A 72,089-nucleotide genomic window follows, 5' to 3' on the forward strand; every position below is an offset into this window, starting at 1 on the left:
TTATAACATTTAAGTCAAACATACATCGTTTTTTTTAGCTATAACCTTTATGTGAATAGCTGCATAACTTTTTAAAGAATGGGAATTAAATTAATAAAAGTGTTAATAGAGCAAAATATTTTATATATCACCAATGTGTCACCTTAGTAACTGGCGAATACAAATAAAGTTACATGAATCAATCATTCCATATAAAACAAATGACTTGTTAATACCGAACCCTTAGTCAAAGTCACCACTTAAAGTATATTCTCATCTATTCATCATGTTTGACGATATAATAATAATCATTAGTATTATTATTATTATTATTATTATTATTATTATAAAACCAATAACACATCGTACTTGAAAAAACAACAAAGTTAAGAACGTGTTGATAGTCATCAAGTCTTTACTTCATTACAGCACGTAAATATGTTTTAAATCATTGTTGGATTACTTTGACTCTCCACGGTAAAGAGTTTCAAAACGCATTCTAGCAAATCCTACGCAGCCACGATCCTGTACTGACAGTACCGAAGGATTGTGTTAATCAATCCGATTGGAGTTGGCGACATCTACGTCAGCGTTTCGGCAGCTACTCTTCACACAGCTTCCGTGACACTGAAAGCGTTGAACACGTGACACGTTCATGTCCTCTGATTGGATAGCACTGAGACTAGTCAAATGGAGCGAAAACATTGATTTAAGTTAATGAACCGTGTGTGAGGAACCATCAGTAGATTCGGATCCACAGACCTCAGAGCCCGAGCTGGGGTGTAATTTTAAAGTTGATCCTGAAAGAAACTGGAAGCCAGTGAAGAGTTTTAAGGATCGGAGAAATGTGAGTTCTTCTACTAGAGCGGCTCGACTAAGTTCAGCCTCTGGGGCTCAGTTGGATCAAAAGAGCAGTAGAGCTGGATGTCATCAGCAAAGATGTGATAAGAAACATCAGGATATCTCTGAGTGATTTTACCCAGAGAAATCAAGTACAGCAAGAATAATAAAGGAACAAAAACAGAACCTTGAGGGACTCCTCACAACATATCAGTTGATTCAGACCTCATTTGATTGGCAGATACACTGAAACTGCCCAGAAAGGTATGATGAGAACCACTGTAACACATCCTCAGTCTTCTCAGCAGGATCTGGTGATCAACTGTGTCAAAGGCTGAGGACAGATCCAAGAGAACCAGAACCAGGCGACATCATGATGTCACTGGACACTTTCAGTAAGCCTGTCATCCATTGAGTAGCTTTACATCAGTAATTCACAATTCGTTTTACACACAGAATCCTTCTGCTCAGGCTTCATGACTGAGACTCAATTTAAATACCAAGAATTCTCCATATATCTGTAAATAAACACATGTTTGAGCGACACCACCTTGACTCGATCAAGTAGCTCACCTGGTAAAAAAGCTTCCACACTCCTGTAGTAAAGAAAGTAGTTCCTACACTCGTCAGATTTCCAACATGTTTTTGCAAGTATTCAAGTTCTTACCAACTCGTTGGATCCCCACAGATCGATGGGCAGCTGCCAAAACCGTTCGTCGTTCTCAATGTTTGACCTACACTCGGAACATTGGATTGTTTTTCTCATCCGACCTTCGAACATCTGTTTCAATGGTAACATGATTTAAACCAACATAAACATCCTAAGGAAATAAAACATGGTTTACCTGCGACACTCTAGGACTGGAGAGATTTAAAATGCTGTCAAAGTACTCGTCAGCATCTTGTTGTTGGATCAATATGAAGGTACGAATGTTTGTCATAAGAAACATCCGCAGCTGGTTCTTAAAATATTTGTATTATAATTTTGTGGAATCATTTTATCAAACAAACTTTACATCTGCGGGTCAAAGACAGAGTCTTATTATGAAGTACTTAGAAACGTTAGGAAGTTACCAGGAAGATTAAACGAGACACTAGCGTTTTATTGTTTTGTATAAAAAATAAACATGCTTTATCTAGCGATGGCGTTGCAGTTACAGTGATAGACACTGGGGGAGCCAGAAACAACGTTCGATAAAAAAATGGCTTTTGACTGGATTTGTTTGGCCTTCAAAAAGGTCCCAGATAAATTTGATTTTTGTTTGTTTATTACTAGTTAATCTCTCAATTAGAACAAAAATGTTTTATGACTGTTTACATTTTTTAATATTTATCATTCTAAAACAGATTTCTAAAACACATTTAAGTGATTATAAATCTGTTTTATATTCTAAAACATATGTAAGTGATTATAAGGGTGTCAGTGTTGTCATTGTTTTAGTCTATTTTAAGATAATAGTACAAAATGAAAGACATGAAAAAAAAGACAATAACAAAAAACAGGATGAGTGACGAACTAGTTTAAGAAGCAATAACTACAGACAAACTTGACTTGCTCTCATTTCATGTACTTACTTTTCATTGTAGGCACGAAAAACCTTTTCTTTCACGCAAAAGTGTCAGTAAAAACCTTCAAATATAAATCAGTGTCAAAATCAAAGTAAACTCTCATTAAGATACAGACTTTCTGTGTGAAATTATTGTATTATATTATCTTTTTAGCTCGTTTTTAATTTTTTTTAACAATTAATCTTAAACTACGTATTTAAGTTAACACATGAAATCTTAATACTGCTCTTAGTTTTATTCTTCCATTTTTAAACAACTCAATTTAATGCAACATTTAAACATATTTAATATCTTGACTACTTCATTGTTCTTAAGATTAACTATTTTCTTTCTTTATATTTAAATCCTCGCAGTACAAGACAGCCAACAATATGACTTGTTTCTGCTTATTGTGCTTTAATCTCAGTGTTTCCAGAGTAAAAGAAGTGGAGCAAACCTACAAAGAACTCATGGATAGAAACATTCAAGCGTCTTTCAAACATAAAGAGATTCTCGTCCATTCTGTCATCAATAAAATTGAATCTGGTGAATGTTCACATTTTCATCTTGTGTGGAAAATAAAATTATTTTTGGTTTCTAGGGAGACATACAAGAGGAATGAATCACCAGAAAGTATTTTATAATCAGGGAACACAAACGTGTGAAAAAAACTTGTTGTCATGTGTGAACCATCCTATAATGCCTTATTTGATTTAACAGACATGTTAAAACATTTTATATTATGTATGTTTTTAAAATGATATGAATGTAGTATCATTTAATTTTTTATTCTGTACTATGTTTCTGGATATACATTTATGTAGTGTATAAATAGATGTCTATTGATTTATGTACTTTTATATTGTGTATTTATATGGATATCTGTGTAGCATTATTTGGCAATAACTTGCTACAAACTAAATAATAAGGTTGTTTTTTTTAAACTATTTCCTTCCCCTCTCAAACGATGTGTGGTGTTTGTTTTTTGCCTGATATTTATTTATTTTTAACATGTTCTTTCTTTTGTATGTTCAAATATTTACATATTTTATACATGGTCAAAATAAAATGAATATATATTTACATAAATGTTTTATACATGAATTCACTCATGAATTATTGTCAAGAACCATAACACAACGAGTCTCTAATAAACGTAATTTAGTGTTTTCTTGAAAAGTGCTTTAATAAATAATGGGGTTACAAATATTTATTAAGTATTAAAAGAGCAATTAAAAAAACTGGAGGGAAATATTACTTTTTACTTCATAATAAATGGTCAAATGGTTAAACATAAACAGTTAAACTTCACAACATTAATAGTAAAAACACAAATAAAAAGTGTTCATCAGGAATTAACTACCGGTAATAAAAAAAGAAAATTAACTATTACTCTAGGCAGAAAAAAATGATTTATTACATTATGCGTTAAGTTATTATTTTGTCCGTGTGTATTTCTACACTTACTTCCAATTGTTTGTGCGTTAAAAGGCTGTTGATGTTACGTGGCTAAAAAACATTTGCTTCTTCAGCAGGATATGTTGTAACTTGTCCCTGCAATAACAGACATGGAAAAACATATTTAAAATAATCTATAACAATGCGAGATATGACTCTATCATCGACCTTCATGAAAAGTAAATGAAGGTTGAAAAATGGTTCAAAGGTTTTTCTAGATTTTGTTTTTTTAAAAATTACTGTTTTTTTGGTCTGAAGATTTCAGGATATGTGTAACGTCGATGAGTGAGTCTCGACATCTAGAGCAACACAAGTTCACAACTGGAGAAACAAATATTATCTGATTGTTTTTCTTCATTTAGAGAACGAGTCATTCGAGTAAAAGGAGTTCATTCATGACAGAGAGGATGAAGTTCAACGGTTGCCCCCCGACCCCCGACCCCAGGTTTCCCGCCCCATTCAGGCGAGTCGACGACTCCCGTGACGGACACAGAGACTATTGTGACGGTAAATGTGAGTCTCCGGGAGGTCGGACCAGAAGGAGAGAATCCTCCCAGAAGAAACAGAATCTCAGGTGAGTCCGACCAAGGTTTCAGGTTCAGTTCTGCCCCTCTCAGAGATGGGCCGACAAACCTCGCTTTCCACCAAAAGAAAGAGCAGGAGGAGGAACTCCATGTGTGGAGCTCTGAAGAAGCAGACGATGAGGGTCCAGGAAGAGGTCACCGACATCGGAGAGGACGACGTATGGACGGATGGTCAGTGTGGAGAGCAGCAGAACCAGTGGTGGGTCCAAATGAAGCTGAGGGAAATGTTTGAGATGAGAGAAGATCTGATGGTGGAGAAAGAGGAGGTGGAAAAGGAGCGAGAGAACCTCCAGAAGATGAAGAAGGACTTCCAACTGAAGGCAGAGAAACAAGAGGCAGAAAGACAGGCCTTTAAAATTGAGTTAAGAGGAGCCATTCATGAAGAAAAGACAGAGATGGACAGGATCAGGGAGAGCTTCATGCTGGAGAAGATCAACATGCAAAGAGAGAGAGAGAAGATTGAGAAGGAACAGAAGATCCAACAGATGACCGCCGATGCCTTGGACAAGGAGACCGACAGGATGAACGCAGAACGAGAGGACTTCAAGGAGGAGAGACAAGGGATGGGGATGATGAGGAAAGCCTACATGAGGGAGAAGATGGAGATCCAGAGGACCAGGAGGGAGTTCTACCTGGAGAAAGAGCACATGGAGGAGGTCCGCAGCACCTTCAGGTTCGAATACCGCGAGAAGTTCCGAAGGCTCCGGAGCTTCAGAGATGAGAAGGAGAACCTGGTGGAGGGACGGAAGGTGATGGAGAAGGAGCACGAAGAGATGGAGGAGCTGAGGAGATGTTTCGTTGAAGAGAAGCTGAACATTGAGAGGATGAGGCAGAAGATGCGGCAGGAGAACGAAAAAGTACAGAAGGAGCTGAAGAGCCGACATCCTGAAGAGTGATGTTACCATGGCGACCCTCGCCCGACCGCAATTACATTCTGTTGTTAGCATTCGTGAACTTCTGTGAACTTCTTTAAATGAAACGACATCTATGTTTATCAATCATTTTCACATTCCATGTAAATTATTCTCTTTTTGAAATCTCTTGTCTTAATGCACGTTAAATAAAAATGAAGGATTTCTCAATTGATTTCTTAATGTGCTTTTTACATTGACAATTTAAAATCCTTCTCTTAAGCCTTCTGTCTGAAGGTCGACAGCATGATCCAGCCAAGTGGTCATGGGAAAACCAGGCTTCACAGAAAATGTGGCTGAAACCACTCTGAAAAAAAAACAAATGAACAAATGGGTTAAAAAGTTAAAAGCTTTGTTTGGTATGGATGACAAACATCAAACACACAATTCACCAACTTAAAAAGATGAAAACACATCTAATATCAAAACATCTATTTTAAAAAACAGTTGAAGGTAAAAAAAAAAACTACAGGAGATGGAAAACATTAGTTGTGTTTACCGTAAATACTTTTGCCTTTCTGGAAACTTGTTTTGTAGTTTTATTAAAGTAAAAGTGACTTCATGCTTGTACTCAAATCTGTTTATTTTCTTCCATGTTTTTTTTTCTGGGGGTGAGAAATTCAAACTGATAAATTCCAGAAATGATATCAGTTCATTCTTAGTGTTAATGTATTGACCTTGGAAAATTTCTGTGAATCATCAAGTGTGTATCGAGTCTTTCCATATGTGTAAAATATCTCACTTTGACTCCATGTAAGTTCAGGAATCTGACTTAACACTTTTACTAAAACAATGAATAGAAATCACATCTGGTTCAAAGGTTTTACTGTGTACGGTGAGAAAGGAAAACAAAATAGAATCATCTCTGAGGCACAGATCAGTTTCACACCCTTTTCCTTTATTGAGTTTTATATTGTTCCCCCAGATACAACAATGTCCACTAAAAACAGACGAAGGGTTTTACAGCATTGGTTTTTCCCCTGGCATTTTAATTCTGCCATGAACCTAGTATTATCTACCGTTATTATTTTGTGCTATATTTGATGTTCTTGTACAGTGTGTTACTCTGTATAACAATTACCACACTGTGAGCAGAGTTTTCTTGTCCTGTGATACTGGAGTTTTCCACTGAGAAAAAGATTGACCCAACCGAGGTGAAAGGTTTTCTTCAGTGAGAGTACTACTGTATGTAAGTAATTTGTATTTACATAGCGCTTTATCAGACCAGGGTCACAAAGCGCTTAAACAATCAAAACAATACTCAATAAAATATGTACTTTAAAGGTAAAGATAATACTGAGAACAACAATGTGCTCTGTGCGTCTCTAGACTCCCTCTCTGACTGAAAGATTTACACTGAGATTTAATGAAACCGTGTTCTCCAGGGTGAAATATGATGCGTTTCTGTAAAACATACTCAGAGCAAAATATTTACAACACTAAGAACACATTAAGGGATTTTCTTCTGCATGATTTCTAACGTGTTTTTCTAGCGACAGTGCATGTGCAAAACAATTACCACACTGCTTGCAGATGAAAGGTTTTTCCCCAGTGTGAGTTCTCATGTGTACCTTTAGACTTCCTAGTTGATTAAATGCTCTACCACACAGAGAGCAGGTATAAGGTTTTTCTCCAGTGTGAATTCTCATGTGGTTCTTCAGGGCCGATGCATGTGCACAACAATAACCACACTGAGAGCATATGAAAGGTTTTTCCCCTGTGTGAGTTCTCATATGTGCCTTTAGACTGCCTATTTGATTAAATGCTTTACCACAAAGAGAACAGGTAAACGGTTTTTCTCCAGTGTGAATTCTCATGTGGGTTTTCAGGCCTGATCCATGTGCACAACAATACCCACACTGAGAGCAGATGAACGGTTTTTCTCCAGTGTGAATTTTCATGTGGTTCTTCAGACCCGATGCATGTGCACAACAATAACTACACTGAGAGCAGGTGAAAGGTTTTTCTCCAGTGTGAATAGTCATGTGGTTTTTGAGGACCCATGCATGTGCACAACAATAACTACACTGAGAGCAGGCAAAGGGTTTTTCTCCAGTGTGAGTTCTCATGTGTGACTTCAGACCTTCAACCTTAGCAAATGATTTACCACATTGTGAGCAGAGGAAAGATTTTTCTCCAGTGTGAATTCTCATGTGTTCCTTCAGTCTCCTATTTGTAGTAAAGGTTTTACAACACTCAGAGCAGTCAAAAGGTTTCACTACAGAATGAATTATTGTGTGTGTCTTCAGATTTGCACTCTCAGTAAAAGACTTACCACACTGAGAGCAGGTAAATGGTTTTTCTCCTGTATGAGTTCTCATGTGACCCTTCAGTCTCACACGCTTAGTAAAACCTTTACCACACTCGGAGCATTCAAAAGGTTTTTCTCCAGTGTGAGTTCTCATGTGAATCTTCAGACTCTCTCTCTTAGTAAACGACTTTCCACATTGGGTACAGGTGAAAGGTTTTTCTCCAGTGTGAATTTTCATGTGCACTGTCAGATTCTGCCTCTTTAGAAAACATTTTCCACAATGAGAACAACTAAAAGGTCCTAGAGAGCAGACTTTTGTGTGTTTAGTCAGTCCAGGTTTTGAAAAACATTTCTTCCCACATCGAGAGCAGATCAGTGATTTGTGATCATCATCTTTCTTCTCACTGACATGAACTTTTGGATTCTCCACAGAGTTTGAACCTGACTGAGTGTTACTGGTTTCTCTCCAGTCTTCACTGTCATCGGTGTCAGATTCAGAACACAGCCCCCCCTTGTGGTCAGGATGGAGAGGTGTATGCAAGTAGCTGGCTGGTTCTGGTCCTCCACAGTTGTCTCCATCATCTTCTGCCTTCATTTGTGGAGTCAGGTTGTTGGTGTCGTCATCATATTCATTCTTCACATCAACAGGAGTGTGGAAGAACTGGGAGTTTTTTTCTTCTTCTATATTTTCCACTTCTTCTTTAATGAGTTCATGCTCTTGTTCCTCCTTAATCAGACTGAAGCTGCACTTCTGTTCCTCAACTTCTTCTTTGATCACCAGCAGCTGCTGAACATCTGCAGCGACACAAACACACCTGAGTCGCTGACCAATCAAATACTGAAGAACTCTTGTTGCTGTTGTATCAGTGGACCGGTTATACATTAGAACTACAAGCTTTGAATTTAAACTTTTTAGGGGCAAGGCAAGTGTTGCCTAAAACTAGCACTCGACCAATCAGATTGACCGATTTTGTCCGACTAGGACCGACTAGGACGCCGACTCCCGACTGGGGGAGACACACCAAAGGGACTCTGGGCGGTGTGTCAAAGCCTTAAAGAAGAGCATAAACTTCAGGACACCAAAGCAAATGTTTGTGTATATAAAATGTTGCTTCTCAGACCAGGATCACAAAGCATTTATACAATCAATGCAATACTCTGTTAAAATAAATGCTTCAAAAAGTCAAGACAACAGAGAGATAAACACGACAACCAGATCATTTAGGAAAAAGCTCAAATAAAAAGGTCTTAACATTTGGAAACACTTTGAAATATGGAGTTAATATAGATCCTTAAAAAACCTGCAAAGCCCAGATATCGGTATCAGGAGCATTAAAGTTGAATCCGTGAATCCCTTATTATTACATTACATGACATATTTATAATATAATCCAAAGTCTAATTTATACTTCTCTGGACTGATCAAGGCTCTTTAGGAGGAGGATATAAGTTCTGAAGACCAATGGGACAGAATTATGAAGCATGTTGGCAGAAAGTGGTAGTAGACAGGAAGTGCTCGCAATGTTTACCCAGAGTACTTCCTGTTTGTGTTAGCCTGTTAGCATCTGCTACAAACTTAAAATATAGATTTATTTCAGTTTTTCCCGAACAATCCTTCTCATGTGGAGCTTCAATTGGAGCTTCAACAATTTGGAAAAAAGGGAACAGATTACTCTGAAAATAATCCCAACGGAGAGGGAACTATCTTTAAATAAATGAAAGTTGAACCGCGTTTTTAAATCTCTTATGTGGAATCAAAAAAAAAGTGCTGTGTCTTATTGTCTAAACAATTGTTTTTTCTTGGTTAGTAACTAGATTTTATGTTGCCTTTGTTTCTTTCCTCACTAAATACTGCTAATGTGTCTCCTTTGTGTTGATGGATTAACACACCTGTGTTCACACTGCGTCATATTGATGACGTACTCAAGTATGAACAATGTCATTATTCCACCTTGAATAGAAATATAAGTGTGTACCTGGATTTATGGTCTCCATCTCCAGCAGGATTGTCCTCCGTTTGGAGCTGCTTCGGTGTGTTCTGGTGGAAGAAAATGGAGGAGAGTGAAGATCCTTTGTTTACCACTGAGTCACGTGGTTTTCTTCTTCTGACGTCGTTGTTAGTCTTGAGTTTACTCTGTCGACATCTAGCGGATGCAATATGTACTTCAACACAGTCAAGAATATTTATACTGTTGAGAAACAGAAACGATTAAAATTAGAAATCCATTAAAGATTAGTTTGAAAATATCGTAGATCGGAAAACAAAATAGATGATTTACGTTTTGTAAGAGGTATTGAAGTATGAATCAAAGACTTGACTCCTTCAAGAAACATCTGAAGACACTTTTATTTGAGCTTTTCCCTGATTTTCGGAGACTCTTGTGTTTGTCTCGGTGTTATCTTGATCTTTTAAGTATGTATTTTATTGGATATTGTTTTTATTGTTTAAGGGTTTTTCTGATTCTGGTCAAGAAAAGTGATCTACAAATATTACTTACTTACTTACTTACTTAAACAAGCAGTAAATACTCTCATCGCTAGGATGATGGCATGAGGCCTTCAGATGCAGAGGTTGGATGAAAGACCACGAGTTGATGTTCAAGCATGTTGCTATGGTAACGGAAACCTTCAAGAAACATCTCAAAACATTTATATTCGTGCAGGCTTTTCCCCGATTCTCTGAGACTCCTGTGTTTGTCTCAGTGTTATCTTGATCTTTTAAGTATATATTTTATTGAGTATTGTTTTGGTTGTTTAAGCGGTTTGTGTCTGGAAAAGCGCTCTATAAATATAAATTACTTACATCGGACGTCACACATAATTGGAACTGGGTTGTTACAAGTTTGTGAAGTTGTTTTTTTAAACATTTATGAGAAAATAAATAAAACATCAAATATATACTAGTAATATAATGCTAGTGCTCTGTGAGTAAATTATATCTTTTCAATTTGAGTAAAAGGTTTCATCGTAAGTCCACTTTTTATCTGTTAAGGGCTTTGGAAAACAAAACATTGTTAAATCTATAATATGTAAAGTGAGAACTAACGTTAAATATAGATGTGTTTCAATTCTGGGAGTTAAATTATGGAATGGACTTAAATTACAGTGGTATGAAAAAGTTTGGGCACCCCTGTGCATTTTCATGATTTTCCTTGATAAATCATTGGTTGTTTGGGTAAAAAAAATCCAGTTAAATATATCTTATAGGAGACAAACATAGTGATATTTGAGAAGTGAAATTAAGTTTATATGATTTAGAGAAAGTGTGCAAGAATCATTTAAACAAAATTAGGCATGTGGATAAATGTAGGCACCCTTATATCTTATTGATTTTAAGGAAATAGAAAGCTATCTCAGAGATTTAAGCTCTCAGTTTCAACTGTGAGGAATATTGTGAGGAAATGGAAGACCACAGGCACAGTTCTAGTTAAGGCCCGGAGTGGCAGACCAAGGAAAATCTCAGATAAACAGAGGCGCAGGATGGTGAGAACAGTCACAGTCAACCCACAGACCAGCTCCAAAGACCTACAACATCAACTTGCTGCAGATGGTGTCACTGTGCATCGGTCAACTATTCAGGGCACTTTACACAAGGAGATGCTTTATGGAAGAGTAATGCGGAAAAAGCCTTTTCTCTGCACATGCCACAAACGGGGTCGCTTGAGGTATGCTCAAGCACATTTGGACAAGCCAGCTTCATTTTGGAATAAGGTGCTGTGGACTGATGAAACTAAAATAGAGTTATTTGGGCATAACCATGGGCGTTATGCATGGTGGAAAAAGAACACAGCATTCCAAGAAAAGAAGTTACTAGCTACAGTAAAATTTGGTGGTGGTTCCATCATACTGTGGGGCTGTGTGGCCAGTGCAGGGGAGTCTTGTTAAAGTTGCGGTGTGCATGGATTCCTCTCAATATCAGCAGATTCTGGAGAACAATGTCCAGGAATCAGTAACAAAGTTGAAGTTGTGCCGCGGCTGGATCTTTCAACAAGACAATTATCCTAAACACTGCTCAAAATCTACTAAGGCGTTCATGCAGAGGAACAAGTATAACGTTCTGGAATGACATCTCAGTCCCCAAGACCTGAATATTACTGAAAACCATCAAACCTGACTGAACTGGAGAGGATCTGTAAAGAAGAATGGTCCAAAATACCACCAGAATCCAGACCCTAATTGGAAGCTATAGGAAGCGTTTAGAGGCTGTTATTTCTGAAGAAGAAGGATGCACAAAATATTGAGTAAGTTTTCTTTTGTGATGCCTAAGTTTATGCAAATGCGTAATTTTGTTTAAATAATTCTTGCACACTTTCCGTAAATCATATAAACTTTATTTCACTTCTCAAATATAACTGTGTTTGTCTCCTATAAGATATATTTAACTGGATTTTTTTTATCCAAATAACCAATGATTTATAAAGGAAAATCATGAAAATGTACAGGGGTGCCCAAACTTTTTCATACCACTTTATGTAGAATGCTGGTGAGTTTCACAATGAAATTGGAAGGCAAAAATATTTAAGGATTACAATGACTGAAATGTGAAAATTGTTTTTGTTGGCTTTGTGTTTTTCTTATGCATTGTATAATTTGATGTTTTGGGTTATTTCATGGATTGGCATGCATAGGTTAGGATGCATAGGAAAGGCAAAAATATGCTTCTGCTTCAACCTACTCCTTTTTCGAGTTTGTTTAAAGTTTTGTGGTGAGAATATGTCATTTTAGTATTTTTGTATTGTAATCAAAATAAAACTATTTAATTCATTAAACGCTTTAGGATCGTGTAGTTTAATAAAACAATATGTTCACAGATATCTTTCACTGGCTTTATTCATCTTTTTAGCTTCGTTCTTAAAAAAAAGTTTTTATCTTGATTCTGTTAAAAAAACAAAGGACGTGTCCAGCCATGTTCTTATCTCTCGTTGTTTTTCTAAGACGTTGAGCTCGGCAAATTGACCACGTCGATCACATTATCTTTTCTTATTGTGTATTTTATCCTTTAAAAAACTAATTCATTGGGTTTCTTTTCGTCAGATTACAAAACTGAATTTGATCTGAAACTCAAAGATCAGACACAAGATTTAGTTCAAAGTCACATAATTTATTCTCTGTAGGATTTGTGTAGTTTGTTTAAATAATCCGTATAAGATTATCTTTCACTGGTAATATTTGTCTCTATTTGTAAACTTTTTATTCTGTTGTAGAAAGACAGGAGGACAAAAGTCACAAGTGTCAACTCATTCTTTTTTCCTTATACTTTATGAATTTATTTTAACAAAATGTTTCTTGTTTTTTTGACCAAAAAAAATAGTAAATATAGAAAAAATAGATTGGATTTATATTTTCTACAATGGTAATTTAACGCTCAGACAGCCTTAAAAAAGTCATTTAGTCTCCATTTGTCATATGATATCCATTTATTGCAGCAATTCAAACTGTTACATTCCAGAAATGATATCAGTCCATTCTTAGTGTTAATGTATTGACCTTGGAACATTTCTGTGAATCATCAAGTGTGTATCGAGTCTTTCCATATGTGTAAAATATCTCACTTTGACTCCATGTAAGTTCAGGAATCTGACTTAACACTTTTACTAAAACAATGAATAGAAATCATATCTGGTTCAAAGGTTTTACTGTGTACGGTGAGAAAGGAAAACATAACAGAATCATTTCTGAGGCACAGATCAGTTTAACACCTTTTTTCTTTATTGAGTTTTATATTGTTCCCCCAGGTTGCCAACAACAATGTCCAATGAAAACAGACAAAGGGTTTTACAGTATTGGTTTTTCCCCTGACATTTCAATTCTGCCATGAACCTAGTATTATCTACGCTATTATTTTGTGCTATATTTTATGTTCTTGTACAGCAGGAGACTAATGCTGTTCTGAAGAACTATATAAATAAAGCTGAGTTGAGCATTTTACTACACTGAGAGCAGCTGTAAAGTTTTTCTCTGTGTGAATATACTTCTCTGCATAACAATTACCACACAGTGAGCAGTTTTCTTGTCCTGTGATACTTGAGATTTCCACTGAGCAAAAGATTGACCCAACCGAGAGGTGAAAGGTTATTCTTCGGCGAGAGTTCTACTGTGCATCTCTAGACTCCCTCTCTAACCGAAAGATTTACACTGAGAGTAAATGAAACAGTTTTCTCCTGGGTGAAATATGAAGCGTTTTTATAGATCATACTCTGAGCAAAAATATTTACAACACTAAGAACACGCTAAGGGTTTCTCTCCTGCATGAATTTTCATGTGTTTTTTTAGCGACAGTGCATGTGCAAAACAATTACCACACTGCTTGCAGATGAAAGGTTTTTCCCCTGTGTGAGTTCTCATATGTGCCTTTAGACTGCCTATTTGATTAAATGCTTTACCACAAAGAGAGCAGGTATAAGGTTTTTCTCCAGTGTGAATTCTCATGTGGTTCTTCAGGCCTGATCCATGTGCACAACAATACCCACACTGAGAGCAGATGAACGGTTTTTCTCCAGTGTGAATTTTCATGTGGTTCTTCAGACCCGATGCATGTGCACAACAATAACTACACTGAGAGCAGGTGAAAGGTTTTTCTCCAGTGTGAGTTCTCATGTGTGACTTCAGACCTTCAACCTTAGCAAATGATTTACCACATTGTGAGCAGAGAAAGGATTTTTCTCCAGTGTGAATTCTCATGTGTTCCTTCAGTCTCCTATTTGTAGTAAAGGTTTTACAACACTCAGAGCAGTCAAAAGGTTTCACTACAGAATGAATTCTTGTGTGTGTCTTCAGATTTGCACTCTCAGTAAAAGACTTACCACACTGAGAGCAGGTAAAAGGTTTTTCTCCTGTATGAGTTCTCATGTGGCCCTTCAGTCTCACACGCTTAGTAAAACCTTTACCACACTCGGAGCATTCAAAAGGTTTTTCTCCAGTGTGAGTTCTCATGTGAATCTTCAGACTCTCTCTCTTAGTAAACGACTTTCCACATTGGGTACAGGTGAAAGGTTTTTCTCCAGTGTGAATTTTCATGTGCACTGTCAGATTCTGCCTCTTTAGAAAACATTTTCCACAATGAGAACAACTAAAAGGTCCTAGAGAACAGACTTTTGTGTGTTTACTCAGTCCAGGTTTTGAAAAACATTTCTTCCCACATCCAGAGCAGATCAGTGATTTGTGATCATCATCTTTCTTCTCACTGACATGAACTTTTGGATTCTCCGCAGAGTTTGAACCTGACTGAGTGTTACTGGTTTCTCTCCAGTCTTCACTGTCATCAGTGTCAGATTCAGAAGACAGCCCCCCCTTGTGGTCAGGATGGAGAGGTGTATGCAAGTAGCTGGCTGGTTCTGGTCCTCCACAGTTGTCTCCATCATCTTCTGCCTTCATTTGTGGAGTCAGGTTGTTGGTGTCGTCATCATATTCATTCTTCACATCAACAGGAGTGTGGAAGAACTGGGAGTTTTTTTCTTCTTCTATATTTTCCACTTCTTCTTTAATGAGTTCATGCTCTTGTTCCTCCTTAATCAGACTGAAGCTGCACTTCTGTTCCTCAACTTCTTCTTTGATCACCAGCAGCTGCTGAACATCTGCAGCGACACAAACACACCTGAGTCGCTGACCAATCAAATACTGAAGAACTCTTGTTGCTGTTGTATCAGTGGACCGGTTATACATTAGAACTACAAGCTTTGAATTTAAACTTTTTAGGGGCAAGGCAAGTGTTGCCTAAAACTAGCACTCGACCAATCAGATTGACCGATTTTGTCCGACTAGGACCGACTAGGACGCCGACTCCCGACTGGGGGAGACACACCAAAGGGACTCTGGGCGGTGTGTCAAAGCCTTAAAGAAGAGCATAAACTTCAGGACACCAAAGCAAATGTTTGTGTATATAAAATGTTGCTTCTCAGACCAGGATCACAAAGCATTTATACAATCAATGCAATACTCTGTTAAAATAAATGCTTCAAAAAGTCAAGACAACAGAGAGATAAACACGACAACCAGATCATTTAGGAAAAAGCTCAAATAAAAAGGTCTTAACATTTGGAAACACTTTGAAATATGGAGTTAATATAGATCCTTAAAAAACCTGCAAAGCCCAGATATCGGTATCAGGAGCATTAAAGTTGAATCCGTGAATCCCTTATTATTACAATACATGACATATTTATAATATAATCCAAAGTCTAATTTATACTTCTCTGGACTGATCAAGGCTCTTTAGGAGGAGGATATAAGTTCTGAAGACCAATGGGACAGAATTATGAAGCATGTTGGCAGAAAGTGGTAGTAGACAGGAAGTGCTCGCAATGTTTACCCAGAGTACTTCCTGTTTGTGTTAGCCTGTTAGCATCTGCTACAAACTTAAAATATAGATTTATTTCAGTTTTTCCCGAACAATCCTTCTCATGTGGAGCTTCAATTGGAGCTTCAACAATTTGGAAAAAAGGGAACAGATTACTCTGAAAATAATCCCACCGGAGAGGGAACTATCTTTAAATAAATGAAAGTTGAACCGCGTTTTTAAATCTCTTATGTGGAATCAAAAAAAAAAAGTGCTGTGTCTTATTGTCTAAACAATTGTTTTTTCTTGGTTAGTAACTAGATTTTATGTTGCCTTTGTTTCTTTTCTCACTAAATACTGCTAATAACCTCTCCTCTTCACCATCTACACTTCAGACTTCTGCTACAACTCAGAGCTGAGTCTCGTCCAGAAGTATGCTGACGACACTGCCATTGTTGGATGCATCAGGGACAACAGCGAAGACGAGTACAGGAGTCTGATACGTGACTTTGTGGACTGGAGTGAGAGGAACCACTTGCAGCTGAACACCTCAAAAACCAAGGAGCTGGTCTTGGATTTCGGGAGGTCCAGGACAAAGCCACGTCCAGTGTCCATCAGAGGCGACGAGGTGGAGATAGTGGACAACTATAAGTACCTCGGTGTGTGGATGGACAGTAAACTGGACTGGTCCTGCAACACAGACCATGTGTATAAGAAGGCTTAGAGTAGACTGTACTTTCTGAGGAGGCTTCGATCATTTAACATCTGCAAGAAGCTCCTCTGCATGTTCTACCAGTCTGTGGTGGCCAGTGTCCTGTTCTATGCTGTGGTGTGTTGGGGTGGAAATGTGTCCAAGAGGAGTGTCAACAGGTTGGACAGGTTGATCAGGAGGGCTGGTTCTGTGGTTGGAATGAAGCTGGACTCACTGGTGACAGTTGCTGAGAGGATGTCGTTGAACAAACTACTGTCCATCATGGATGATGACAGTCATCCTCTGAACACTGTCATCAGTGAGCAGAGAAGCAGAATGAGTGCACGAATGCTCCTACCAGGTGCAAAACAAATAGACTCAGGGACTCATTCATCCCTCGGGCTATTAAATTGTACAATTCTGAGTTCGGGGGCAGGAGTGGAGTGAAAGTATCTGGATGTTCTGTTCCATGTTAGTCTTTGTATCTTTGTCTTTGTTGTTTTTCTTTCCTTGACCTATGTTCTTTGTCTTTGTCTTTAGACTTAGATTGTGTCATCTTGTTCTTCCTCTTTATGTTCTTCTTATTTCATTTTTTATGTATTATTTTTTATTGTTTATGAAAAATTGCTGGCTATTGGTAAAAAACAATTTCCCAAAGGAGACCTCCTGAGGGATCAATAAAGTTTTACCTTACCTTACCTTACCTTACCTTAATGTGTCTCCTTTGTGTTGAAGAATTAACACACCTGTGTTCACACTGCGTCATATTAATGACGTACTCAAGTATGAACAATGTCATTATTCCACCTTGAATAGAAATATAAGTGTGTACCTGGATTTATGGTCTCCATCTCCAGCAGGATTCTCCTCCGTTTGGAGCTGCTTCGGTGTGTTCTGGTGGAAGAAAATGGAGGAGAGTGAAGATACTTTGTTTACCACTGAGTCACGTGGTTTTCTTCTTCTGACGTCGTTGTTAGTCTTGAGTTTACTCTGTCGACATCTAGCGGCTGAAATATGTACTTCAACACAGTCAAGAATATTTATACTGTTGAGAAACAGAAACGATTAAAATTAGAAATCCATTAAAGATTAGTTTGAAAATATCGGAAATCGGAAAACAAAATAGATGATTTACGTTTTGTAAGAGGTATTGAAGTATGAATCAAAGACTTGACTCCTTCAAAAAACATCTGAAGACACTTTTATTTGAGCTTTTCCCTGATTTTCGGAGACTCTTGTGTTTGTCTCGGTGTTATCTTGATCTTTTAAGTATGTATTTTATTAGATATTGTTTAAGGGTTTTTCTGATTCTGGTCAAGAAAAGTGATCTACAAATATTACTTACTTACTTACTTACTTAAACAAGCAGTAAATACTCTCATCGCTAGGATGATGGCATGAGGCCTTCAGATGCAGAGGTTGGATGAAAGACCACGAGTTGATGTTCAAGCATGTTGCTATGGTAACGGAAACCTTCAAGAAACATCTCAAAACATTTATATTCGTGCAGGCTTTTCCCCGATTCTCTGAGACTCCTGTGTTTGTCTCAGTGTTATCTTGATCTTTTAAGTATATATTTTATTGAGTATTGTTTTGGTTGTTTAAGCGGTTTGTGTCTGGAAAAGCGCTCTATAAATATAAATTACTTACATCGGACGTCACACATAATTGGAACTGGGTTGTTACAAGTTTGTGAAGTTGTTTTTTTAAACATTTATGAGAAAATAAATAAAACATCAAATATATACTAGTAATATAATGCTAGTGCTCTGTGAGTAAATTATATCTTTTCAATTTGAGTAAAAGGTTTCATCGTAAGTCCACTTTTTATCTGTTAAGGGCTTTGGAAAACAAAACATTGTTAAATCTATAATATGTAAAGTGAGAACTAACGTTAAATATAGATGTGTTTCAATTCTGGGAGTTAAATTATGGAATGGACTTAAATTACAGTGGTATGAAAAAGTTTGGGCACCCCTGTACATTTTCATGATTTTCCTTGATAAATCATTGGTTGTTTGGGTAAAAGAAATCCAGTTAAATATATCTTATAGGAGACAAACATAGTGATATTTGAGAAGTGAAATTAAGTTTATATGATTTAGAGAAAGTGTGCAAGAATCATTTAAACAAAATTAGGCATGTGGATAAATGTAGGCACCCTTATATCTTATTGATTTTAAGGAAATAGAAAGCTATCTCAGAGATTTAAGCTCTCAGTTTCAACTGTGAGGAATATTGTGAGGAAATGGAAGACCACAGGCACAGTTCTAGTTAAGGCCCGGAGTGGCAGACCAAGGAAAATCTCAGATAAACAGAGGCGCAGGATGGTGAGAACAGTCACAGTCAACCCACAGACCAGCTCCAAAGACCTGCAACATCAACTTGCTGCAGATGGTGTCACTGTGCATCGGTCAACTATTCAGGGCACTTTACACAAGGAGATGCTTTATGGAAGAGTAATGCGGAAAAAGCCTTTTCTCTGCACACGCCACAAACGGGGTCGCTTGAGGTATGCTCAAGCACATTTGGACAAGCCAGCTTCATTTTGGAATGAGGTGCTGTGGACTGATGAAACTAAAATAGAGTTATTTGGGCATAACCATGGGCGTTATGCATGGTGGAAAAAGAACACAGCATTCCAAGAAAAGAAGTTACTAGCTACAGTAAAATTTGGTGGTGGTTCCATCATGCTGTGGGGATGTGTGGCCAGTGCAGGGGAGTCTTGTTAAAGTTGCGGTGTGCATGGATTCTGGAGAACAATGTCCAGGAATCAGTAACAAAGTTGAAGTTGTGCCGCGGCTGGATCTTTCAACAAGACAATTATCCTAAACACTGCTCAAAATCTACTAAGGCGTTCATGCAGAGGAACAAGTATAACGTTCTGGAATGACATCTCAGTCCCCAAGACCTGAATATTATTGAAAACCATCAAACCTGACTGAACTGGAGAGGATCTGTAAAGAAGAATGGTCCAAAATACCACCAGAATCCAGACCCTAATTGGAAGCTATAGGAAGCGTTTAGAGGCTGTTATTTCTGAAGAAGAAGGATGCACAAAATATTGAGTAAGTTTTCTTTTGTGATGCCTAAGTTTATGCAAATGCGTAATTTTGTTTAAATAATTCTTGCACACTTTCCGTAAATCATATAAACTTTATTTCACTTCTCAAATATAACTGTGTTTGTCTCCTATAAGATATATTTAACTGGATTTTTTTTATCCAAATAACCAATGATTTATAAAGGAAAATCATGAAAATGTACAGGGGTGCCCAAACTTTTTCATACCACTTTATGTAGAATGCTGGTGAGTTTCACAAAGAAATTGGAAGGCAAAAATATTTAAGGATTACAATGACTGAAATGTGAAAATTGTTTTTGTTGGCTTTGTGTTTTTCTTATGCATTGTATAATTTGATGTTTTGGGTTATTTCATGGATTGGCATGCATAGGTTAGGATGCATAGGAAAGGCAAAAATATGCTTCTGCTTCAACCTACTCCTTTTTCGAGTTTGTTTAAAGTTTTGTGGTGAGAATATGTCATTTTAGTATTTTTGTATTGTAATCAAAATAAAACTATTTAATTCATTAAACGCTTTAGGATCGTGTAGTTTAATAAAACAATATGTTCACAGATATCTTTCACTGGCTTTATTCATCTTTTTAGCTTCGTTCTTAAAAAAAAGTTTTTATCTTGATTCTGTTAAAATAACAAAGGACGTGTCCAGCCATGTTCTTATCTCTCGTTGTTTTTCTAAGACGTTGAGCTCGGCAAATTGACCACGTCGATCACATTATCTTTTCTTATTGTGTATTTTATCCTTTAAAAAACTAATTCATTGGGTTTCTTTTCGTCAGATTACAAAACTGAATTTGATCTGAAACTCAAAGATCAGACACAAGATTTAGTTCAAAGTCACATAATTTATTCTCTGTAGGATTTGTGTAGTTTGTTTAAATAATCCGTATAAGATTATCTTTCACTGGTAATATTTGTCTCTATTTGTAAACCTTTTATTCTGTTGTAGAAAGACAGGAGGACAAAAGTCACATGTGTCCACTCATTCTTTTTTCCTTATACTTTATGAATTCATTTTAACAAAATGTTTTTTGTTTTTTTGACCAAAAAAAATAGTAAATATAGAAAAAATAGATTGGATTTATATTTTCTACAATGGTAATTTAACGCTCAGACAGGCTTAAAAAAGTCATTTAGTCTCCATTTGTCATATGATATCCATTTATTGAGCAATTCAAACTGTTACATTCCAGAAATGATATCAGTCCATTCTTAGTGTTAATGTATTGACCTTGGAACATTTCTGTGAATCATCAAGTGTGTATCGAGTCTTTCCATATGTGTAAAATATCTCACTTTGACTCCATGTAAGTTCAGGAATCTGACTTAACACTTTTACTAAAACAATGAATAGAAATCATATCTGGTTCAAAGGTTTTACTGTGTACGGTGAGAAAGGAAAACATAACAGAATCATTTCTGAGGCACAGATCAGTTTAACACCTTTTTTCTTTATTGAGTTTTATATCGTTCCCCCAGGTTGCCAACAACAATGTCCAATGAAAACAGACAAAGGGTTTTACAGTATTGGTTTTTCCCCTGACATTTCAATTCTGCCATGAACCTAGTATTATCTACGCTATTATTTTGTGCTATATTTTATGTTCTTGTACAGCAGGAGACTAATGCTGTTCTGAAGAACTATATAAATAAAGCTGAGTTGAGCATTTTACTACACTGAGAGCAGCTGTAAAGTTTTTCTCTGTGTGAATATACTTCTCTGCATAACAATTACCACACAGTGAGCAGTTTTCTTGTCCTGTGATACTTGAGATTTCCACTGAGCAAAAGATTGACCCAACCGAGAGGTGAAAGGTTATTCTTCGGCGAGAGTTCTACTGTGCATCTCTAGACTCCCTCTCTATCCGAAAGATTTACACTGAGAGTAAATGAAACAGTTTTCTCCTGGGTGAAATATGAAGCGTTTTTATAGATCATACTCTGAGCAAAAATATTTACAACACTAAGAACACGCTAAGGGTTTCTATCCTGCATGAATTTTCATGTGTTTTTTTAGCGACAGTGCATGTGCAAAACAATTACCACACTGCTTGCAGATGAAAGGTTTTTCCCCAGTGTGAGTTCTCATATGTGCCTTTAGACTGCCTATTCGATTAAATGCTTTACCACACAGAGAGCAGGTATAAGGTTTTTCTCCAGTGTGAATTCTCATGTGGTTCTTCAGGGCCGATGCATGTGCACAACAATACCCACACTGAGAGCAGAGGAAAGGTTTTTCTCCAGTGTGAATTTTCATGTGGTTCTTCAGACCCGATGCATGTGCACAACAATAACTACACTGAGAGCAGGTGAAAGGTTTTTCTCCAGTGTGAGTTCTCATGTGTGACTTCAGACCTTCAACCTTAGCAAATGATTTACCACATTGTGAGCAGAGGAAAGATTTTTCTCCAGTGTGAATTCTCATGTGTTCCTTCAGTCTCCTATTTGTAGTAAAGGTTTTACAACACTCAGAGCAGTCAAAAGGTTTCACTACAGAATGAATTCTTGTGTGTGTCTTCAGATTTGCACTCTCAGTAAAAGACTTACCACACTGAGAGCAGGTAAAAGGTTTTTCTCCTGTATGAGTTCTCATGTGGCCCTTCAGTCTCACACGCTTAGTAAAACCTTTACCACACTCGGAGCATTCAAAAGGTTTTTCTCCAGTGTGAGTTCTCATGTGAATCTTCAGACTCTCTCTCTTAGTAAACGACTTTCCACATTGGGTACAGGTGAAAGGTTTTTCTCCAGTGTGAATTTTCATGTGCACTGTCAGATTCTGCCTCTTTAGAAAACATTTTCCACAATGAGAACAACTAAAAGGTCCTAGAGAACAGACTTTTGTGTGTTTACTCAGTCCAGGTTTTGAAAAACATTTCTTCCCACATCCAGAGCAGATCAGTGATTTGTGATCTTCATCTTTCTTCTCACTGACATGAACTTTTGGATTCTCCACAGAGTTTGAACCTGACTGAGTGTTACTGGTTTCTCTCCAGTCTTCACTGTCATCAGTGTCAGATTCAGAAGACAGCCCCCCCTTGTGGTCAGGATGGAGAGGTGTATGCAAGTAGCTGGCTGGTTCTGGTCCTCCACAGTTGTCTCCATCATCTTCTGCCTTCATTTGTGGAGTCAGGTTGTTGGTGTCGTCATCATATTCATTCTTCACATCAACAGGAGTGTGGAAGAACTGGGAGTTTTTTTCTTCTTCTATATTTTCCACTTCTTCTTTAATGAGTTCATGCTCTTGTTCCTCCTTAATCAGACTGAAGCTGCACTTCTGTTCCTCAACTTCTTCTTTGATCACCAGCAGCTGCTGAACATCTGCAGCGACACAAACACACCTGAGTCGCTGACCAATCAAATACTGAAGAACTCTTGTTGCTGTTGTATCAGTGGACCGGTTATACATTAGAACTACAAGCTTTGAATTTAAACTTTTTAGGGGCAAGGCAAGTGTTGCCTAAAACTAGCACTCGACCAATCAGATTGACCGATTTTGTCCGACTAGGACCGACTAGGACGCCGACTCCCGACTGGGGGAGACACACCAAAGGGACTCTGGGCGGTGTGTCAAAGCCTTAAAGAAGAGCATAAACTTCAGGACACCAAAGCAAATGTTTGTGTATATAAAATGTTGCTTCTCAGACCAGGATCACAAAGCATTTATACAATCAATGCAATACTCTGTTAAAATAAATGCTTCAAAAAGTCAAGACAACAGAGAGATAAACACGACAACCAGATCATTTAGGAAAAAGCTCAAATAAAAAGGTCTTAACATTTGGAAACACTTTGAAATATGGAGTTAATATAGATCCTTAAAAAACCTGCAAAGCCCAGATATCGGTATCAGGAGCATTAAAGTTGAATCCGTGAATCCCTTATTATTACATTACATGACATATTTATAATATAATCCAAAGTCTAATTTATACTTCTCTGGACTGATCAAGGCTCTTTAGGAGGAGGATATAAGTTCTGAAGACCAATGGGACAGAATTATGAAGCATGTTGGCAGAAAGTGGTAGTAGACAGGAAGTGCTCGCAATGTTTACCCAGAGTACTTCCTGTTTGTGTTAGCCTGTTAGCATCTGCTACAAACTTAAAATATAGATTTATTTCAGTTTTTCCCGAACAATCCTTCTCATGTGGAGCTTCAATTGGAGCTTCAACAATTTGGAAAAAAGGGAACAGATTACTCTGAAAATAATCCCAACGGAGAGGGAACTATCTTTAAATAAATGAAAGTTGAACCGCGTTTTTAAATCTCTTATGTGGAATCCAAAAAAAAAGTGCTGTGTCTTATTGTCTAAACAATTGTTTTTTCTTGGTTAGTAACTAGATTTTATGTTGCCTTTGTTTCTTTTCTCACTAAATACTGCTAATGTGTCTCCTTTGTGTTGATGGATTAACACACCTGTGTTCACACTGCGTCATATTAATGACGTACTCAAGTATGAACAATGTCATTATTCCACCTTGAATAGAAATATAAGTGTGTACCTGGATTTATGGTCTCCATCTCCAGCAGGATTCTCCTCCGTTTGGAGCTGCTTCGGTGTGTTCTGGTGGAAGAAAATGGAGGAGAGTGAAGATCCTTTGTTTACCACTGAGTCACGTGGTTTTCTTCTTCTGACGTCGTTGTTAGTCTTGAGTTTACTCTGTCGACATCTAGCGGATGCAATATGTACTTCAACACAGTCAAGAATATTTATACTGTTGAGAAACAGAAACGATTAAAATTAGAAATCCATTAAAGATTAGTTTGAAAATATCGTAAATCGGAAAACAAAATAGATGATTTACGTTTTGTAAGAGGTATTGAAGTATGAATCAAAGACTTGACTCCTTCAAGAAACATCTGAAGACACTTTTATTTGAGCTTTTCCCTGATTTTCGGAGACTCTTGTGTTTGTCTCGGTGTTATCTTGATCTTTTAAGTATGTATTTTATTGGATATTGTTTTTATTGTTTAAGGGTTTTTCTGATTCTGGTCTAGAAAAGTGATCTACAAATATTACTTACTTACTTACTTACTTAAACAAGCAGTAAATACTCTCATCGCTAGGATGATGGCATGAGGCCTTCAGATGCAGAGGTTGGATGAAAGACTACGAGTTGATGTTCAAGCATGTTGCTATGGTAACGGAAACCTTCAAGAAACATCTCAAAACATTTATATTCGTGCAGGCTTTTCCCCGATTCTCTGAGACTCCTGTGTTTGTCTCAGTGTTATCTTGATCTTTTAAGTATATATTTTATTGAGTATTGTTTTGGTTGTTTAAGCGGTTTGTGTCTGGAAAAGCGCTCTATAAATATAAATTACTTACATCGGACGTCACACATAATTGGAACTGGGTTGTTACAAGTTTGTGAAGTTTTGTTTTTTTAAAATTTATGAGAAAATAAATAAAACATCAAATATATACTAGTAATATAATGCTAGTGCTCTGTGAGTAAATTATATCTTTTCAATTTGAGTAAAAGGTTTCATCGTAAGTCCACTTTTTATCTGTTAAGGGCTTTGGAAAACAAAACATTGTTAAATCTATAATATGTAAAGTGAGAACTAACGTTAAATATAGATGTGTTTCAATTCTGGGAGTTAAATTATGGAATGGACTTAAATTACTGTGGTATGAAAAAGTTTGGTCACCCCTGTACATTTTCATGATTTTCCTTGATAAATCATTGGTTGTCTGGGTAAAAAAAATCCAGTTAAATATATCTTATAGGCGACAAACACAGTGATATTTGAGAAGTGAAATTAAGTTTATATGATTTAGAGAAAATGTGCAAGAATCATTTAAACAAAATTAGGCATGTGGATAAATTTAGGCACCCTTATATCTTATTGATTTTAAGGAAATAGAAAGCTATCTCAGAGATTTAAGCTCTCAGTTTCAACTGTGAGGAATATTGTGAGGAAATGGAAGACCACAGGCACAGTTCTAGTTAAGGCCCGGAGTGGCAGACCAAGGAAAATCTCAGATAAACAGAGGCGCAGGATGGTGAGAATAGTCACAGTCAACCCACAGACCAGCTCCAAAGACCTGCAACATCAACTTGCTGCAGATGGTGTCACTGTGCATCGGTCAACTATTCAGGGCACTTTACACAAGGAGATGCTTTATGGAAGAGTAATGCGGAAAAAGCCTTTTCTCTGCACATGCCACAAACGGGGTCGCTTAAGGTATGCTCAAGCACATTTGGACAAGCCAGCTTCATTTTGGAATAAGGTGCTGTGGACTGATGAAACTAAAATAGAGTTATTTGGGCATAACCATGGGCGTTATGCATGGTGGAAAAAGAACACAGCATTCCAAGAAAAGAAGTTACTAGCTACAGTAAAATTAGGTGGTGGTTCCATCATGCTGTGGGGCTGTGTGGCCAGTGCAGGGGAGTCTTGTTAAAGTTGCGGTGTGCATGGATTCCTCTCAATATCAGCAGATTCTGGAGAACAATGTCCAGGAATCAGTAACAAAGTTGAAGTTGTGCCGCGGCTGGATCTTTCAACAAGACAATTATCCTAAACACTGCTCAAAATCTACTAAGGCGTTCATGCAGAGGAACAAGTATAACGTTCTGGAATGACATCTCAGTCCCCAAGACCTGAATATTACTGAAAACCATCAAACCTGACTGAACTGGAGAGGATCTGTAAAGAAGAATGGTCCAAAATACCACCAGAATCCAGACCCTAATTGGAAGCTATAGGAAGCGTTTAGAGGCTGTTATTTCTGAAGAAGAAGGATGCACAAAATATTGAGTAAGTTTTCTTTTGTGATGCCTAAGTTTATGCAAATGCATAATTTTGTTTAAATAATTCTTGCACACTTTCCGTAAATCATATAAACTTTATTTCACTTCTCAAATATAACTGTGTTTGTCTCCTATAAGATATATTTAACTGGATTTTTTTTTATCCAAATAACCAATGATTTATAAAGGAAAATCATGAAAATGTACAGGGGTGCCCAAACTTTTTCATACCACTTTATGTAGAATGCTGGTGAGTTTCACAAAGAAATTGGAAGGCAAAAATATTTAAGGATTACAATGACTGAAATGTGAAAATTGTTTTTGTTGGCTTTGTGTTTTTCTTATGCATTGTATAATTTGATGTTTTGGGTTATTTCATGGATTGGCATGCATAGGTTAGGATGCATAGGAAAGGCAAAAATATGCTTCTGCTTCAACCTACTCCTTTTTCGAGTTTGTTTAAAGTTTTGTGGCGAGAATATGTAATTTTAGTATTTTTGTATTGTAATCAAAATAAAACAAATTAATTCATTAAACGCTTTAGGATCGTGTAGTTTAATAAAACAATATGTTCACGGATATCTTTCACTGGCTTTATTCATCTTTTTAGCTTTGTTCTTAAAAAAAAGTTTTTATCTTGATTCTGTTAAAATAACAAAGGACGTGTGTCCAGCCATGTTCTTATCTCTCGTTGTTTTTCTAAGACGTTGAGCTCGGCAAATTGACCACGTCGATCACATTATCTTTTCTTATTGTGTATTTTATCCTTTAAAAAACTAATTCATTGGGTTTCTTTTCGTCAGATTACAAAACTGAATTTGATCTGAAACTCAAAGATCAGACACAAGATTTAGTTCAAAGTCACATAATTTATTCTCTGTAGGATTTGTGTAGTTTGTTTAAATAATCCGTATAAGATTATCTTTCACTGGTAATATTTGTCTCTATTTGTAAACCTTTTATTCTGTTGTAGAAAGACAGGAGGACAAAAGTCACATGTGTCCACTCATTCTTTTTTCCTTATACTTTATGAATTCATTTTAACAAAATGTTTTTTGTTTTTTTGACCAAAAAAAATAGTAAATATAGAAAAAATAGATTGGATTTATATTTTCTACAATGGTAATTTAACGCTCAGACAGGCTTAAAAAAGTCATTTAGTCTCCATTTGTCATATGATATCCATTTATTGAGCAATTCAAACTGTTACATTCCAGAAATGATATCAGTCCATTCTTAGTGTTAATGTATTGACCTTGGAACATTTCTGTGAATCATCAAGTGTGTATCGAGTCTTTCCATATGTGTAAAATATCTCACTTTGACTCCATGTAAGTTCAGGAATCTGACTTAACACTTTTACTAAAACAATGAATAGAAATCATATCTGGTTCAAAGGTTTTACTGTGTACGGTGAGAAAGGAAAACATAACAGAATCATTTCTGAGGCACAGATCAGTTTAACACCTTTTTTCTTTATTGAGTTTTATATTGTTCCCCCAGGTTGCCAACAACAATGTCCAATGAAAACAGACAAAGGGTTTTACAGTATTGGTTTTTCCCCTGACATTTCAATTCTGCCATGAACCTAGTATTATCTACGTTATTATTTTGTGCTATATTTTATGTTCTTGTACAGCAGGAGACTAATGCTGTTCTGAAGAACTATATAAATAAAGCTGAGTTGAGCATTTTACTACACTGAGAGCAGCTGTAAAGTTTTTCTCTGTATGAATATACTTCTCTGCATAACAATTACCACACAGTGAGCAGTTTTCTTGTCCTGTGATACTTGAGATTTCCACTGAGCAAAAGATTGACCCAACCGAGAGGTAAAAGGTTATTCTTCGGCGAGTGTTCTACTGTGCATCTCTAGACTCCCGCTCTATCCGAAAGATTTACACTGAGAGTAAATGAAACAGTTTTCTCCTGGGTGAAATATGAAGCGTTTTTATAGATCATACTCTGAGCAAAAATATTTACAACACTAAGAACACGCTAAGGGTTTCTATCCTGCATGAATTTTCATGTGTTTTTTTAGCGACAATGCATGTGCAAAACAATTACCACACTGCTTGCAGATGAAAGGTTTTTCCCCAGTGTGAGTTCTCATATGTGCCTTTAGACTGCCTAGTTGATTAAATGCTTTACCACACAGAGAGCAGGTATAAGGTTTTTCTCCAGTGTGAATTCTCATGTGGTTCTTCAGGGCCGATGCATGTGCACAACAATACCCACACTGAGAGCAGAGGAAAGGTTTTTCTCCAGTGTGAATTTTCATGTGGTTCTTCAGACCCGATGCATGTGCAGAAGAATAACTACACTGAGAGCAGGTGAAAGGTTTTTCTCCAGTGTGAATCGTCATGTGGTTTTTGAGGACCCATGCATGTGCACAACAATAACTACACTGAGAGCAGGCAAAGGGTTTTTCTCCAGTGTGAGTTGTCATGTGTGACTTCAGACCCTCAACCTTAGCAAATGATTTACCACATTGTGAGCAGAGAAAGGATTTTTCTCCAGTGTGAATTCTCATGTGTTCCTTCAGTCTCCTATTTGTAGTAAAGGTTTTACAACACTCAGAGCAGTCAAAAGGTTTCACTACAGAATGAATTCTTGTGTGTGTCTTCAGATTTGCACTCTCAGTAAAAGACTTACCACACTGAGAGCAGGTAAAAGGTTTTTCTCCTGTATGAGTATTCATGTGACCCTTCAGTCTCACACGCTTAGTAAAACCTTTACCACACTCGGAGCATTCAAAAGGTTTTTCTCCAGTGTGAGTTCTCATGTGAATCTTCAGACTCTCTTTCGTAATAAACGACTTTCCACATTGGGTACAGGTGAAAGGTTTTTCTCCAGTGTGAATTTTCATGTGAACTGTCAGATTCTTCTTCTGTACAAAATCTTTTCCACAATGAGAACAACTAAAAGGTCCCAGAGAGCAGACTTTTGTGTGTTTAGCCAGTCCAGGTTTTGAAAAACATTTCTTCCCACATCGAGAGCAGATCAGTGGTTTGTGATCATCATCTTTCTTCTCACTGACATGAACTTTTGGATTCTCCACAGAGTTTGAACTTGACTGAGTGTTACTGGTTTCTCTCCAGTCTTCACTGTCATCAGTGTCAGATTCAGAAGACAGCCCCCTCTTGTGGTCAGGATGGAGAGGTGTATGCAAGTAGCTGGCTGGTTCTGGTCCTCCACAGTTGTCTCCATCATCTTCTGCCTTCATTTGTGGAGTCAGGTTGTTGGTGTCGTCATCATATTCATTCTTCACATCAACAGGAGTGTGGAAGAACTGGGAGTTTTTTTCTTCTTCTATATTTTCCACTTCTTCTTTAATGAGTTCATGCTCTTGTTCCTCCTTAATCAGACTGAAGCTGCACTTCTGTTCCTCAACTTCTTCTTTGATCACCAGCAGCTGCTGAACATCTGCAGTGACACAAACACACCTGAGTCGCTGACCAATCAAATATTGATGAACTCTTGTTGGTGTTGTATCAGTGGACGTGTTATATATCGCTGACAGCCACGAATCAAAATAAACACACACATTAACAACAACAATAGGTTTAGGAACTGGCGAGTTTCGAAGGCAACGAACCACTAAATACTTTTAGCATTTAAACAATGAAATAAACCCCAAAAAGTTGTGTATTTGCTACATTTTCCACCAACAGCCTGTAATACCTTTTTTTTCTACCCTCTCCTTGCTCTGCATTTATAAAGTTCGCTCTGCCTGACCAACATTCACCTCCTGACCTCCTTCGAGACGCTGATGTAACGAGTGCATCACTCGGAGATGCTCGTCTGTTTCCGTCGTCAGTTGACCTTTGACACAAGCTTCCAAATTGGCTGTTGATTACCTTTTACTGTTAGATATTGAACAGTTGAAAATCTTAAATAACAGTCAAGTCGAGACAATATTATTATGTTCATTTGACGGAACAATTACACTTAGTACCTTAAATATCGAACACACGTGTTTTTTAGTGAAAGCGACACAGACGAAGGAGAAACTATTCCGTCTTCAAAACAATGAATTCTGCTATTTCGAGTTAACACAAGACTACGTATTGTTGACGCACCAGTCAATTAGCATTTGTAAGTAAGTTATTATTTTTTGAATAATTTTGAAGCCGTTTCTCAGACCAGGGTCACAAAGCACTTAAACAATCCATACAATACTCTGTTAAAATACATGCTTAGAAATGTCAAGACAACAGAGAGATAAACACGACAACCAGATCATTAAGAATAAGCACAAATCTGGTCTTAACATTTGGAAACACTTTGAAATATGGAGTTAATATAGATCCTTAAAAAACCTGCAAAGCCCAGATATCGGTATCAGGAGCATTAAAGTTGAATCTGTGAATCCCTTATTATTACATTACATGACATATTTATAATATAATCCAAAGTGTAACTTTTACTTCTTTGGACTGATCAAGGCTCTTTAGGAGGAGGATATAAGTTCTGAAGACCAATGGGACAGAATTATGAAGCATGTTGGCAGAAAGTGGTAGTAGACCAGGGCCGGGTCTAGGCAGGGGCAAGAGGGGGCCTGGCCCCCTCAAATAAATGATGTGCCCCCTCAAACTTACATGTAAGTAAGTAAGTAACAGCACAATGCCCCCTTAAGATGTGTGGCTGCCCCCTCATACATGCCTGTCTAGACCCGGCCCTGTAGTAGACAGGAAGTGCTAGCAATGTTTACCCAGAGTACTTCCTGTTTGTGTTAGCCTGTTAGCCTCTGCTACGAACTTATAATATAGAATAATTTCAGTTTTTCCTGAACAATTCTTCTCATGTGGAGCTTCAATTAAAGTTGGAAAAAAGAACAGATTACTCTGAAAATAATCCCAACGGTGAGTGAACTATCTTTAAATAAATGAAAGTTGAACCGCGTTTTTAAATCTCTTATGTGGTTGAAATTTGCTTGTAAACTGAAATGTGTATTTTTGCGTGTATTGATACATTCAAGATTCATTTATCTGGAAAAATACCGTATACAAAATACTTTCGGTTTTCCCGGGAATGTTTCTCTTCTTTAAACGTAAATGTGTGTTTTTTTTAATCCGTCATAGATACAGATGTATCATAATACCTCAGTAATAATGTGCACAATTGTTAATTCTTGGTGAGTAACTAGAGTTTTATGTTTTGTTTCTTTCCTCACTAAATACTGCTAATGTGTCTCCTTTGTGTTGAAGAATTAACACACCTGTGTTCACACTGAGTCATATTAATGACGTACACAAGTATGAACAATGTCATTATTCCACCTTGAATAGAAATATAAGTGTGTACCTGGATTTATGGTCTCCATCTCCAGCAGGATTCTCCTCCGTTTGGAGCTGCTTCGGTGTGTTCTGGTGGAAGAAAATGGAGGAGAGTGAAGATCCTTTGTTTACCACTGAGTCACGTGGTTTTCTTCTTCTGACGTCGTTGTTAGTCTTGAGTTTACTCTGTCGACATCTAGCGGCTTAAATATGTACTTCAACACAGTCAAGAGTATTTATATTGTCGAGAAACAGAAACATTTTAAATTAGAATTCCGTCAAAGATTAGTTTTAAGATATTGTTTGAAATCGGTAAAGCAAATGGATGATTTAAGTTTCGTAAGAGGTATAACACATAAATACAGGCGTTTATGAGAAAATAAATAAAACATCAGATATATACTTGTAATACAACGCTAGCACTCTGTGAGTACATTATATTTTTTCAATTCACATAAAAAGTTTCATTGACTTTTTATCTTTTAAGGGCTTCGGAAAACAAAACAAACTCATTGTGAAATCTATAAATGGATTTGTGTGGTTTGATAAACCTATGTGTTTATGGATGTCTTTCATTGGTTGTATTCATCCTTTTAGCTTTTTGTTTTTTATTTATTGACTGATTTTGATTCTGTTAAAATAACAACAAAGAACCATTATTCTTATCTCTCCCCCAATAGGACCCCCCCACCCCTTAGAAGTTCAGTCTAACTTCGTGTTACAGACAAGACGACAGAGCAGAGCTTGAGTGGACATTGCTATATCACATTTTCTGTAGTTTCTGTTTTTCTCAAATTTTTACTATTTCCTGACCCGTGTTTCTTCATCTTAAAAGGTCTACTGTTTAATCCTGTGTCCAAATGTTAGTCTTGATATGATTGTTTATTCTTTTCGGGTAAAGCCATATATTTATAAAATAAATCCAATATTTAGTACAATTAGTGCAATGAATTTGATATGTAAACAATAAATGTATTAAAATTATATTCATTTACACTCAAAATAACGAAATATTGTTAAATAGTTGTATGTTGCTTTTATAGTCTTATCACAATAAACATATCATGCTTACTGCAGCTCACAATAAGCTTAAAGGGAAGTTACCCAGTTAGACTTTCGTTCCTCGAGAAATGACAGTTTGTGCTTAAGATACAGTGACCGCACCAAGATGTACGAGCTTATCTTCACATGCAAGTTGTTGTGTCTCGCCCACCAACTCATACAGAGGCCGGGTTCTAGCTGGCAGCAAGAGAACAAAATGTTTTTTGTCCAACCGTGGAAATGTCCACTGGGCGTGTATCTGAGTTTGTAATGATCTGAGCTATCGAATAAAAAAGGCAAGTACGGAGCGGAGACCTTCAGTGGTTTGGGACCAGCTGTAAGAAGCGCCTCCACCACTCACTACAAGTAAATCTAGATTCTGACTTTGTTGTTATTTAACGCTTGTTTCTGTTTTTATTCCGATTGTCCGGGAGATAATACCTGTCAAATATGATAAGATAAACCCAACCACCAATTAAATTGGTGGTTGGGGGGGGGGGGTGTGTGAGAGTGTGTGTGTGTATGTGTGTTTGTGTGTACATAGCTTTTTATAGAAAACGTCATTTTTATCACTTTAATGGCTGCACTCCCTGGTTACAACTTCACTTTTCTTCACTCTTTTTTTTTTTAAACAAAATTATAAAAATACTAAATTGTATCATGCACATGCAAGCATATATTTCTTTATTTCAGTACACACATGCTCATATTCTCACACAAGGGATTCTAAAAAAAAAAAAAAAGTCAGTTTCACTACAGCTACACTGTGTTTTGTCTCTTATTCTCTTAGTTAAAATCCTTCCAAAAAATAATAACTGAACCAAAAAGATGAACGACATGTTTCAACCATAACAAAAGATTCACTCTAGACTCTAGAGTCTAGAGTCTTCAAGAGAACCGAACTGGTCCCTAAAAGAACCATAGACTCAACTATAAGTCGACAGTGTGTGGCTGGACAGTAAACTGGTCCTGCAACACAGACCATGTGTTTAAGAAAGTTGTAAAGAGTAGACTGTACTTTCTGAGGACGCTGCGATCATTTAACATCTGCAGGAAACTCCTCTGCATGTTCTACCGGTCTGGTGGCCAGTGTTCGATGCTTTGGTGTGTTGGGGTGGGAATGTGAATACTAAGGAAGCAGAGAGCCGACGGTTTGCCACGCCTAGAGTAGTGTCTGTTTGACGGAGTGACAGGGGGGACTGTGACAGGTCACATTTGTCTGACCCACCTCGAGGTTGTCACCATGGTGGCCCACCTGGCCGCGCTCTACAATTCATTTAAACAAATGGCAGCCTGTTTCAGTGTTTATTCTATGTATCATCAAAGTGATTAAATTCAGTCCACAAGGCTTTCATGTTGCCACCCCCTCCAAACAAACTACCCCCCCATATATTTTTTCTAGATCTGTCTATACCTCTTATGAAACATATGTTTTTTAGTTGTCTCGTTTTATTACAACTGATTTAAAATTACTTTATTCTAAATCTCTTACATATATTTATTAACCAAAATGTTTCTGTCAGTCAACAGTCTAAATACTCTTGGCTGTGTTGAAGTACACATTTGAGCCGCTAGATGGCAACAGTATGAACTCAAGACTAACAACGACGTCAGAAGAAGAAAACCACGTGACTCAGTGGTAAACAAAGGATCTTCACTCTCCTCCATTTTCTTCCACCAGAACACACCGAAGCAGCTCCAAACGGAATAGAATCCTGCTGGAGATGGAGATGGAGACCATGAATCCAGGTACACACTTATACTATATTCTATTCAAGGTGGAATAATGACATTGTTCATACTTGTGTACGTCATTAATATGACGCAGTGTGGATCATGAGATCATGGCGCAAGAGATCGTGGAAAAAGGTGTGTAAAATAATACTACATTAACATTTAAAATAAACTAACAACTGGTAAAGGTTCTTTTTGATTATTTTTAGTATAGAAGAAGTAGTAAAGTATCCTGTATGGCTAAAGTATTTTAGTTGAAAGTAACTTCAAAATGGTGGTGCATTATTTCTAACCTATTGTTCTCATTTCTACATTAGTTACATTACAATAATAAATAAAATACACGATCTTTCTTACATTTCGATTTTAGTTTGCTGTTATATCAACGTTCCAGTCTCACTCCAATGTTTCCAACGATAACGAGCTTGAATGACTGACTATCCTCGAGGTCAGCAGGTTCACTCCTCCTGAGGCGTCTTATCTTAATCCACACATTCCTTCCTCACTCATGCAGAGATGAAAGAACACAGCACTGATACAATTGTAATAATATCGTGTCGTTTCCTTTAAATGTTCTTTCTTCGTTTTATTTAAAACATTTTACTCAAATCATCAGTCAGAGACAGAAAATGACTTAGAAATCAAATCTTATCTCAGGTGCCGTAGAATGACTTCCCTGGTGCTCGCTCCTGTCTTTCTATTCCTTATTTTGTATTTATCTTATATTATACTTTCATTCTGTCGCGACACCACAAACAATCCCATTTTGTGTTTACAAACTAGGGTTGACACGATACCGACATTTCATAGTCGATGCCGATCACTGTACATTTTGTCGAAACTTTGATACTCTTCGAGACCATGTTTAGAAAAGAAGGAACTTTATTAAATAAAGAAAACCAACAATCAATCATTTCACATTCAAACAGTTGTGATGGTGACATTTTTTCCAGGACATGTTTTCTTTGCCTTTCAAATATTACCGTAATCATCGGCTGCAGACTCTCTTGCTCCTGGTCAGTGTCATCTGACTGAAACTGTAAATGAAAAATAAAATCTATTTCAGGTGTTTGTTGGTTTGACGTGTTTCTTCCTTTATTATCCAAACTTCAGAGACTACTTTGAAGGTCAATAGTTACTCCACATTCATCCTCTTTGAATCCAAAGTATTTCCAAATGTGACTCGACTGCCAGGTTTATCAATAAGACGAGGCGTCTCGTTTGGTTCACTTAAAATAGCAGAAGTTTTTGTTTTAAGGACGCAGAGGTTCTGCTTCGGCGCTTACAGAGCGTCCATAGCGCGTCGCTTCTGCCAAGAACATGTGTTTTTGGGACTTGCTGTACCAGAAAATGGTGATGACAACAAACAACTAAATATATTTATATACATAAAGCTGTGAGATTTTGTACAACATAAGTGTGTGATGACATATGTGAGAACTGAACAAAAACAAATCTACTGATACAACACCAACAAGAGTTCATCAATATTTGATTGGTCAGTGACTCAGGTGTGTTTGTGTCGCTGCAGATGTTCCTCAGCTGCTGGTGATCAAAGAAGAAGTTGAGGAACAGAAGTGCAGCTTCAGTCTGATTAAGGAGGAACAAGAACATGAACTCATTAAAGAAGAAGTGGAAAAAATACAAGACGTAGAAAAAAATCCCTCCCAGTTCTTCCACACTCCTGTTGATGTGAAGAATGAATATGATGACGACACCAACAACCTGACTCCACAAATGAAGGCAGAAGATGATGGAGACAACTGTGGAGGACCAGAACCAGCCAGCTACTTGCATACACCTCTCCATCCTGACCACCAGAGAGGGCTGTCTTCTGAATCTGACACTGATGACAGTGAAGACTGGAGAGAAACCAGTAACACTCAGTCAGGTTCAAACTCTGTGGAGAATCCAAAAGTTCATGTCAGTGAGAAGAAAGATGAAGATCACAAATCAATGATCTGCTCTGGATGTGGGAAGAAATGTTCTTCAGAATCCGGACTGGCTCAGCACACAAAAGTTTGCTGTCGAGAACCTTTCGGTTGTCCGAATTGTGCAAAAAGTTTTGGTATGAGGAGCTCTTTAAAGTATCACATGAGAATTCACACAGGAGAAAAACCGTTTACCTGCTCTCAGTGTGGTAAGTCTTTTACTCAGAGTGGGAATCTGAAGAGACACAGGAGAGTTCACATGGAAAAATGTTTTATTTGCTCGCAGTGTGGTGAAGCTTTTGCTAGGAGTAGGAATCTGAAGGGTCACATGAGAACTCACACAGGAGAAAAAACATTTACCTGCTCTCAGTGTGGTGAATATTTTGCTCAGAGTGAAACACTGAAGAAGCACATCAGAACTCACACTGGAGGAAAACCTTTTGACTGCTCCGAGTGTGGTAAAGCTTTTAGCAAGAGTGGGAGACTGAAGGATCACATGAGGACTCACACTGGAGAAAAACCTTTTACCTGCTCTCTGTGTGGAAAATCTTTTGCTTGCAGTGAGGGTCTGAAGACGCACATGAGAAGTCACAATGGAGAAAAACCCTTTACCTGCTCTCAGTGTGGTTATTGTTTTGCACATGCACTGTCACTGAAAAACCACATGAGAATTCACACTGGAGAAAAACCTTTCCTCTGCACACAGTGTGGTAATTGTTTTGCACATGTTCAGGGACTAAAAAGCCATATGAGAATTCACACTGGAGAAAAACCATTTACATGCACTCAGTGTGGCAAAGTTTTTACTCATAGTGGGGGTCTGAAGACACACATGAGAACTCACACTGGAGAAAAACCCTTTACCTGCGCTCAATGTGGTAAATCTTTTGCTTTAAATGACAATCTGAAGAATCACATAAGAATTCACACCGGAGAAAAACCTTTTACCTGCTCTCAGTGTGGTAAATCTTTTACTCAGAGTGGGAGTTTGAAGATGCACATGAGAACTCACACTGGAGAAAAACGTTTCACCTGCTCCCAATGTGGTAAATCTTTTAGTCAGAAAGGGGCTTGGGATAAACACATGAGAAATCACACAGGAGAAAAACCCTTTAACTGCTCACAGTGTGGTAAATGTTTTGCAGATGATCATGGTCTGCATAAACACATGAGAATTCACACTGGGGAAAAACCCTTTACCTGTTCCCTGTGTGGTAAATCTTTTACTCAGAGTGCACATCTGAAGAAACATATAAGAATTCACACTGGAGAAAAACCCTTTACCTGCTCCCAGTGTGGTAAATCCTTTGCACAGAGTGGAAATCTGAAAGAACATGTAAGAACTCACACAGAAGAAAAACAGTTAACCAGCTCTCAGTGTTGTAAATCTTTTAGTCAGAGAGGGAGCCCGAAGACACCCAAGATAACTCACAATGGAGAAAAACGCTTTACCTGCTCTCTTTGTGGTAACTTTTTTAGTCAGAAAGGTAGTCTGAAAAGACACATGAGGACTCACACTGGAGAAAAACCTTTTACCTGCTCTCAGTGCGGTAAATCTTTTGCACAGAGTGGGAATCTGACGGATCACATGAGAACTCATACCGGAGAGAAACCTTTCATCTGCTCTCTGTGTAGCAAAACTTTTACTCAGAGTTGGAGCCTGAAGATACACATGCGGATTCACACTACAAAAGAGCCAACATCTGCTCCCAGTCTGGTAGACACTCATTAGAGAGTTATTGTGGCAGATATCTTACACGAATAAATTAAAACTGAATAAAAACCAGGAAATAAATATGTTTACATATTTGTACATGTAATACATTTAAACAACAAATACAGACTAAATGTCTGTTTGAAATCTGTCTGATGAAAAAAAACATGCTAGGAAACAACATTCCATATGTTTGTGTATTGAATGTTTTTTCTGTTGTTTGATTAAGAAAACAAATAGAAAATTATATTTATAAAGAAAAGAACAATACGGAAACTAAACGAATGAAAAACTAAAAAGATGATTATTACCAGTTAAAGAAAACATTATAAAGTTTGTCTATCTATTGTGTACCAAGTGTTAAAATAGATTTGAACAGAAATAAAATTAATTCATGTCTTTTACCTTTACTAATCCACAATCAAGGCAATACAATTACATCAAATGCTTCAAAGAATACTTCGATTACATAATCAGTCAAATGTGTATTTGGGACTGACAACGATGCACAATGTAAAATAAAATGAAATGAAATTCTAAATGTCTCTACATCGGTTCTGTCACAGCCAGGCTGAGAGGACCAGGTCTTTCATATTGTCAAACAACACAACTATCAGTGGTTGGAAACCCTTTAAACAGACCCACTTCCGCATCACTTCCTGTTGTCACTGAGGAGAGGCTGTTCCATCATCAGGTGCAGTTCATTATGTGAAATGTAAAACTACAAAGTTAGTATAGGGAGGTATGTTGTGGTTTTGGTTATTTTGCAGACAGACACTTATTACACATCAACTCAATTCATTTGATCAAACTTGCCTGAGTTCCATTTTTCCTTACTTGAATAGAAAGGTTCAAAGTGTCACCAACAGGTGACACTGCAGCTTCCTCTTCCACTCTGAGTCAACTGTCCACTGCAGGAACTCTGACACAGCCAACGCTCGTTGACAGACACGCATGATTCCATTAAAGACAAGCCTGATCACTGTGATGTCACCTTGAATCTGACTGGTTTCACGATGTTGTGTGGGTTCAACAGATCTTCTTTTTTGGCAGGAACAAGAACTTGACTTTTTGTCCGGGTCCAACAGAATTTTTGAACTTATTCAGATATTGTACATGAACTACTTTATCTCTACTGTGAAAATATTTAAACCTTAAACGGACACACGTGTATATACACTTGTAATATTTATAAAACAATTGTTTGCTGTTTTCTTGCATATTCATCATGTGATGTTGCTTCTATAGAAATGTGTTCTTCAAGGAGGTGGCTCCGAACACATGATCACATGAAGGAAACTGGCTTTTGCTGAACTTTCATGTGAACCTGCAGCTTCAGTTTGAAGGCCTGGCACCAGAGTATCTGGCTGAACTGCTACACATTCATACTCCAGACAGATCTCTTGGATCAGCCAACCAGCTATTGCTGGATGTTCCTGTGACAAAACGAAAGACCAGAGGAGACAGAGCTGGAATGCCATGACTTGGCACATCCGAAGCGCCCACACCATTGAACTTTTGAAATCGTCACTTAAAGCGCACTTTTATTCTGCGGCTTTTAACTCATGTTGAGTTGGAACCTCGTCGCTTCCGTTTGTGTGTGTCATGATGTGCCCTGTATTTTGGCGTTGCATCTCATGTTTTTGAGCACCTGTACAGCACTTTAGTCAACCTTGATCATTTTTAAACGTGCTTTATGAATAAAAAATGACTTGACTTGATATAACTGACTGACGTGATGTTGTTTCACAAGAACGTCTGTGACTCTCGTAGAGAAGACTCCAGGTGATCAGACAATAGCAAACAGACCTATAATCCCTGCACCATTTTTTCGATTAAGTTTGTGATTAATTTAATATCCACCCGTTTAACAACCAACACGTGTGTGTTACTGTTTGATCATGATTGTGTCTTTACTGTCAACGTCTGTCACTAAACACATCACCTCTGCTTCTGATGTCATCATGTCATCATCCTACTGCTTAAACCATTTGTTACAGAGGGTTCCTGCTCCTGGGAAAATATTTAGTCTGGGATTCTTTCATATCCTTTTAAAAACTTTTATTTGATTTCTTCTTTGAAGTAATTTAACGTTAATTTATTTCAAACTATTATTTAATGGAATTCTAATTTAAAATGTTTCTGTACTCTTGACTGTGTTGAAGTACACATTTCATCCGTTAGATGGCGACAGAGTAAACTCAAGACTAACAACGGCGTCAGAAGAAGAAAACCACGTGACTCAGTGGTAAACAAAGGATCTTCACTCTCCTCCATTTTCTTCCACCAGAACACACCGAAGCAGCTCCAAACGGAGGAGAATCCTGCTGGAGATGGAGACCATGAATCCAGGTACACACTTATACTATATTCTATTCAAGGTGGAATAATGACATTGTTCAAACTTGTGTACGTCATTAATATGACTCAGTGTGGATCCTTGTAGCCTCTTGATCCTTGTAGTATAGTAGAAGTAGTAAAGTATCATATATGACTGAACTATATTTGCATCAGTGGAAAGTTACTTTAAAGTTGATCATTTATTATTTATTTTACTTATTACTCTCATTTCAAATTAATACGTTACATTACATTATTAATGTCTTTAAATTGTAATGTTTTTCACTAGTTTTATAAAACTTTTTCATTACTTTCATTGTTTTAGTTTTTCAATACAACAATATAATGGCTGCATTTATGAATCACGACACAATGTGACAGAGATGCTGTAACTTTATAACATATAACACGTGAAATCAATAGAGCTACAGTCTATTATTGTTTATTACAACCTTATTCTGACTTGAATGACAGGAGAGGTGTGGATGTGGACAAGAGAGGACGAGGAAGGACCTGATACGATTCTCAACCTTCTTTACAGTTTTTACAAGATTTACAAGATTTTAATCTAAATAATTTAATATAAAAAGAAAGATTGAATCTTGTTTACCATCACCACGTCTACTTTACTTGTTCAAGCAACAGCGTCATCAATCCCTGAAGTCTACACCTCCTAGGGACTTGTTGTATAAACAAAGTGCATCACAGCTGGAGGAGGAGTGAAGCCATTATTACGTCATAATGGACTCTCGTAACCTCTCGTTCGCCCAGATTTCAGAGCAACTAAAGTAATAAGTTTAAAATATGGTCATGATGAGGAACTTGCTGCATCTTCAGAGAAGAACATCTACTGCATGTCAGTTGGAGTAAGTAAGTCATTTATATTTGTAGAGCGCTTTTCTAGACCAGGGTCACAAAGCGCTTAAACAATAAAAAAAATACTCAAAAAATATATACTAAAAAGATCAAGATAACACAGAGTCTAACACAAGTGTCCCAGAAAATCAGGGGAAAGCCTTAACAAATAAGAATGTCTTAAGATGTTTCTTAAAGGAGTCAGTAGACTCCATCAAGCGCAAAGAGAGAGGAAGATTGTTCCAAAGCTTCGGCGTTGTATCTGGGATATCAACAGGTAAGGTTCCTTGATTTCAATTATACGTTCACCGCGAGTTTAACAGAGATCATTGTGGCGCTTGATAAAGATACTATTGTGTAACTTTGTTTTATGGGTTCATTGTGTCGACTAGTTAAATAACTTACTAATGATTACCGTTATGTTTATCTATCCTCGCACTAGCCTCAGACCCTGATGTGAGGGTGTGCCAGCGTGATGCTGGATCAAATCTTGCAACCAGGTATCGCCGTGTTCAAGCATCGTCTCCTCAGAGCCACTTATTCCACATCTGGGGACACCATTAGCTCGGGGCTGGTTTGTTTGTGTCAGTGAACACAAACAAGTTATAAAGAAAAACTGCCAAATTAAAAGACAGTAAATATTGTGTAATTTTGTCACATGTATTCTTTGGCTCTTTAATTGTTTTCTTTCCTGTAAGCTTGGAGTTGAAATGTACTGTACATTTGCTGAGAATTAAACTCAATATTTAACTTATGTGTAACGTAATTTTCTTTCATTAGACCTGATCTTATAACGTTAGTAGATAGATGGATAGTTTTTCCTTTGAGGATCAATAAAGTGTCTGTGTGTACGTAAAAATACAATCAAATGATTTTTAATCTTACTGATAACACAGATATTACACAGGGATCACCTTTTAGAGATTCTTCCTGAATGCTTCTTTGGAAGGTGTTCATGGCATGACCAACTGGGAGAATACCTAGGATGCATTTGAGAGATAAATGATATAACATAACGATATTACTTATTTATTAACCTTTATTTATACAGGATACATTTTGTAGATAGACCTGTTTCATACACAAAACAGGTTGCACAAACCGAAGACAATACAGAACATAACAATACATTGGAATTGTGCAAATATCAAGTGCATGTGCAGACCCCCACAGACTGCCTCATCAGCCTATAAATGAAGGATAGCTTTAATCTCTGCTGAAGTGTTCCATGTAGGAGGCGCAGAGTAGGTAAACCCCTTCTTGGCAAGTTCAGGACGGACTGAGGGGATGGCAAAAGAGATGAAGACCAGTGATAACTGTGAAATGTCCTCACTGACTTTATAATATATTACTAATTTAAAATACATTACACATGATGCAACGCCAACGAGAGTTCATAAATAGTTTAAGTGTTCAGTGACTCAGGTGTGTTTGTGTCGCTGCAGGTGTTCATCAGCTGCTGGTGATCAAAGAAGAAGTTGAGGAACAGAAGTGCAGCTTCAGTCTGATTAAGGAGGAACAAGAGCATGAACTCATTAAAGAAGAAGAGGCGGAAAATATACGAGAAGAAAAAATTCCGTCCCACTTCTTCCACACTCCTGTTGATGTGAAGAATGAATATGATGATGACACCAACAACCTGACTCCACAAATGAAGGCAGAAGATGATGGAGACAACTGTGGAGGACCAGAACCAGCCAGCTACTTGCATACACCTCTCCATCCTGACCACCAGAGGGGGCTGTCTTCTGAATCTGACACTGATGACAGTGAAGACTGGAGAGAAACCAGTAACACTCAGTCAGGTTCAAATTCTTTGGAGAATCCAAAAGTTCATGTCAGTGAGAAGAAAGATGATGATTACAAATCACTGATCTGCTCTGGATGTGGGAAGAAATGTTATTCAAAATCTGGACTGACCTATCACACAAAATTCTGCAGCCCAGAACCTTTAAGTTGTTCACTTTGTGGAAAAAGTTTTGTAAAGAGAAAGAGTCTGAAGTCTCACATGATAATTCATACAGTAGGGAAAACTTTTATCTGCTCGCAGTGTGGTAAATCCTTTATTTGCAGTTGGCATCTGAAGACGCATATGAGAACTCACACTGGAGAAAAACCGTTTACCTGCTCCAAGTGTGGTAAATCTTTTAGTCAGAATGGGTGTCTAAAGAGCCACATGAGGACTCACACTGGAGAAAAACCTTTCATCTGCTTGCAGTGTGGTAAGTCTTTTAGTCTAAGTGGGTGTCTAACGAAACACATGAGGTATCACACTGGAGAAAAACCTTACATTTGTTCACAGTGTGGTAAATGTTATGCACTTGCAGAGGGCCTTAAGAAACACATAAGAATCCACACTGGAGAGAACCTTTTCACCTGCTCTCAGTGTGGTAAATCTTTTACTCAGAGTGAGCATCTGAAGATACACATTAGAACACACAATGGAGAAAAACCTTTTACCTGCTCACAGTGTGGTAAATCTTTTAGTCAGAGTGGGAATCTGAAGAACCACATGAAGACTCACACTGGAGAAAAACCTTTCATCTGCTCGCAGTGTGGAAGGTCTTTTAGGCTGAATGCATGTCTAAAGCGACACATGAGAACTCACACTGGAGAAAAACCTTTCATCTGCTCGCAGTGTGGTAAATCTTTTACTGAAAGTGGGAATCTGAAGCAACATGTGAAAGTTCACACTGGAGAAAAACCTTTTACCTGCTCCCAGTGTGGAAGATCTTTTGCTGAGAGTGGGAATCTGAGGACGCACATGAGAGTTCACACTGGAGAAAAACTTTTCAACTGCTCACTCTGTGGTAAATATTTTGCATATGTTCATGGCCTGAAAAAACACATGAGGACTCACACAGGAGAAAAACCTTTTACCTGTGTTCAGTAAATATTTTACCCGGAGTACGAAATCAAAGAAACACATGAGTATTCACATGTTGACTATCATTTTTATGAGGAGGATGTCATGACACTCACATTAGGATCCAGACTGTTAAAACCTTTCATCAGCCAAGAGTATGTATAGATCAACACAATAAAACTAATATGAGAAAAACCTTTCAGATGCTCTCAGCATGGAAGATATTTTACACACTGAAATCTGGAAGTGAACATGAAAATAAAAAAATAAAAAAAAAATTGATGTCCTCAATGTCGTGAATCTTTGACTGCGAAAACTAAACCTTTTACCTGCTTTCAGTGTGGTGAATGTTATGCACAAACTTGCATATTAAATCCATCTTCTTAGATATCCACAGTGTGAGTTTACTATCATAAAGACCATCCATTCATCCTCCACCTCATAAAAATACTCATCCTCTTCCCCTTTGGCCCAAATAGTCCAAACTCCTGTGATGTACCTTAAGGAACACAGAAGAATTCCTTATCCAATGTTACAAATTGGTTTGGCAAAATCCCATTTATAATGTTAGCATGTGTGAATTACCGGACGACATCTTATTTGTAGAAACATAGAAAGTACAGAATGTGCCTCCAGATAACTGCAGACTCAGCTGCATTAAGTTGACTCTTCGGGGGAAACTAACTCATAAGTAAAAACACTCAACACCTGGTGTTGTAAATGAGCAGCTTCCACAACTATGATAGTAAAAGTAGAAATGATAAAGGGTGAGATGACAGTTATTTACTTTTTTAGAGAAGTCAGACATTGAGACAAGCACATAGGTGTACGTTTTTTATTCTCTCTTCTTTCAAGGAAAACTAAATGTCTGTACTTTTTTTTAGCTGTACAGTCCAAGTCAGATTTCTAACCTCACACTTTGCCTTTGGAAGGACAAAATAATGATGAACAATGTGTGGACACTCGCGTCACATGGCCACTTGTGGTCTTTATACAACAGATGTTGTTAAAAAAATGAATACTCATTGTTTTAACCACACAAATCATACAGAGATGGGCTTTATATTAAACAGTAATTTTCTTTTGAACATGATCCCAGGATTCTTGAACTCTTCCACTTGGGAAAGGATTCCATCAGCAACCTGGAGAAGACCGCCCCCCCACCTTATTCTGACTGAGAACCATGGACTTTGATTAAAAGAAGCTGAAGCTGAAGGTCAGATATGGTCTTTGATGAGGTCACTCAACCTACCTGTGGTGGTGAATGATCAATATTGATCATTATTGTGTCTCTGAAATGAACTTATCAACAAGTATGATGCCCTCAAACCTGTCGGGATGTTTTCATGTTTTACCTGTTATTTTCATTTCCTATGACCCCAAAGAGCACCAAAAGACCAGCCGTTAAAATCAAAGAGTATTTATTCTGACTTAGACAGAGGACTCTTAACATAAGTTTAGAATTATGGTTCAGTGACAATACCTAAAAAAAAATGCTTTGGTATGGTGACTGAGAGATGCATTCATACAGTTGGAATTGCGCGAGACTCCCCCTCATTGGCTCCTGGTTCTTCGGATCTGGTTGGCTCCTGGTGTGGTACATTACGTATCCGGGCAGATTAGGTCATCTCCTCTCTTGTGTCACACTCATTTTCACAATCACTCTATTCTCTTCTCCTTCTCTTCAGGTGAAGCATGATCAGTCACAAGTCATAAAATCAGTCACCAGTGTTACCATGTGCTTCGGATGTAACCAATGTCATTCAATCTGTTTCTGTTGGATTCAATATTTTATTATTAAATGTTATCTTCATTCATTATATGATATATTTTACCTATATCCTACAACACCGCCACCTCTTCCTACGTGGACGGTAGACCCAGATTAACTCCTCTGGAATGAAATGTCTGCCCTTAGCCCTTAGATCGTAGTTCCGCTTCTGTCTCATGCCTGCTTTTTCTATTTGGTTTTGGGCAAAGGCATGAGCAGACTCCATGCGATCCCGGCGCTTCCTGGCATACTCTTAACATGGAGGAACTGTTGGCATGTCAGGGGGCCTTCCGAAAGCAACTTCCGCTGGGGTCCGTAGTTCTCTTCCCAGCATGAGAAGCGCAGTGGTGCAGAATGTCGACTCCTGGACAGCAGACCTGTACACCAAGAAGACAACAGGCAGGTGTTTGTCCCAGTCTCTCTGGTGCTCCACGGTCAGGATGGCTATCTGCTTTGCCAAGGTCCTATTAAATCTTTCCACAAGACCATCGCTTTAGGAATGTAAAGCTGTTGTCCGATTCTTCTGCATTCCCAAGCGGTCACACATACAAGAAAAAACACACAATTCAAAATTCCTTCCCTGGTCAATATGGATTACTTCTGCTGCCTCAAACCTGCTAAACATGCCCTCCAGGAGTATGTCTACCACCGTCTCTGCCTCTTGATCAGGGATTGCATACGCCTCAGGCCACTTTGTAAAATAGTTCATAGCTACCAAGACGTAGCGGTTCCCTTTATCTGTACAGGGAAATGGGCCCAAGACGTCGACAGCCACTTTCTCCATGGGAGCCCCGGTGACCTGCTGCTGAAGCTGTGCTCTGGATTGCTTAGGTGGTTCTTTGTAGGCTGCACAAAGGTCTCATCGTTGGCAAAAGTCCTCTGTATCACATCTGATCCGGCCCCAATAAAATCCTTGTCGAAGCCGACAGAGTGTTTTAGTTACCCCGAAATGACCCGCACCAACAGTCCCATGAGCCGTTTTTAGCACATCATCCCTCATTGAGACAGGAACTATCACCTGCCAGCTCTCCTCTCCAGTAGCAGGTTCCTTCCAGTCCCTCTGTAAGACTCCATCCCTCAACCTCAGTGAATCAAACAGTGTCTCTGAACTACCTGCAACTTCTTCCCTGTTAGGTTTTACTCCTTCCCTAATCCAGAGTAACACGAGCTGGAGGTCTGGGTCTTGTTCCTGTTGTGTTATCACTCAGCTGCATCCACTCTCTGCTTGCCTCTGCAAGCTGGTCGGGTCTTCATTGTCTGTTAGTGCGAAAATGTGGGAGAACTCAGCAAGCACTTTCCACAACTCTTCCCGCTGCCAGGGTTCCAGCTGGTCACAGTTCCTTCTCCAGATTTCATTCACTGCTGCTAGTCTGTTCTTCCAGAGTAGCTGCCATGTCTCGGGGAGGTAAAGGAGAAAGCTGGGAACTGTGGGTAGACCTATGATATGGGTATCGCACTTGCTGTCTGGAGTATCGGTGGCCCCATGGACCATGGGTTGTTGTTGTCTAAACTGTGCTGGAGCCATCATTCTAACAGCACTCCCCCCCTGGGAAATTCAACAAGTGCTCACCAAGGTCAAGTGGACACCTTACAGATCTCAGAAAATCCAGTCCCAGTATACATGCATCTTGTATCTGCGCGACCCAGGCAGGGAAATCCACAGCTAGCCCCGCAACGTTGAGAGTCACTCTCCACTTTCCAAGCATGGGAGCAAGTTCACCAGTTACTGTCCTTAGCTGCACTGTAGTTTGCACGATGTCTGCACCAACTGCTGGAACAACATCCATTCTCACGAGCGTAACAGCAGACCCTGTGTCGATAAGAGCAGTGCAAGAAGTTCCGTTTATGGCAACTGGGACATGGCAGAAGTATGGCAATATTTTTGCCATACTGGGACCTGACGACACATATGAGAAATCACACAGGAGTGGACTCTGCTGCCCTTAACTATACTCTCCTCTTTTCTCTCACTATATCCTCCCTCACTCTTTTCACCATCCATTGGTCTACCACCCCACCAAGCTGGATGCAGCAGGAGGCCGTCAACACTGAGTCTGTTTCTGCTCAAGGTTTCTGCCTTCTAAAAGGAAATTTTTCTCTCCACTGTCACGCTGTGATTCACTAATTGTTGAGTTGCTGGATCTGTTTTTCTTTTCACCTATATAGTCTTATTTAAACTGTTTGGTGTCTTCAGATAACTTTATGTGTTTATGATTTAAACAAAATTGATTAATCCTCCACGTTGAGAGGAGTCAGTTGAGTTGAACATCTGATCCGGCCTCCAGGACGCTCCACTGGTGAGGTGTTCAGGGAAAGCCGACTGGTAGGAGACCACGGTGCAGACCCAGGATGTGCTAGAGAGAGCCATGTCTCCCAGCTCCGCACCTAGATAAGAGGAGGACTACGAACAAAACAATTATATTTAAGTATTGAACGTGAATTTAAACCTTATTAACAGTTTCTATTCGTTAATTTGTTTGTAAAATGTTTATATTATACAGAGTTTTTAGCACAAATAGTTGAATAACAGAGACAATCAGAAGCTTGTTAGAAATGTCTTAAGATAATAAAAATATGATTCAGTGACTAGAAGTGATGAGTAGTGATGATGATGTGAAGATTTTATGATCATCTATGTGCTTGAATAGAATTTGTGGCTCACCTGCGATACAGACACGTGTGTGTGTATATATACACTTAATATTTATAAAACAAGTGTTTGCTGTTTTCTTGTATATTCATCAATGCTTCTATAGAAATGTGTTCTTCGAGGAGGTGGCCCCGAACACATGATCACATGAAGGAAACTGGCTTTTGCTGAACTTTCATGTGAACCTGCAGCTTCAGTTTGATACTGACGTGATGTTGTTTCACAAGAACGTCTGTGACTCTTGTAGAGAAGACTCAAGTTGATCAGACAATAGCAAGAGGCAAGGACCAGCGAGGAGATGGCAGAGGAAGTGAAGAGAGGAGGCACCATCAGGGCAAACCAGTGCCCCAGAAGTAGTTGGGTCGAGTACCACCCCATCAGTCCAGGTCTTCCGGCGAGTGGCTCCCGGGTCACAGGGAAGCCACGGTCGTGTGGGGAGAGAAACCATAAAACTGCGTATCAGGGAAGGGCTTCCCTGTGACAGCCACAGCCCTCCCCCTCGTCATGAGAACCAGGGGGGACAGCAGAAATCCATGGGCGGTCCGAGGTCTCTGTGGTACCAAGGTCCCCCAATCACACCCGCCGGCCCTCCGCCATGTCCCTGCCCATTTTGCGGCCCCATTTTGTACCCCATTTGTGCCTAGGTAGCCCCCGAAAGACCGACCACCCTCGTTGGTCCTCAGTCTTATTATGCGAAGAGAAGGAGATTATTTTTCCACGGAGTTCCTAGGATCATTCTTTCTTAGAAAAATTATCAAAATCTTTATATTTCAGTAGAGATGTGTTAAACCTCGATCGAGTGGAAGACTTCAGTTGAGGTTAAATCTTTAGATCAAGTGTGACTGGTGCGTGGTTGCTAACTATTATGGGATGGATTTATCAACAATGTCATGTGACTATGGGTGGAGTTTCCTGACACACTGAGACTAGGAATTTTACTGAGAACTGAAGGAATTGCTTCCTTGAATTTGGCTATGACACTTTCAGACAGACTTTTAAGAGCTTCTGCTCTGTAGTGCTGGGTCAGTTAAGATCACATCAAAAGTCATTAATTGATGGTCAGACAAAACGATTGTTTTTATTTCTAGTCTGTTTGCTAGGACAAGATCTAATGTGTGGTTGAAACAACGAGTAGGTTCATGTACATACTGTGAGAAGGCAAATCTATATCCATATCCACATGGATGTTAAATTCACCTGCAATAATCACTTGATCTGATCTAAGCACCAGGCTGGTCAAAACCTCAGGGAACAGAGAATATGATTCAGAATATAGACCAGGATCTCAAGATTGTTTGTTGACCATTGTCAAAGCATAATCCAGCAGCTCCAGCACAAATATCATCTGCACAAACATCCTCTGCGTTATTTTAGACTCAGGAAAATTTATAGGCATTCACAGTGGGCTCCGTTACATGATTTCAAGGGTAACTTATCTTTCTGGCAGATGCATCTCCTTGTGTTTCTAGTTTAGAGTGACCCAGCTAAAAGTTCAGCACAAACTTCCAACATTCGCACAAGCACAGATACGTCTGAATATTTTTTACCAGCAGAGTTTCCAGTTCTGTTGAGGTTGCTGTTATATCTCCATCCCAGTTTCACAAGTTGTTAATTATGTTACTTCCATGGTCTTCCTGAAACAAAAGCTTCAAACAAATGTATTAACCTCAAGGTCAGAGGTGGATTACTCTTCAGTCCAGTTCCTTGCACAGAGACATCTTACCCTAAAACTTAAATTAATCTCTGATACGTGCAACAGAAAACAATACACCATTTTATTAATGTAAAATGTCGTTAAGTAAAATAATTAATAAAAATACTTTAGTACAACATTTTCCATCACTTTAATTTTGCACTGACAACAATAAATTACCATGTTGTATTTACAAAATTGTCAACAAAAGTTTCTAATTCTGAATTAAGAATAATTCTGTATTTCTCAAGGTACACTATGGGAGGTGGTCCCATTATAACATAAAAAAAACAACCCCTTTACAAGGAATATTTATTCTAAAGTGGAGGCGATACCCATGGTAATATCCTGAGGCTTTGAAGGCACTACAAATAGAGGAGATGCTTTTCTCTTTTGTGAGTTTTCATGTATGTGTTCATATTTCCTCTGACTTTAAGATTTTAAAATATCTTTTTTCCAGGGCCAGTGCACATTCAGAAAAATGACCAAGCAGATTATGTTTTTCTAACTCGGGAATACTCATTTGTTTCTTTAGAGCCAAACTCTATTTAAAGGATTTATCACACTGAGAGCAGGTATATGGTTTTCTCCTGTGTGAGTTCTCATATGTGACTTCAGATGCCCACTCTGACTAAAGGATCTACCACACTGAGAGCAGTTAAAAGGGCTTTCTTAATTGTGTGTAGTCATGTGTTTCCTAAGTTGATAACCCTGAATAAAACATATACCACACTGCGAGCAGACAAAGGGTTTTTCTCCAGTGTGCGTTCTCATGTGTATCTTCAAACCCCCTCTCTGAGTAAATGATTTATCACACTGAGAGCAGACGAAGGGTTTTTCTCCAGTGTGCGTTCTCACGTGTTTCTTCAAACTCCCTCTCTCATTAAAGGATTTACCACACTGAGAGCAGACGAAGGGTTTTTCTCCAGTGTGTGTTCTCATGTGTATTATCAAACTCCCTCTCCCATCAAAGGATTTACCACATTTCGAGCAGACAAAAGGTTTTTTTCCATTGTGAGTTCTCATGTGTTTTCTCAAACTATCTGCACATGCATAACAATTACCACACAGCGAGCAAATGAAAGGTTTTTCTCCTGTGTGAGTTCTCATGTGCAGCTTCAAAGTTTCTCTCCAAGTAAAGGATTTACCACACTGAGCGCAGACCAAAGGTTTTTCTCCGGTGTGAGTTCTAATGTGTCTCTTCAGAGTCCCACTCTGAGTAAATGATTTACCGCACTGAGAGCAGGTGAAAGGGTTTTCCCCTGTGTGAGTTTTCATGTGATACTTCAGGCTCTTTCTCTTTACAAAACCTTTTCCACAAGTCGAACAACTAAAAGGTCCTAGACGGCAGACTTTTGTGTGTTTGGTCAGTCCAGATTTTGAAGAACATTTCTTCCCACATCCAGAGCAGATCAGTGATTTGTGATCATCATCTTTCTTCTCACTGACATGAACTTTTGGATTCTCCACAGAGTTTGAACCTGACTGAGTGTTACTGGTTTCTCTCCAGTCTTCACTGTCATCAGTGTCAGATTCAGAAGACAGCCCCCTCTGGTGGTCAGGATGGAGAGGTGTATGCAAGTAGCTGGCTGGTTCTGGTCCTCCACAGTTGTCTCCATCATCTTCTGCCTTCATTTGTGGAGTCAGGTTGTTGGTGTCGTCATCATATTCATTCTTCACATCAACAGGAGTGTGGAAGAACTGGGAGGGATTTTTTTCTACGTCTTGTATTTTTTCCACTTCTTCTCTAATGAGTTCATGTTCTTGTTCCTCCTTCATCAGACTGAAGCTGCACTTCTGTTCCTCAACTTCTTCTTTGATCACCAGCAGCTGAGGAACATCTGCAGCGACACAAACACACCTGAGTCACAGAGCAATCAAATATTGATGAACTCTTGTTGGTGTTGTATCAGTAGCAAGATATATATTTAAAATTCACAAGTCAGTGATTACATTTTACAGTTATTACTCATCTCGTAATACTTTCATGTTATATCATTTATCACTGCTAGGAAATTCGGTCGGTCATGCCATGAACACCTTTCAAAGAAGCATTCAGGAAGAATCTCTAAAAGGTGATCTCTGTGTAATATATGTGTTATCAGTAAGATTAAAAGTAATCATTGGATTGTATTTTTACGTACACACAGATAAATGGATAGTTTTTCCTTTGAGGATCAATAAAGAGTCTACTAATGTAAAAGATCAGGTCTAATGGAAGAAATTGACATTACACATAAGTTAAATATTGAGTTTAATTCTCAGCAAATTTACAGTACATTTCAACTCCAAGCTTACAGGAAAGAAAAAAAAATAGTGCCAAAGAATACATGTGACAGAATAAAACAAGTTGACACTGTCTATGGAAGTACATCAGTGCCATCAGAATATTGAATTTATTTTTCCAAATATTTAAAGGTTGAAATAATTTCAAATATTCAATATTTTTTCATTCATAGCCTTTTAAATTCAATATAAACAAAACACCAGACAAAACCAAACGAGTACCGAGTTACTGGATCATACTTAAACGATCAGCTGACGTCATCACTGCTGCATCAGTTCAGATATTTTCATGACAAAGTATCAATTTTGTTTTAACGGCTGGAGTTTAAACATCTTAAACTACTTGGAGTCGTCATAGCTCGGATGGTAGAGTGGTTGCATGCAGTCTGAGAGGTTGTAGGTTCAATCCAAGCCCCGGTCAAGTTTGTGGTGATGTGTCCCTGAGCAAGACACTCTACCCTGATTGCAGCCGACCCTGGTCTAAAAAGGCGATCTACAAATAGACATTATTATCTCACGATCAATCTGAAGATTCTGATGTCAAATGATTTAAACAGGAATGAAGTTTTAATTTTGTCTTTTCCACAAGGTCTGTTTAGCTCAGTGAGTCATCTACCAGAAGGACGCGTGTCTTCTTTGACAACTGGCTACACTTAGAACTATAAAGTAGATTCCAGGCGTGCATTGTTTTCGATGACTTTATTCCTCTGTCGACAGAAACACACATGCACTTGACTGAACAATATTTAAATTTACACATATTATCAAACCTTCCATTCTCAGTCTCACCATAAACATTCACTCACAACCTTCTCACACATTCGCACACACAATACATACTTCTAAATTAAATACAATAACATGTCTCGGGTAATGTACAAACGCCTCTTGTCAGTCTAACACACAAACAACTATCACACTTCCCGCGTGTCACTGACATTATATTACTGTTCGCGTCACTCTTATTAACTTTCTAGTACATTCACCCTCCTGTAGACAGAAACACAGGAACACTTGACAACTGGCTGCTTCGCACATGCTCGCTGTCACAAAGACCCTAAAGCTGCCCAAAGTGCCTGCTAGAGTTTTACTCCCTGTCCCCGTCTAAAAATAGAAATATAATTGTTCTGGACACATGAATGATGCAAATTAACAAAACTCACACAATAACATAAAATAATGAAAAATAAATAAGAAATAAACAATTAAGAACCAGCTGGTGAGATTCTACCAGGACGTGTAAGGTGTCCACAAGAAGCAGAAGGACTTTGACGAGGCGACTTCTTTGAGCTATGGGTCTTCGGTACGGCATCATCCCTCCTGCCCGGCTGATCGTGACATCTAAACATCTTCATTTTCTATAAGTTACAAGTTTCAATATTTTACGCAGGGGGGGGGGGGGTGTCAGAATGTGTGTTCTGGATAAAGGGTCAGGTGGTGATTTTATCTGTTTATCAGTATTGTTAGTGTTTGTCCTGTTTTGGTTAGTTTTTTCTTTTTCACTCCTCCAGCTGTAATCACACTCCCTTGGAGTTGAAGACTTCCTGGATTGATGACGCTGTTGCTTGACCAAGTAAAGTAGACGTGGTGATGTAAACAAGATTCAATCTTTCTTTTTATATTAAATTATTTAGATTAAAATCTTATCAAAACTGTAAAGAAGGTTGAGAATCTTATCAGGTCTTTCCTCGTCCTCTCTTGTCCACATCAACACCTCTCCTGTCATTCAAGTCAGAATGAAGGTTGTATAAACAATAATAGACATTACAATTTAAAGACAGTAATAATGTAATGTAACTTATTAATTTGAAATGAGAGTAATAAGTAAAATAAATAATAAATGATCAACTTTAAAGTAACTTTCCACTGATGCAAATATAGTTCAGTCATATATGATACTTTACTACTTCTACTATACTACAAGGATCAAGAGGCTACAAGGATCCACACTGAGTCATATTAATGACGTACACAAGTATGAACAATGTCATTATTCCACCTTGAATAGAAATATAAGTGTGTACCTGGATTTATGGTCTCCATCTCCAGCAGGATTCTCCTCCGTTTGGAGCTGCTTCGGTGTGTTCTGGTGGAAGAAAATGGAGGAGAGCGAAGATCCTTCGTTTACCACTGAGTCACGTGGTTTTCTTCTTCTGACGCCGTTGTTAGTCTTGAGTTTACTCTGTCGACATCTAGCGGCTGAAATATGTACTTCAACACAGTCAAGAGTATTTATATTGTCGAGAAACAGAAACATTTTAAATTAGAATTCCATTAAATAAAAGTTTTAAATAAATTAACTTTAAATTAGTTTAAAAATATATATTAAACACATTTTTTTTTTAAAGTATATGAAAGTATGAACCACAGAACAAAGTGTTCACAGGAGCAGGAACCCTCTGTAACAAATGGTTTAAGCAGTTGGAGGATGACATTATGACATTGGACATCATAAATAATGAATCATACAATATGACATGGGTCCTTTATTGTTTTTGCTGTACTCGATTCCCCTCGGTTAAATCATTCAGATTTCCTGATGTTTCTTACCACATCTTTGCTGATGACATCCAGCTTTACTGCTCTTTTGATCAAATTGAGCCCCAGAGGCTGAACAGCCAATTGGTTGCTAGAAATCAAACAATGAGTAAAAACACTTTGCAGCTAAATGTTGACAAAACTGAAACTCTGGTTATAAAGTTCCAGGGTTGAGTCAGTACTTGGGTGACTTAGGTCAGTCTGTCAAACTGAGCCTGAGAAACCTGGGTGTTGTATTTGATAAAGACATGTCTCTAGTTCAACACTGAAGAAAACTAACCAGAAACTGTTTCAACTGAGAAAAATCTCTAAACTTAGGAAAATGTTGTCACAACATGATTGATCTGGAGCTTGTAATCCATGCGTTTGTGTCTCGCCTGGACTATTGGAACAGTTTATTTTCATGTCTTAACAAGAAGGATCTGTCTCGCCTGCAGTTCATACAAAACTCTGCAGCGAGAATTCTGACCCGCTCTCGTAGAAGAACTCACATTTCTCCGATCCTTAAAACTCTTCACTGGCTGCCAGTTTCTTTCTGGTTCTTACTTTCAGAGCTATTCGTGGTCAGACCTTCCATCAGTGATCTGATCAGGCTTTTCCTTGATTTTCTGAGACTCCTATGTTGTTCTCAGTGTTATCTTGACCTTTAAAATATATATTTTAATGAGTATTATTTTGATTGTTTAAGCGCTTTGTGAACCTGGTCTGGAACAGCGCTCTACAAATATAAATTACTTACTTATAAATGACTTACATCAGAAGCAGAGGTGATGTGTTTAGTGAAAGACATTGACAGTAAATGACCTTTGATGTTGTTGTTAGGGTTCACCCTCAACTCAAACCAGGTTACCCTGGTCTGCGTGTCCAGAATGTCTACGGTAGGACCAGAGGACCAGAGCACCAGGATGCAGCAATTCAGGAGAAACTTGCAAGGACGTTAAACAGTTGAAATTAAGAACAAGAGAAGGAACTAGATTTGATCCTCTTTATTGCGTCTTCAGAACACCCGACTCATGATGTTAGATAACCTTGGTTCAGGCAAGGAATGTGTTCATGTAAGGTATGTGTTGTGATAATGTTGTAGACAGGATGCGAGCCTGGTACTTGCTAATGCAGAGCCATAACAGTTAAACTTGACCAAGAACTTGGAATTGTGGTCCTGCCTTGACTTGGTCATTTTCCCAAACCCTTTCATGGTCAATCAGTTTCTTCAGATTCAGGTAGAAAGTCTTTATGCTCCTGCAGTGACATGTTTTGTCTGATATTGACCTCTGAGTCCAAAATAGAAACGAATTCTCAAGATAAATATATATCATGAGTTGTTTCTTACTGTTGAACAGAAGCATGTGTCTCACCTCTCAGACTTATCATGTTGAGAAGCTCACATCCGAGACACAATCATGATCAAACAGTAACACACACGTGTTTGTACTAAAATGGGTGGATATTAAATCAATTGCAAACTTATAATTATATTTTTCTTACACCAATCTGATTATTTTACTTTTAATTTTTTTAATGGACCACGTGATCGTTTTATACCACATGTGTCTATCAGCTAATTCGATGCAAAATAAAAATTCTGCAGGGATTATAGGTTTGTTTGCTATTGTCTGATCACCTTGAGTCTTCTCTATGAGAGTCACAGACGTTCTTCTGAAACAACATCACGTCAGTCTGTGTCTAGTAAAGCTGCACCGGTTGAATCAGAAGATCCTAGGAGGTCTTAAATACGATCCTTTCATTTAAAAAGTTAATGGAACTGCTACTGAGATGTGAAGGGATGGACTGCTCAATGGAATGATGGCTCTGTGTCTGGCTGCAGTGCTGAATAAGAACCTGGGGTTATTTACTTCTATAACTGATGAGTAATAGCTGGCTCTGGCTTTCAGAAGAGCTGCCCTGTATATTTTAACTTAGCTTGCAGTCCTGGTAGAATTCATAATTTTTTGTTGAACCATTTCTTCTTTAGTTGTCGATAATTCTGTTTAAACTTAAGCGTGTCCTGAGTATACCAGGGAGCAGAACTTTTGAGTTAGTGGTGCAATTAAGTTAGGCTTGTTATATTGCGAGTCTGTAATGCTGTCAACTATGTTATCAATGTCATGTGACTATGTGTGGAGTTTCCTGACACACTGAGACTAGGAATTTTACTGAGAACTGAAGGAATTGCTTCCTTAAATTTGGCTATGACACTTTCAGACTTTTAAAAGCTTCTGCTCTGTAGTGCTGGGTCAGTTAAGATCAAATCAAAAGTTATTAATTGATGGTCAGACAAAACGATTGTTTTTAATTTCCAGTCCGTTTGCTAGGACAAGATCTAATGTGTGGCTGAAACAACGAGTAGGTTCATGTACATACTGTGAGAAGCCAAATGTATATCCATATCCACATGGATGTTGAAGTCACCAGCAATGATCACTTGATCTGATTTAAGCACCAGATATTCCAACATATGCGGAAGCACAGATGTATACGTCTTTATTTTTGTGCAGAGATTTTGGGATCAAGCTCGAAGGACCAATTTGTCAGGTTAGAAATTAGATCTTGATCAAAAGACACACATTTAATTGTACAATACAATTAGAGAAAGACCAGCAGAGTTTCCAGTTCTGTTGAGGTTGAGAGTTGAGGTTGCTGTTTTATCTGCATCCCAGTTTCACAAGTCGTTAATTATGTTACTTCCATGGTCTTCCTAAAACAAAAGCTTCAAACAAATCTATTACCCTCAAGGTAAAGGGGTGGATTACTCTTCAGTCCAGTTCCTTGCACAGAGACATCTTAGCTTAAAACTTAAATTCATCCTTCACACATTCAACAGAAAACAATATACAATTTTATTAATGCAAAATGTGGTTAAGTAAAATGAGTGATACAAATACTTAAGTACAACATTTTCCCATTACTTTTATTCTGCACTGACAACAATAAACTAACATGTTGTATTTACAACATTGTCAATAAATGTTTTTTCTCACTCGTGAATACTTATTTGTTTCTTTAGAGCCCAACTCTGTTCAAAGGACTTATCACACTGAGAGCAGGTATACAGTCTTTCTCCTGTGTGAGTTCTCATGTGTGACTTCAGATGCCCACTCTGACTAAAAGATTTACCACACTGAGAGCAGATAAAGGGTTTTCTCATGTGTGAGTTGTCATGTGTTTCCTAATTTGATAACACCAAAATAAAACATATACCACTCTGTGAGCGTATAAAAGGTTTTTCTCAATTGTGAGTTCTCAGGCGTTTTCTCAAACAACCTCCACTTGCATAATAAATACCACACTGCAGGCAAATGAAAGATTATCCTCCATTGTGTCTTCTCATGTGTAACTTCAAACTCCCTCTATGAGTAAATGATTTACCACACTGAGAGCAGATGAAAGGTTTTTCTCCAGTGTGTATTCTCATGTGTACCTTCAAACTCCCTCTCTGAGTAAATGATTTACCACACTGAGAGCAGGTGAAAGGGTTTTCTCCAGTGTGAGTTTTCATGTGCATCTTCAAACTCTCTCTCCGAGTATAGGATTTATCACACTGAGAGCAGGTGAAAGGTTTTTCTACTGTATGAATTATCATGTGAGACTTCAGTCTCTTTCTCTTTACAAATCCTTTTCCACAAATTGAACAACTTAAAGGTCCCAGAGAGCAGACCTTTGTGTGCTCAGCCAGTCCAGATTTTGAAGAACATTTCTTCCCACATCCAGAGCAGATCAGTGATTTGTGATCTTCATCTTTCTTCTCACTGACATGAACTTTTGGATTCTCCACAGAGTTTGAACCTGACTGAGTGTTACTGGTTTCTCTCCAGTCTTCACTGTCATCAGTGTCAGATTCAGAACACAGCCCCCCCTTGTGGTCAGGATGGAGAGGTGTATGCAAGTAGCTGGCTGGTTCTGGTCCTCCACAGTTGTCTCCATCATCTTCTGCCTTCATTTGTGGAGTCAGGTTGTTGGTGTCGTCATCATATTCATTCTTCACATCAACAGGAGTGTGGAAGAACTGGGACGGAATTTTTTCTTCTCGTATATTTTCCGCCTCTTCTTCTTTGATGAGTTCATGTTCATGTTCCTCCTTAATCAGACTGAAGCTGCACTTCTGTTCCTCAACTTCTTCTTTGATCACCAGCAGCTGATGAACATCTGCAGCGACACAAACACACCTGAGTCACTGACCAATCAAATATTGATGAACTCTTGTTGGTGTTGTATCAGTAGCAATGTATATATTTGCAAGTCACAAGTCAGTGATTAGGGCGCACTGTGGTGCAGTGGTCGCCTCGCAGCAAGAAGGTTGCTGGTTCGCTTCCAGGCCGAGCCAATTTGTGACCTTTTCTGTGTGGAGTTTGTATGTTCTCCCCGTGTTGGGTGGGTTTACTCTGGGAACCCTGGTTTCCTCCCACAGTCCAAAAACATACAGATGTTAATTGAGAACTTTTGGAAATTATCCATAGGTATGAGTGTGTGTGTGAATGGTTGTCTGTCTTTGTGTGTCCTGCGACAGACTGTCCAGGGTGTCCCCTGCCTCTTGCCCTATGATACTGGGATAGGCTCCAGTCTCCCCACAACCCTGGTAAGGAAAATTCATTGATTAAATTTTACAGTTATTACTCATCTCGTAATACTGTCATGTTATATCATTTATCACTGCTAGGAAAGTCTCTAAAATGTATCCTCGGTATTCTCCCAGTCGGTCATGCCATGAACACCTCAGGAAGAAGAGATGATCCCTGTGTAATATCCGTGTTAAAAATAATCATTGAATTGTATTTTTACGTACACACAGACACTTTATTGATCCTCAAAGGAAAAACTATCCATCTATCTACTAATGTAATAAGATCAGGTCTTATATATTTAGAGTTTAATTCTCAAAAAAAACTATTTTAGTGCCAAAGAATACATGTGACAAAATAATACAATATCTACTGCCTTTTATTTGGCAGTTTTTCTTTATAACATGTTTGAGTTCACTGACAAAAACAAACCTGCTAAGGTAATGGTGTTCCCAGATGTGGAAAAGTAGCTCTGAGGAGTAAAAAATATTGAATGATTGAAATTAAAATATAACAAATATTGAATAATGGGAATGAATTCAAACTTTCAATATTTGAGAAAAATAAATTCAACCATTCAATATTCTGATGGCATTGATTTACTTCCATAACTGTCCCCCTCGCGATCTATCAAAGATATTATTTTACCTCTTTGTCTGTCAAGTGGGGTGGTGTTAAAGGTCAACTAATGATAAACTCCAACTCTCCTGACATGTCGCAAATGTTCTTCTCTCCAAGATGCAGTAAGTTCCTCATCATGACCATTTTTTCAATGTATTACTTTATAAAGTTGTTCTGAAATGTGGACGAACTAGAGGTTACGAGAGTCCATTATGATGTAATCACACCCCGCTTTGTTTATCAGTCCCTTGGAGGGGTACACTTCAGGGATAGATGAAGTAGAGTAGAGGTGGTGATGGTAAACAAGATTCAATCTTTCTTTTTATATTAAATTATTTAGATTAAAATCGTATCAAAACTGTAAAGAGGGTTGAGAATCTTATCAGGTCCTTCCTCGTCCTCTCTTGTCCACATCCACACCTCTCCTGTCATTCAAGTCAGAATAAGGTTGTAATAAACAATAATAGACTGTAGCTCTATTAATTTCACGTGTTATGTGTTATAAAGTTACAGTATCTCTGTCACATTGTGTCGTGATTCATAAATGCAGCCATTATATTGTTGTATTGAAAAACTAAAACAATGAAAGTAATGAAAAAGTTTTATAAAACTAGTGAAAAACATTACAATTTAAAGACATTAATAATGTAAAGTAACGTATTAATTTGAAATGAGAGATAAAAGTAAAATAAATAATACATGATCAACTTTAACGTAACTTTCCACTGATGCAAATATAGTTCAGTCATATAATATACTTTACTACTTCTACTATACTACAAGGATCAAGAGGCTACAAGGATCCACACTGAGTCATATTGATGACATGACCACCTTGAATAGAAATATAAGTGTGTACCTGGATTCATGGTCTCCATCTCCAGCAGGATTCTCCTCCGTTTGGAGCTGCTTCGGTGTGTTCTGGTGAGAGAAAATGGAGGAGAGTGAAGATCCTTTGTTTACCACTGAGTCACGTGGTTTTCTTCTTCTGACGTCGTTGTTAGTCTTGAGTTTACTCTGTCGCCATCTCGCGGCTGAAATATGTACTTCAACACAGTCAAGAGTATTTATACTGTCGAGAGACAGAAACATTTTAAATTAAAATTCCATTAAATAATAGTTTGAAATAAATGAACTTTAAATTAGTAAAACAAATAAAAGTTTTTAAAAGGATATAAAAGTATGAATCACAGACTAAAGTGTTCGCAGGAGCAGGAACCCTCTGTAACAAATGGTTTAAGCAGTAGTGAAACAGAAGAAATCTCAAGTTGAATATACATCATGGATTGATTTATAAATTTAAGTTAAACATACATCATTTCGTAATGTCAAAATATGATCATGTATAAATGGTTATAATGCATTAACAAATGTATTTTGTATTTATTATTCATTTACATATACAAATAATACTTATTTACTATTTTCCTCTCCTTGTGTGTTATTTTTCCAGTATATATTAATCCCTTAAATCATTTGTTTTTAAGTTAGATAAAGAAATGTTTTGAAAAAAAAACTCATATATAAAAGAATAAAATTGCAACTTATTTAGATTAATAAATGTCACGACCTAATGACGGTCTTTGTGACGTCAATTCTTTTCCGCATGCACCCCACGTTTTATGAACACAATCCTGTACTGACTCCGCCCTTTTCTCCACTTTCTTCTCCCTGACCAGTAGACATTTCTTTGTTTTCGTTTACCCACAACCCATTACCAACGACAACTGGCACCTTTGCTCTGGAGGTTAGTCGTACACTTATTTATCCCAAGACAATACGTTTATTAGAAAGAGTTTTAAATTTGTTAATAATCATGATGTATCTCAGCACAGTGATTTATTATTATTCTTTTCTAATCAATCAGTACATGCTTTTTGTTTTCTTTTGGGATGGATGGATGGATGGATGGATGGATGGATGGATGGATGGATGGATGGAAGCCATGACATGCATGGAGACATATGGAGTCATGCAATTTTAAAAAAGTCATTTTAGTAAGACAGAGGTTTATATTTGTGTTTCTAGGTGTACTACTGCCGCTCAGTGTCGCTCGCCTACATCGAACACGAGTGCCTGCGCAGGTTCAACTACGCTGTCTCGGCCGAGGACACACCTGAGGGTCTCAAACCAGTCCTCCGAAAACTGTGTGCCCTGTATGGACTGTGGAGTCTTAGCAACCACATGGCGACACTGTACCAGGGTACGTAAGATTAGCCACCTTACAAGTACATGGGTTTAGGGGGGTGTATGGGCAAGGATCTCTCGTCACAATGAAATTACTTATGTAAGTGACTGTATCCTCTTGTCCTCAGTCTCTGCTGGGATCTCGCAGGATTTCCTCTTTTCTTTAGCTGAGGAGTTAGTAATGACTGCTTCCATCTAGCGTCCAGAAGTTTAATTGAAAGACAAAAATGAACAAACGTGGTGAATATTTGCATGTTAATTGTAAATATATTTGATTATAAACACATTTTATTGAAATTTGAATCATAAAAGAACTTTGATAAAATATGGGAGCCAGAAATAAATAAATGCTGGTAAATATCGATACAGTGTTGTAATGCCATGATCCTGAAAAGACATCGGGATGAATGTGACCCATTTATTCTGGACCCTGAAGTAGTTTCTCCTGCTGCACATTGTCATCAACACTATCTTAATATTCAATACTGAAGTTCATTTAAAGGGTTTGACATGTATATAATGTACCACGATTACTCTCTTAGTTCAGTAAAAGAGAAAGTACGAACATAATATTTTTGATTATTGGCTAGAACATTGTTTAAAAATCATGAAAGACCACAGAAGGTGGCGCCCTTAGTTAAAAAAGATGGTGTGAGGTTTTGAGAACTAGTTGTTCAAAGCAATAGATTTTGAAGCAAAGAGTGACATCTAGTGGACTCTGAAGATAACGATACTGTTTCATGAAGCTTCATCGACCCATCACTAGTTGCATATGACATTACCAAAATTCTTTCAATCTATAGAAACTCGTTAACTGAAAAAGTTCATCACACCTTCGACCATCTCTGGTCATGTCCATCTAATTTTGTTACTGTGGTTCCATGCTGATGAAGCTTCATGAAACAGTGTCATATTTGTAAGAGATCAGTAAGTGGCGCCCTCAGTTGAAAAAGGGTTGTGAGGTTCCCAAGAATATCTGTTTAACAGAATTCGACTAAAAGGGGCACAGAAGGTGACATCTTGTGGACTAAAGCTTCATGAAGTCCAAGACGAGTGCAGTGAAGTCGATTCATCAAAAGTATCTTTGATGAGCATCTTCTTTTCTCAGCTGAAGGACGACTCGGTAGCTCTGGTGGATAGTATTGCTCCGCCGGATTTCATCCTCAACTCCGCGATAGGCAAAGCTGATGGACAGGTGAGACCTGTGCAGTGACCCCAACACACACACTGCCTGGCGTGATAATGATGATGAACGTTCTCTCTCTTTCAGCTCTACAAGAACATCTGGTCCACTATGATGCAAGCCCCTCACGTGCTCGAGCGCGCCACCTGGTGGAAAGAGTTCTGCTCTGACAAACCTGTCATTGGCGCCAAACTATAGACGATTCTCTCAGATAGTGTCTAAGTCATCAATTATTTGGTTAATTTATCATCAAACGTTCAACTTTGGCGTTCTTTCATGTGACCAACATCTCAAACTTTAGCTGCCATAGAAACGCTGTATTTTTCTCTCACACTTCAAATGATGATGGTACCTATTATAAAACTAATTTTCCTCTCACCCTCATGTCGACTAAGGGTTGGGATTATTTTCAGAGTAATCTGTTCCTTTTAAGAGTTATAGGTATAAAGTTTTGTTCATTTTAATGTAGCAACTGTTGTCTTCACCTTTATGACAGTCGTAAACATCCAAATACCTCTATACTGCTCGTATGTAACGTCCCTTTTGTATTGAGGTGCTCACGATAATTACTCTGAGTACGTTCTGTCTTTATTGTTATTCGTTTAATTTCTGCTACAAACGAGCTTGAAATATAGATACATTTCATTTTTTATGGAACAATTCTTCTCATGGAGGCTTCAAAATACAAGGACGGGAGGCTCCGAGATATTACTCCACCAGGCTCCATAGCCAGAAGCCTTTAAATACTATAGTACATACGCCTTTTTAATCCAGGGCACTCTTTAGTCTGAAAAATACATTAATGATCCGACTGTTAAGAATATTGTCAACGTCAAACTATCGTATCTGTCCAACAAATCTTGTACAGCTGATGAAAGAAGTTTTAAATGGTGCTGATGAAGCTTCATGAAACGATTCAGAGAGATCAGCAGGTGGTTCATAAGTGACGTGCAGTTCCATAGAATATCCGTTCAAAGCAATATAGTGTAGAACAGGGAGTGATGTCGAGGTGACTCTGAAAATAAGGCTTCATTAAGTTTAATCACGTTTTTTATACAATATCTAAAGGACTTTTACAAAACTTATTTAATGATCCGTCCTTCACATACATTTACCTCTGGAGGTCCAGGGGTCAAGCTGTGTTTTGGACCACTCTTGCAAGCTAGAACCTCAGTGCCTTATCACTTGTGAACACATTATTGATACGTTGACCATGCATCTGTACCAACTATTAATTCTATTATTAATAAAGTATTTTGATCAATAAACCTGCCTGGTGTTTGTTGTTTGAATGAAGTTCAAATCCTGGTTTTAATTCTTTGTTGTTCTCTGTGTTAGAAATACTTGTCTTTTAATATTATAAACATAACAAATTACTGAATTAAGTTGTAGTATGATAATAAAATGGTGATCAAAAGTAATTTTTGCTGGTTTTCCCTATTCATACGTTTGAAAGAGACCTAGAAACGAACTTTTGCGTATATAAGATTTTCTGCCATTTAGGTTAGGTTAGGTAGAACTTTATTGATCCCTCAGGAGGTCTCCTTCGGGAAATTGATTTTTACAATCAGACACAGCAATACAGAAATTATTCATGAAAATAAAATAAGAACAAGAACAAAGAGACATAAAGAGAAATTGTTTTGCTATTCTTTCATCTTAAAAAAAAAAAAAAAAATCAAACTGCGTTCTAATATATTATAGAAAATCAATTGAATCGCAGTCCAGTTTACCGATGATATTTTATGATTAATGATAGAAAATATATGTGCGTATTTCCACATGCTTTTATTTTGAAACGGCCCGTCCGCGTCATCTCCAGCTTGTTGTTGAAGTCGCTCACAAGTTCGAAACCACTTCAGGTAACTCGGTTCTGCGTCGACTGACTTTTTCTTCCTTCCTTCTCCCTCTTAATATATCAACATTTTCAACAAGTTTCCAAAAGCTTTGCGACTGTCGACGTCATTGAGGTTTGTTTGACCGTTTTCTTTAATTTCGTGTGAATTATAAAATGGTTCCTTGTCGACACTGAAGGATTAATATTGTAAATATTGTAAATGTTTTTTGCTAATTTTACCCGAGTATTTTTGTAAGTAATATGTATGTAAGCCTGTGTCTGTATAAAATATGTATTTAGTTTTTGTTTGAATTGTTAAAAATGAACCTTAACTTGAATTTATCAGGGGAAAACGCATGAACAGTTATTCCATATACTGTATATATAAAACAATAATACACATCATAGACAGGACACGTTTGATTATATATATTTGATAATACACGATTTGGCTCAATTCGGTGTCGACGACAAATCTACTAGCTTTCGATTCACCACGTGCTCTCCTTGCTAGCATGTTACCTGACATGAACAGTTGAGCGACTAATTGAACATTTTAGCGACTAATTCAACATTTTATTAACATTTTAGTTGAACTAGAAGGATTTTTTATTTAAATTAATTTAATAAACATTGAATACAGGTGTTACAGAGATGAAAACGACCAAGTTATTATTCATTCCTGGACTTTTATTACTATAATGCTTGACTTTGACTCAAAGACCTTCAACATCAAATAGAATCATCATAGTTTCTGCTCTGTATTCACTTGATTCATGAGTGTTTACAACAATACTGGTAAATGGTAAGTAGTAAAACGCAAAAACTAAGTTGAGAGCAGCAGATTTTGATCATAAAATTGGTCTCACTTGTGTCGTTTTTTTCATTGCAGAAATATAACTGCCATGTGCATCGAGACTACGATCATCTAAGGAGACGCTTGATTTCGGAAAGACAAGACCAAGACAGGACGGGATCGAACTTCCAGGTGAAACAAGTGTGTACCGAATTTTTCTGACTATAAGCCGCAGTAAAAATCCTTTAATTTTGTTCGGAATCGACAGTGCATCTGATAATCCTGTGCACCTTGAGTATTAATTCACCTCAATCTGATTGTGTGTGATTCATGCTGCTCAAAAATCGCTCCAAATGTTCTAAGTAAGACTTTGGTAAACTACGTAGCCACACCACAAGTCTCCGCAGTAGGTTGGTCCCTAAATACTTATAAATATTATACATTCCAAATGTGCTGATGACCAGAGATAAAACGATGTTTTGTGTGTAAATCAATAAATGATTATATGTTCATTTTCAGACAGTGCTGTTGAGCAGCCTTTAGTTATAAAAACTTCAGGGTTCCTGCCAGAATTTTTTCAGAGCCTAGACTGACCTGTGGATGTCGCAGCTGTACGGCGGGCGATCAGGGGGCTCTGGGGGTTTGGATAAAGAAAACGATGCGATATTTCCCTTATTTCCACACCTCGGAGCCGACGCCATCTTAGCAAAATATCACTACTAACGCTCAGTTTCGCAGGAGTTGCATAGGTTTCCTGGGAAACTGAGCGACATCATAGAGGAGCCGGCGGCGCGTCGAGATATCGCATCAATTTCCGTGAAGATTATTGTTACGCCCCCTGCTGGCTCTCGTTACAGGCCGTAGCATAGTGCAGCGAGTCGAGTGAGTGAGGGTGTATTCTAGGACTGCACGATTCTGAACAAAATGAGAATCACAATTTTTTTTCGGTGAATTTAGATCACGATTTATTTTCCCAATTTAAATATTTATTGAACAAAAACTTTTTTCTTCTTCTTATCTACACAACCTTTGCTTAATTTTAACGATAGTCCCTTTGAACAATATTTATGCTTAACATGTGTGAAGGTGATGATAGAGGTAGATGTTTCTTGAAATGTTATCCACAATTGATAACAAAACACAACATGATAGTTGACCATGGCAGAACATTCACGAAAACCTAGAACATGGTCATTTTTATGCCGCCAGCTTGACGGGTACGGAGATGCAAGACGTCTGGTTGGTTGACCGTGGTTCTTTTTATGGTGACGTTTTCAGTTGGTAATAATAATAATAATATAAGTTTGTGGAGTTACCTCGCGGTGCTGCTACTGAAGCATAACACTGTCTGCAAGTTACGTCGTTTTGGTTTGTATCGCCTTCTTTGAATCCAAAAAACTTCCACACAGCACTTTGAACCTGTGGAGAAGACGGGCAAAACAGAAACAACAAACAAACCCCACACATTGTTGAGATTTTTCATTGACAAAATTAAATTGATCAAAGAGAAAATCTCTCCCCCTTTGTTTGGAACCCCTAATGTCTCTGAGCCCCTCTCCTCCTCTTGGTCCTCCTTCACTCTTGTATCTTTGGGTGATATTTCGGCACTAGTGAACAAGATGAAACCCTCCTCTTGCTCAGATGACGTCCTTCCTTGTAGGCTTTTTATCAAAGTATTTGATGTAATTGGCCCCTGGGTTACCAATATGGTGAACCTCTCCCTTTCCACAGGGTTTTTTCCCAATGCATTTAAACATGCCATTGTGGAGCCTCTGCTCAAAAAACCAGGCTTAGACCCAACTGACCTCAGTAATTTCAGGCCTATTTCTAAGCTCCCTTTCTTGTCCAAGATCTTGGAGAAGGTGGTGTCTGAGCAGCTGTCTTTGTTCCTGGATCAGAGCGACATTCATGAGAAGTTTCAGCCTGGCTTCCGTAAACATCACTCTACGGAGACAGCTTTACTGAAAGTGTCCAGTGACATCATGATGTCGGCTGACTCTGGTAAATTCACTGTTCTGGTTCTCTTGGATCTGTCCTCAGCCTTTGACACAGTTGATCACCAGATCCTGCTGAGAAGACTGAGGGATGAAGTGGGACTGTCTGGGTCTGTGTTAGAATGGTTCTCATCTTACCTTTCTGGGCACAGTTTTAGTGTATCTGCCAATCAAATGAGGTCTGAATCGGCAGATCTGTTGTGTGGAGTCCCTCAAGGTTCTGTTCTGGGTCATTATTGTTTTTGCTGTACTTGATTCCCCTCTGTAAAATCATTCAGAGATTTCCAGATGTTTCTTATCACATTTTTGCTGATGCCATACAGCTCTACTGCTCTTTTGATCCAACTGAGCCCCAGAGGCTGAACAGCTTAGTCAATTGTTTGCTAGAAATCAAACAATGGCTGAGTGAAAACACTTTACAGCTAAATGTGGACAAAACTGAAACTCTGGTGATTGCTCCTGATGATAAGGTTCCAGGGTTGAGTCAGTACTTGGGTGACTTAGGTCAGTCTGTCAAACTGAGCCTGAGAAACCTGGGTGTTGTATTTGATAAAGACATGTCTCTTGTTCGACATTGCAGAAAACTGACCATAAACTGTTTCCTTCAACTGAGAAAAATCTCTAAACTTAGGAAAATGTAGTCGGAACATGATCTGGAGCTTGTAATCCATGCGTTTGTTTCTTCTCGTCTGGACTATTGTAACAGTTTGTTTTCATGTCTTAACAAGAAGGAGCTGTCTCGTCTGCAGTTGATTCAGAACTCTGCAGCGAGAATTCTGACCCGCTCAAGTAGAAGAACTCACATCTTTCCGGTCCTTAAAACTCTTCACTGGCTTCCAGTTTCTTTCAGGATCAACTTTAAAATTCTGGTTCTTACTTTCAGAGCTATTCATGGTCAGGCTCCTCCTTACATCACTGATCTGATCCAGCCTTACACCCCAGCTCGGGCTCTGAGGTCTGTGGATCAGAATCTACTTATGGTTCCACGCACACGGCTCAGGACCAGAGGAGAGAAATCTTTTCAGGCTGTTGCTCCTAAGCTTTGGAACGATCTTCCTCTCTCTTTGCACTTGATGGAGTCTACTGACTCCTTTAAGAAACATCTTAAGACGTTTCTATTTGTTCAGGCTTTTCCTTGAATTTCTGGAACTCCTGTGTTGTTCTCAGTATTTTTGAGTATTGTTTTGATTGTTTAAGCGCTTTGTGACCCTGGTCTCGAAAAGCGCTATATAAATAAATATTACTTACTTACTTATTTACACAAAACAAAAAAGCCCACCCTCTAGAAAGAAAAATAACAAATAAACAAACCCAACACGAAACAATTATGTAAGAGTCTTGTCAACTGCAATACAATATCCTTGTACACGCACACATAACAGTTTATAAATGAACTGATGCTAACAACTTAGCTCATTAGCATGTGGCAAAGACGGACAGGTTTAAACTTCTTTGGCAGTTCCTCGATCTTATAAAGGCGCTGAAAACAACTGAGACCAGATGAAAGGTACTTATGTTGCTTTAGCAGACAGAGACGTAAACGACAACGAAACATAGAAGTACAATTTGAAAACTTTTCAGATCATGACGCATTATCACGGCGGTACGATTAAGACATGAGTCATAAAAGGGAAAACGTAGGTGGCCCCTACGCTGAAAAATGTCCGGCAAAAACCCTGAACATGTTTTCATATTTTGTTTGCTTTTTAAGGTTTTCTGTGACTCTGGGCTGCAGTCTCTGTTGTTAATGGTCAGTGTCATCCAACTGATACTGTAAAGGAAAAATTAAACTTTTTTATTTCAAGTGGCATGAGCTCATCAACACTCAGGAAGCATCTCATAATGTAACAGTACACAACTGTTCTCGTCATATATTAGTAACATCTGCACAGTGAGTGTAGCTGTAGTGAAGTGTCTCTCTCGCTCAAATAACAGAACGTTTGTTCGTTGTTAGTTTAACGTGACATACGTTAACCTTTTTTGGTCTAAAACAACCTGAACTTGGATTGAATCCATTTAGCTGTCTTTTTTTTTAATCACACACCGTTTTCTCGTCCTACGGATCCAAAAACCTGGCTACTTACTTGACTGCAGGAGCCTGGATGTAACCGACCTCTATCAGAAGGTAAAAAATTATACATTCGTAAATACTTATAAACTGTGAGTAAATAACGCCAAAATATCTCCTCAGATTGAGAAGTGCCCTTTGCAGACCCGTGGACAAACTGTCCTGTTCGGAGGATCCACTGCCTGCTCTTGTGGCTTTCACGCCTCTAAAGTAATCTTTTTATTCATATAACATAAACACATGAGATTACATTGTGAGCTGAACATCAGCATGACGGTCATGTGTCGAATATTAGTTACTCTCAGCATTATGTTATGTTATAACACTATAACATTGCTGTCCTAATGCTACATTATTGCTGTTGTCAATCCAGTCGGGCCCTGCAACAACAACATCGGTGTCCCACGCTACCACCTCAACAGCAGTATCAGCTGGGACATCAAGAGAAGGAACCAGGCCCTCACAGACTGAGGCTTTGGCGACGCCACGGTCATTCTTGAGACCTCCTCCCAGTTTATCGTTGGTGAATAATAGTCTTTTTTTATTTCATTGTGCTCTTATCATTATGGTCTTGAAGTCTAATCAAATGTCAAACACCCATTCATAATAATATAGTTACACACCTATAATACATGCATCTGGTTTCTTTATCTCTGCCCACAGTTAGACACAACACTTGTGAAATTGTATGGAGCATCAATCATGATCTAATACATTTTTTTCTTTTTGTAGTTCACAAAGTCTCGCTTTGGAGGGTCCAAGTCAGCTCTACTAAAGCCTAATTTAGTGAGCCGCAGCCCAAGTCCTTCTCTTCCACCACCACCCAAGCTTCCTAGCTCTGCTCCACGCAGCCCTGCTCCACGCAGCCCTGCTCCACCCAGCCCTGCTCCACGCAGCCCTGCTCCACCCAGCCCTGCTCCACGCAGCCCTGCTCCACCCAGCCCTGCTCCACGCAGCCCTGCTCCACCCAGCCCTGCTCCTACCAAGGATGCTCCTAGTGACACCATCCGCCCTTAGTGGGCCCCCTCTAGGAGTCTTCCTCTGTGCCTCTCCTGCACCTGTACATGCACCTGCTCCAGCTCCGGTTAGAAGGGTGAACCGCAAGGAGGAGCACAACAGCTGTAAAAAATGTGGGCAGTTTAGGACAAAGGAGACTGGGCACAGTCAGTATCAGGGGAAAATTTACTGCCCTTCGACTGAGACTGTTCCTAAAGAGAAGTGGCTTGAGGATATTAAAAAAAAAGATATAATATGTATTGTATAAAAAATATTTGTTTTTTTTACTGGTTTTGGGTTGATGTGTACATTTTTCTTGTGTGTTTTACTAAATTAAACATATATATATATTGAAAAATCTGTTTGTGTTTTGCATGTTTCATCACATCACAAGAAAGAAAAGCAGAATATGTATCAACTTCCCTTAACATAACCAACATATTTTATTTAAATACAATGCCCATAGTTGATAAAAACTGTCAATAGCATAACAACGATCACTAAAAATGGGATAAATTCAGTTTCCTGAATATTTCCCTTTCCCCTCCTTTTTTTCTCTTTTTTTCCTCTTTTTTCCTCTTTTTTCTTCTTTTTTCTTCCTCCCCTTCTCCCCTCTTCTCTTCCTTCTTCCCCCCCCTTAACAGACTAACGTGCGCCATCTTTGGCTCAGTCGGTAGAGCATGAGACTCTTAATCTCAGGGTCGTGGGTTCGAGCCCCACATTGGGTGTAATTTTAACCCCACTGGACCCTTCAATTGTGCAAATGCCGTACGGG

General features: G+C 38.2%; 6 protein-coding genes and 1 pseudogene across 9 annotated transcripts; 1 reads left to right on the top strand and 6 right to left on the bottom strand.

The window, feature by feature from the left end:
• Positions 1 to 6,657: 6,657 nt before the first annotated feature.
• Positions 6,658 to 9,626, bottom strand: LOC148081168 (uncharacterized). Its single transcript, XM_087788589.1, has 2 exons — positions 9,548 to 9,626; positions 6,658 to 8,366 (listed from the first exon to the last, which is right to left on the bottom strand). Exons 1-2 carry the CDS (start codon positions 9,564 to 9,566, stop codon positions 6,760 to 6,762), a joined length of 1,626 nt encoding a protein of 541 aa, XP_087644715.1. The 5' UTR covers positions 9,567 to 9,626; the 3' UTR covers positions 6,658 to 6,759.
• Positions 9,627 to 13,754: 4,128 nt separating this feature from the next.
• On the bottom strand, positions 13,755 to 17,449 carry LOC148081169 (uncharacterized; annotated as a pseudogene). Its single transcript, XR_015710851.1, has 2 exons — positions 17,370 to 17,449; positions 13,755 to 15,145 (listed from the first exon to the last, which is right to left on the bottom strand). The product of XR_015710851.1 is annotated as an uncharacterized LOC148081169 (transcript).
• A 3,601-nt stretch (positions 17,450 to 21,050) lies between these two features.
• LOC148081170 (uncharacterized) lies at positions 21,051 to 24,199 on the bottom strand. The gene is made up of 2 exons (XM_087788595.1): positions 24,120 to 24,199; positions 21,051 to 22,937 (listed from the first exon to the last, which is right to left on the bottom strand). Exons 1-2 carry the CDS (start codon positions 24,136 to 24,138, stop codon positions 21,604 to 21,606), a joined length of 1,353 nt encoding a protein of 450 aa, XP_087644721.1. The 5' UTR covers positions 24,139 to 24,199; the 3' UTR covers positions 21,051 to 21,603.
• Positions 24,200 to 27,593: 3,394 nt separating this feature from the next.
• LOC148081171 (uncharacterized) lies at positions 27,594 to 31,765 on the bottom strand. Its single transcript, XM_087788594.1, has 2 exons — positions 31,686 to 31,765; positions 27,594 to 29,804 (listed from the first exon to the last, which is right to left on the bottom strand). Exons 1-2 carry the CDS (start codon positions 31,702 to 31,704, stop codon positions 28,387 to 28,389), a joined length of 1,437 nt encoding a protein of 478 aa, XP_087644720.1. The 5' UTR covers positions 31,705 to 31,765; the 3' UTR covers positions 27,594 to 28,386.
• A 2,596-nt stretch (positions 31,766 to 34,361) lies between these two features.
• Positions 34,362 to 44,550, top strand: LOC148081172 (uncharacterized). Of its 3 annotated transcripts, XM_087788593.1 has the most exons (4): positions 34,362 to 34,447; positions 35,964 to 36,572; positions 40,368 to 40,429; positions 41,715 to 42,026. In XM_087788593.1, exons 1-3 carry the CDS (start codon positions 34,423 to 34,425, stop codon positions 40,421 to 40,423), a joined length of 690 nt encoding a protein of 229 aa, XP_087644719.1. In that variant the 5' UTR covers positions 34,362 to 34,422; the 3' UTR covers positions 40,424 to 40,429; positions 41,715 to 42,026. The 3 variants fall into 3 exon arrangements, with proteins under 3 accessions (XP_087644719.1, XP_087644718.1, XP_087644717.1); XM_087788592.1 differs by having other exon boundaries at positions 40,368 to 42,026; XM_087788591.1 differs by lacking the exons at positions 35,964 to 36,572; positions 41,715 to 42,026 and adding an exon at positions 42,718 to 44,550 and having other exon boundaries at positions 34,364 to 34,447.
• Positions 44,551 to 50,387: 5,837 nt separating this feature from the next.
• On the bottom strand, positions 50,388 to 54,615 carry LOC148081173 (uncharacterized). Its single transcript, XM_087788597.1, has 2 exons — positions 54,563 to 54,615; positions 50,388 to 52,093 (listed from the first exon to the last, which is right to left on the bottom strand). The coding sequence occupies exons 1-2, from the start codon at positions 54,579 to 54,581 to the stop codon at positions 50,925 to 50,927; spliced, it is 1,188 nt and encodes a 395-aa protein (XP_087644723.1). The 5' UTR covers positions 54,582 to 54,615; the 3' UTR covers positions 50,388 to 50,924.
• Positions 54,616 to 57,573: 2,958 nt separating this feature from the next.
• LOC148081174 (uncharacterized) lies at positions 57,574 to 61,163 on the bottom strand. Its single transcript, XM_087788599.1, has 2 exons — positions 61,113 to 61,163; positions 57,574 to 59,219 (listed from the first exon to the last, which is right to left on the bottom strand). Exons 1-2 carry the CDS (start codon positions 61,129 to 61,131, stop codon positions 58,381 to 58,383), a joined length of 858 nt encoding a protein of 285 aa, XP_087644725.1. The 5' UTR covers positions 61,132 to 61,163; the 3' UTR covers positions 57,574 to 58,380.
• Positions 61,164 to 72,089: the final 10,926 nt, after the last annotated feature.

This window comes from Callionymus lyra, chromosome 4, assembly GCF_982586985.1.
Source record: "Callionymus lyra chromosome 4, fCalLyr1.hap1.1, whole genome shotgun sequence".
Lineage (NCBI taxonomy): Eukaryota > Metazoa > Chordata > Actinopteri > Syngnathiformes > Callionymidae > Callionymus > Callionymus lyra.